The 72,089-nt window shown below is 40.4% G+C and overlaps 2 protein-coding genes across 4 annotated transcripts; one reads left to right on the forward strand and one right to left on the reverse strand.

Moving 5' to 3' along the window:
* The first annotated feature begins 1,650 nt into the window (after positions 1–1,650).
* Positions 1,651–10,716, forward strand: LOC145439959 (uncharacterized). Its single transcript, XM_080317628.1, has 10 exons — positions 1,651–2,104; positions 2,181–2,323; positions 2,565–2,724; positions 5,413–5,623; positions 5,700–5,839; positions 6,722–6,876; positions 7,332–7,518; positions 7,646–7,738; positions 9,172–9,377; positions 10,562–10,716. The coding sequence occupies exons 1-9, from the start codon at positions 2,031–2,033 to the stop codon at positions 9,332–9,334; spliced, it is 1,326 nt and encodes a 441-aa protein (XP_080173754.1). The 5' UTR covers positions 1,651–2,030; the 3' UTR covers positions 9,335–9,377; positions 10,562–10,716.
* A 1,953-nt stretch (positions 10,717–12,669) lies between these two features.
* Positions 12,670–45,039, reverse strand: LOC145439577 (kinesin-like protein KIF9). 3 transcript variants are annotated; one of them, XM_080317075.1, is made up of 21 exons: positions 44,870–45,039; positions 43,488–43,598; positions 41,473–41,634; positions 40,150–40,270; positions 40,004–40,081; positions 29,620–29,741; positions 28,885–28,977; positions 28,040–28,177; positions 27,903–27,977; positions 26,826–26,948; positions 26,438–26,527; positions 25,413–25,598; positions 23,655–23,860; positions 22,812–22,976; positions 21,567–21,678; positions 21,410–21,506; positions 18,290–18,380; positions 14,884–14,972; positions 14,688–14,824; positions 14,484–14,573; positions 12,670–12,948 (listed from the first exon to the last, which is right to left on the reverse strand). In XM_080317075.1, exons 1-21 carry the CDS (start codon positions 44,960–44,962, stop codon positions 12,811–12,813), a joined length of 2,517 nt encoding a protein of 838 aa, XP_080173201.1. In that variant the 5' UTR covers positions 44,963–45,039; the 3' UTR covers positions 12,670–12,810. The 3 variants fall into 3 exon arrangements, with proteins under 3 accessions (XP_080173201.1, XP_080173202.1, XP_080173203.1); XM_080317076.1 differs by lacking the exon at positions 26,438–26,527; XM_080317077.1 differs by lacking the exon at positions 44,870–45,039 and having other exon boundaries at positions 43,483–43,601.
* Positions 45,040–72,089: the final 27,050 nt, after the last annotated feature.

Here is a 72,089-nt window from a genome sequence, read left to right on the forward strand (position 1 = left end):
CGACCATCACCGCAAATTCAAAATCCGGATCCAGTCCGGCCAGGTAAAAATTCAATGAAATCCTGCTCCGGCTCCGGCTCCTGAACCGGACTGTGGCCATCTCTGACCGGAGGTAGTTCGTTAAATATGGTAATGGTAGGTCATATCTTTTTTCCGCTTTGGAAATTTCATACAAGTATTCGGCCCAGATGACAGCAGTGTTAATCATTGGTGTAATGTAATTTGATGCGTTCAAATCGTTATGCTGTTGAAAATAAATATCTGCTGACTGGTGCATGGGATATATAACAACACATTCTCAGCTCTCTCCCACCGTCTGCATATAGATCAATCTCCAGGTTTGGACGGACCATGAGAGGATGAGACCGTATTAATGACTGACTGCTACCGGTACATGCAGGCGCGTAGCCAGCCGTAAAATATGGGAGGGGTTTGAAATGAAGAGGGCGGGGTTTCGATTTTTATAGCATAATTCATTAGCATTAAGTAATACGTAAATGACGATTATACAATCGCCTCGCGTTGACAAACTTACGCGTATGATAAGCTTGTTAACGTGTCCGGAAGTGCTGTTAATTAGCGAGTCCCTGATCTCTCGCGAACAATTGAACAGTGTTGGGATGACTCGAGTCATGACTTGACTCGAGTCAGACTCGAGTCACATTTTCGAATGACTTGACTTGACTCGAGTCACTTTGCTAAAATGACTTGACTTGACTTGACTCAGCGTATCAAAAATGTGGATTGACTCGTGACTCGGAGCAAAATTCACGAGTCAATTTCAAGTCATCAAGTAATCGCTGTCGATAAAAATCACTTTTTCTTGCATATGTTCGGATTGTTCGCGAAACGCTGATGTAACCCGTGAGAGCGACCAATAATTCAATGATCGTACGTTTTACTGATCCTCCATTGCTCTCTCACAAATAAATTGACCGCCAACGAACTAATCGAAGCTTACAGCTAACGCTATCGCTAACTAGTAAAGTAAAGTAATTTATAGCAAAATGTATATTTCTGTTCTATGTTCTTACCTAACAAAACCTCTTATTTTATTGAAATTGCATTCGAATATAGTTTATATAGTCGATTCTCAACCATTGGCGCAGGCTCGAATTGTATCATTGTACTTGGCAGTTCTACGTATATGTGAACAATACAGCGTCTTCTTCCGTACAACTCTATATTCGTTCATCGCTTCAAAATCAATTACCACTCAATCTGTATTTCAGACAGCTAGCAAAATGCAATGACGTAGTCATGCCTCATCCTTCGAAAAGACTACTTGACTTGAATTGTGACTTGACTCGTGACTCGACTTGACTTGACTCGAGTCACCTCCAAAAATCGAGTGACTTGACTTGACTCGAGTCACCTTCGAAAATCGATTGACTTGACTTGACTCGAGTCAAAATGTGGAATGACTCGAAATGACTCGTGACTCGAAGGTAGTGACTTGATCCCAACACTGCAATTGAATACGCGAGCTTTCTCAACGCGTATTACGCGCATATTACGTAACCTCGGCGACGATTTGCACAAGTCAAAATGTCCGAGTTGTTATGGAATCTGTTTTATAATGGCACCGATTTCAGGTGGTTCAATTTCAAACCTTTCTCATCTTTTATAACTCAAGCGATGTCTTACGATGTCCTTTTGAATTCTCTACTAGTTGCTGACGATTACCCCTCCCTGACGAGTGTCAGCCGAAAATATTTGGGTTCATTTCAATATGAATTTACTGTTCAAAATCAAAACTACACTTACTTCTTTCCGTACTTTAGAGTATAGTTTTCAAATACAGCAAATGGTACTTACTGCATGTAGTTTTTGGCGGCTTCGAAATGCACTGCTACTACTCGCACTTGGTACCGTAGCCTCTTTGACTACTTCGACCGCGGCTCATAGTAGACCCATTTTAAGCCACTTTTGTTCTCTTGTAAGTTTGCTGTGAACGTTTTGTGATTTTTGTAATGTGCCACAAGCAGAAAAAGTTTGGAGACCACTGTGCTAATAGTTATCAGTCCTGAATGGAACTTCCTACCTGCCGACCATATTTCATCGAAGTCTTCAGTCAGATCCAAGTCGTCAATATCTATCTACGGTGAGCTACATTACGGCATTACTCTGGATTTCTACAGTGAAGCGTGACGAGACTCGAAATCGTAAATAATCTTTAGGCAAGACCATTCACCGGTTCACGTCTTCATTCAACCCAGGAGAATATTGACCCAATGCTCGAATGGAGATCTGAATGCCTGCAATCTACTGCTGAATGTGGTACCATCCTCTTGCACTTCATTATATTCCGATGCCAAACAAGGTATTTTTTGAGATGTTTCTGGAACATGACTAAGTATTGGAAAAGTATCCAATATTTTCATTATTGATGCAATTTTGCATTCTATGCGAATACCGCCTGCACTGGTAAATACCGGGTAGCTGTCCGTTCCATTCATAGTCGAATCACCGAGTTACATAATTTTTCCCAGCTCTATACTAATCACACCTGCAGAGATTGATGATAGATATGTAAAACATGAGTCTGATTGTTTTGTATTAAGGGGTCGGTATGCGTCTGCAGATTCAATCAAGAAATGATTCTAAACTCCACAGAAGGCAATCGCAAAAGTCATCGCTAATGCCAAGTTTCAAGGATTCAGAGGCAGGATATTGCAGTTGTAAATGCAAAACATGTGATATGGATCTCTTGAATCAGAATGTGTAAGTTTACATGCAGACCTATATCTATTTAGAATAATTGAAGGGAGATGCCTGTAATTTAATTCTAATCCAGTTCATCAAATGATTTTCCTGCAAATGCTGCAGGAGAACTACATCGTGCGAAACGCTCCAAGCTTGATGCACAGACATTTTCCATTCTCGTGCTTATCAGAACTATGATTTGATATGAAGTGAACTTGGTTTTTGTTGAATCTCTTGCCAACTTGAATTGAACTCAATTTCCAAATTTTTGCCAATTCAGTAATTCGAGTCTAATTTGGAAAAAAGCTGTACTTCTATGCTCTAATTCTAATGCTAATCCGGTATATCAGCCAACCGATTAGTTCAACATCTAGTTGCGTATTTTGTCAAGTGAGTAGTTGCAGTTCCAGTTGTGGATTCCATGAGTAGTACTAGTTGCACATTTTAAAAGTAGGGTAATTCAATTGTATAAATACAAGAATATTCACGTTGGCATGAATCGTGAAGCCGGCGTTCTGTTGTGTGACATTCTCACAGGCATTGCTAGCTCAGAGTCATCACTGTTAACAGTGGTATACCCAGGGAGTGGGTTTCTAGTCGAAACCCCTTCCATTTCAAACCATACAGATGTTGATGCGGGAAGCCAATGCCTTCCGATGAAATCAAAATGAGTGTGTTGCTTTGTAGCTGAATCTGGTCAGGTCTGTTTTGGTAAGTTAGTGGTTGATTTCTAAAGGCCGGTAAAAGTCGGAGTTTGGCTAATTTTTTGCTTAATGGAGTCGAAGTCTCAAAAACTTTTAACGCGCCTTGGAGTTTGAGTCGTGAAAACGGTAGTGCCTGGAGTCGGAGTTGTGGAAAAAATACCTGACTGGAGTCGGAGTTTGTGAAAATGACCTCCAACTTCTTTATGTTGAAAACAATTGCTTTCAAAGGTATCTTCAAATTGCTAATTAGAACTAAAAGAGGATTTTTATGTACCATCAATCCATCAGTCACTGTTATTAGTACCGTAAACCGGGGTAACATTGGACAATTCTCAACAATTCCGCTTTGTATCTTGGAAATGCTAGGGTGTCGGGGAGGCAAGTTTTGTGTTTTTTTTGAGTCAAGGAGCAAAGATTAGAATCAACTAATCCAAAATCTTCATGGTCATAAATAAGTACCTTATTTTTGTAAATTATCCGTGTCCAAAGTTACCCCTGCATGTGGGGTAACTTTGGACAATGTAGTTTTTTGTATGCCTCTACCCTCTATTGTTTATGAAACCTTGTAAATGAGGCTTATTTGGTAAGAGTTGATGAGAGCAGTGACTAAAACTGAAACAAAATAGTATATGTCTGGCCTATTGCATGATTTTTACCTAATCCCCCCCCCCCCAAAAAAAAATAGGTAGTTTATGAAGGCTAATGCCCCCTTATTCCTCCCTTTACTCAATTTTCCCTCATACCTTCTACAATTGGGACTTATAATAACGTATGGTGACAATGGGGTATCCCACTGACAGTGTCAGCAATCGACAGCAAACATTAAATATGTTAGCGTGATTTATTGCCGATTTCGAATATATTACTGTTCTAGAAAAGATATATTTTCCGTTTTTTATGTCCTCTGATGGATATATTTGTCGTAATTTACGATATCCCATATTGAGCAGGCACATCTTTAGGAGTATGTGATAAGTTTTTCAAGTAGCTTACACCCAATTATAATCTCTCAGCTCATTGCCTGCCCATTTTTTCATATTTTGGCAAACTCTTAATTTATTAACCTTCTCATTCCATTTTAAGAAGCCATCAGGCCGGTCATAAGGAATATAGTTGACGATACCCTTTGACACAAATGAAGCAGCCACTTTCCAGAGCTCTAAATATCACAATTTTCACTGTCCAAAGTTGCCCCGTTATGATAAAATTTGACGGGGTAACTTTGGACATCACATTTTCTTGTATTGATCTGAGGGTGAGCCCACTGAGATTTTGGCCATGGATTAAGACTACTTAGAGGTATCTGCTGCCAAGTTTTGAATCTATGAATCACATGCTATCTATGTTTGGCTGTAAGAAGTTTATTGGCCATCAATTTTGACGAAATTGACCCCCTCCATTAATTTATCGATGTTGGGTCAAGTTTATCTGGTAGTGAAATGAATCCACCTTTTATAGAGACTACTTGTAGTAGCCTACTGTTGCCTCATGAAAAAGAATTGGACATCCAGCGGCAACCCTTTTTCCTCAATAACCATTTAAATCTTTTACTGCTTAGTGTCCAAAGTTACCCTTAAGTCCAAAGTTACCCCGGTTTACGGTACCGATATTGATAAGATTGGACATTATTTGCAAATGGAATTCAGTTGCATGGAGGAAAAAAATCGCCATATGCATCTTCGTAATACAGCCACAAATTGATGCAATTTTTGAAATTATACCATGATCCTGTGACATCGTCTGGTTTTGTAAAATTGATATAAATATAACCACAGACTCCACAGGTATCATGGTTTACAGCCCTCCACGGTGTAAAATAGTATCGAGACTATAAATTTTGGTGTTCCCTTTATTTTAGTGCCAAGGAGGTTATCATTTCAGCAGCCTACTCAAAAAATAAACTCCCACAACTTGACACGAGTCATTAAAATTCATACTAGATTCAGATCCAAGTACTCAAATCATTGTGACCAACCCTAATGATGGATTCATTTTGTTCTAGTTTACTCACATCTGTAGCCGCGAAACTTCCCAGCAACCATGCAGATTTATCATCATCTTGGACATGCTGCAGTCATACCAAATGTGACGCTTCGCACAGAACAAATGTGAACAAATCGGGGCAAATGTTGGAGGATTGTTTGTCATTTACATTTCATTCTGCAGATGTCTCTGTGGATGATATTATTCTCAAACCATCAAAGGGATCAGAGGTAGGCCTGTTTTTATTAGCTCTGTGGAATTCATTGAATTTTTTTTATTGCTTGATGTCGGAATGCTCTAATTTAGGGAAAGAGTCGTGCCATACTGTGTGGAAGGTGCTACGCGCTAATCGGTCAATCCATCTTGTTGGGATGCGATATGAATGCACAATACTCATTTTACAAGCATGCCACTCATTTTAATCTGCATTCGAGTGATTGTCGAAGGTATAGTAACGCTACTTGAGTTTTAGTAGAAGCAATATATTGTTCTAAAACAGTTGATCTGAACCTTTTTGACCTATCTTCGCAGCTAGTGCAAAATGACTAATGACAGTGAAAACAGGCCGAATCATATCATATTTGTTCACTGTGATACAGGACTATTTCATACAGTTCTTGTGACAATTGTACTCATAAAATGAATGACAAGTTGTCCCGAAACTACTGGTCTACATTTCGAAATCCAACTTGTAAAAATGTAAGTAGTTTTGTCCAAAACTGTTGAAATGAAATACTAGTCGTGTAAACAAAACCACTTGAGTAAGAAGGCAAAACTACTCGAGTTCCGGTACTTGAAAAAGTAGAAGCACTTTTATCCCTCCCTGAGATTCTAGAATTGCAAAAGTGCGCATTGTGCAGTAATCAAGTTTCATGAGCATGAAATGAAGACTTCATTTTTTCAAACACTGTTGCCCTACCTCGCCCAGACATTGCTTCATTGATCATTTGCTACCATCGTTTAATTTTTCTTCTATTTTATTTTTTTAATTACTGTAACTTTTTTTACAGCCAGACTGTTTAGAGTCAAGTGTACCTGTTTGATGCTGGTGTGATCAGACTAGATGACCCTCACGGTCTTATCGATCATTCCTATCTAATACTGAATACTGTACATGCATATTTTCTGTACCACCACCACTGCCGTGTGTTATGTATTTTGGTTTGATGAAAAATAAAGACTCTCTCTCTCTCTCTCATGTTACATTAGAACACAATTGAGTTTTGACCACTGCCAAATTCTATATTTCCGTTTTCCCTTATTTACAAAATCTATTGAATTCCTATTCTGTTCTAACCATTTCTGATATTGTGCATTTTCATTTTCAGAAAATCACCCTCTGTTGAGCTGGAGAATGTTCTAGCCAAGGAAATCGCGTATGACGTCAGGACTAAAGGAATCTACAAATTCCTATTTTGTGATGAAGAAAACTCGAAATATGTTTTGATGGTAGATAACATACCCATTACCCATTTCGATTCTGGTTAATGTTGCATTTACAAGTTTACCAACATATCAAGTGTAAAAATTTGCTTCATGTAGAGCCCACTATAGACCGCTAATAAAGATATTCAGTCACTTAGGGCGAAACAAGCCAACCTCGGTGTGCAGACATTTGCCATTATCGTGCTCATGAGAATGAACTGTGGTTCGATATGAGCTGAACTTGGTTTTTGTTGATTTCCTTTTGCGAATTCAATGTAGAATTCTAATCTGATTTGGAAAAAACGTGTAGGAGTTATCATTCTAATCTAATTCTGACAAAACTGAGTAGCTGATCATTTTCTAGTTGTCCAACTATGATGTAACACGCATCATTGTTTTGTAGCTGCAAGAAAATACATATGTGAATCTTTCAACTGATCAACACTCCGCTCTAAACGTAGCCTAGCAAAATGGATTTTTCCCGGCCCTAGTCTTTTTCATCGCGTCAAAACTAACCAGTTTTTTGGGTTACGCCTCTAACAATATGCATCAACATGCAGGTGCAAGTTCTGAATGGCAATGCTGGCCTCGGCTATCAAGGTTTAGGGGAATCTGACAAGGATAAGTCTTCAAATTTATCGGGAAAGGAATCTCATTCTCACTTCGTTGAATCTTTCTCAATACCATGGAACGAATGCAGGTAAAATTTGCGCGCGATGAGTATGGACTAGCCAAACTACTAAGTACAAGTAGAAATAGTATAAAATCATGGCAACTCGAGTAATGAGTGTGAGCAGGATAAACCAAATCATTTCTTTCTATTTCAGTATGGGGCAAAAAAACGATTTTGAGTCTCCCGAACTTGAAATCAACTGCGTCAAAGTTCTGTATGCCAGTGCAATGAAGGAAGACGGACAAAGGTAACTATCACTTTGCATATTGCACTCTTGCTGTAGGGGATTATAATTATAGTGATCCCTTGAAACAACCCCGGTTTGTTTGCTCTTGACATTGCTACTGACTTTTACAAAATACTACATTGTCACTATGCCTAACTATCACTAGAAATACTCAGTTTTCGAAACTCATAAGAAAAACTAAAACTTGGAGATAGAATCGCTATTGCAAAGGGTAGGGTTTCGACCCAAAATCCACCCCTGGCTACGACATTGATAGTAGTGATTACTCCTAGTTTGCAATGGCTGCAAGAAAACAACAACATAACATCAGTATCACGATTCACGCCAAATAATGACATGTGTGCCTTAGTTGTTCGGAAACTAATTTTTTTAATGCGCAACTAGAACTAGCGTAATTTTCCATGTTTAATGCGCAAAATTTTCACGATTTTTTGCCCTAAAATCGGGGAGTGCGTATTATACATGGGAACAACACGCTTGAAGAAACTCTCCCTCGATAAAAAACTTGAAATCACACCTATCTTCATTCTTCATGTTTGTTTCCAATCGCGCATCACTTTCAGCCATCGCGTGTAGTAATTAGTGGGAAAAGTGTATCCAATTAACGAGAGTCGTGTGCAAAAGCACGCGATCTCCTGCTGAGTTGGTTTGCCGTTTGTACGCGAGCGAAATTAGGTCACTAATGGACACTTGTCCGTGGCAATTCTCGCCAATTCCACGACAGGCCCGAACAATCGCATACGCAATTTATGCATACACAAAAGGCCATGTGCGCAAGATATAATCGCTTGCGTAATCAGTCGCATCTCCAACAGACCTGTTGCGCATGACATAACCGTTAGCCTAGGCGCAATCGCATCTATAATAGGCATCGTGCGCAAGATGTCGGTTCGTTGGCCTAAACTAACTCGCCGCCGGCCTCGCAGGCTTTGGCTGCTATCTACTATCGTTTAGAGACAATACCGTTAATTGTATAAGGATTAGCAATCGCATCTGTAAAAGGTCTCCTCGTGCTCAAGATGTCGTGTCGCTAGCCTGAACTATCGTGCCGCCCGCCTCGCAGGCTTTGGCTGCTATCTACTATCGTTTAAATACAATCCCGCTAATTGTATAATGATTAGCGATCGTTGTGTAATGATTGTTCAAGAGTGACATCGCAAAACAGAATGACATCGTTTACGAAATCGGAACTATTCATGTACTGAAATGCAGGGTGCGTACTATACATGGGTACAGGCTTTGTCCCAGAATTTACATGCTATTTTAGGGGTGCGTATTATACATGGGGGCGTACTATACTTGGAAAATTACGGTACTCGCTTTTCAATGCGCGACAACAAGTAGAACTAGGACTGTACAAAAAAGCATATTGGTGATTCATACAAGTCTGCATTGCATCAATTTTGTAACATCGGTTACACCTTGTTTTGTAGATTAGCCACGAAATGGTCGAAGGATATGGATGTGAAGCAATTGTCTTTTCCAAATGTGATTTGCACGCAAGCGCTGCTGGTTCTGATAAAAAGCACACGCATCATGCCTGTGCACCAGACTGCATTGAACGATTTCATGGTCGGTTTCTTGCGATTCGGATGAGAGCTACTACAGTAGCGCTGCGACTCTGGTCATTACACCTCAAGTAAGTTGATTTCATTACGATCATCCCTATTCGTGCCGGCCACGAGGATGGGAGACTGGGATCTGAATCGAGTATTCATTTTAATGATTCGCGTCGAATAGTGGGAGATTCTTTTTTTCCAATACTCAAATTACATGCTATTTGCCACTAAGAGTCTTCTTACCAGCGAGAATGATATGACCGATATTATTTTACACTGTGGAAGCTTTGAAATCTCGATTGATCGCATCGCGGCATACGGAACATGTAGTACAAAGCGCTACAGGTTAGCGGAAATGACATACGCTATCTGTGAAGTCGTGACCAACTCATAGCGTTGTCAAAAAGTGCAATGAAATCGGCACGGTCGGAAAATGACCAAATCATCTTCAATGTGATGTAGAACTGCATGGCATCTGTGGCCGAATAACAGGTATAAAATCATCATTCATACTCGTATTATGAGGTCAAGATGAGTCATACTCCAACACTCAACTTGAAAGCTAATTCTCACTTAAGAATCGAATCACTCTAGCACATGATTTTGCGATTCGTCAATAGCAAAGTATTGATATATATTTTCGAGTGTGTTCCTGCTACTTGCACTAATCATTGAAGTGGGTATGTTTTCAGACCACTTCCATGTAACAGTTGTTTACGCAAAAGTACTAACTTTATTTTCCATTTTGCTTTTGTAAATTAGAAAGTAGTTTTAGGATTGGTTGGTGTCACTTTTGTGAATGGAATGTTGGCAGAATGGTAGCGGGAAATATTTTTGAAACTGTTCTAGTTGCGGATTCATGAGTCAGTTTTGGTTGTTGCGTTTTGCATTTTGAAAGTAACCTATTCCCGATTTAATACTAAATGTAAGCGACACCCTCGACAAAATCTGCTTTTCAAAACTACTTGTTTGAGTAATTATCAAATTTCGTTTTCTACTATTTCAAGCACTTTTGGAATATTTGGACCGCCTCTTTCTAAAGATCATTCCAACATATTATAAAAAGGCCTCTGATTTAAAATTTTCATGCGGGTCATGTCATATTTGATGATTGTTGATATGCCAAGTTCTCCTGAGTTCTCTACTAGTTGCTGACGATTACCCCTGACGAATGTCAGCCGGGTTCATTTCAATATCAATATATTATCCAACTGAATACTGCAGAATGATGATATATCATCTTGATTGTTTTCATTGTGTCTAGTGTGATCGGGGAAGTTGACGGAGGAACGATGCACTGCCGTGAAGTGGAGGGATCAAAAATGGAAATATGGAATTTTGGAATATGTGTTACTGAAAATGTGACAGCAACATTGGTCTTTGCGATACTGTATATATAAAGGATATAATTATGCCGTATCATCGTTTTTCGAGTGCATGGTGAGTTACCTAAAGTAAGGGTGCGATACAGGGTGAATATATGTTTCGATGTCATCAAAGGTGTGCTTAAAATTGAACATGAAATTCAAAACCAAATCGAGATCTCAATTGCTGGGACTGGAAGGTCACAATATTAAAAAATATCTGGATTTTCATATTTTTCTCTTGGCCCCAAATAGTAGCACAGTACTTATACTCTTACCTCATGGCCTTATCTTACCCAGATCAGAACTAAAAATTGCGTACTTTTGATTTTAGTCCACACCCATTTAGTATCTTTTAGTGCTGGTAAAATATTTGTAAATGTCATTATCCATTGTAGAATTTTGTTACATAGCTCTGTCAGAAATCGAAAATACGGCCAGAAAGGTGAGGAGCCAGTGAGCATGACGCCCTTGGAAACTGAGACCGCTTGCCTACTTACCGCAGTGTACATCATTTTGCACTTGCCCTTTGCAGTACGGTGAATCCCTCACCCATCGAAGGTACCAAGAGAAAAGCTCATTCCGATCCAAAAAGCTCCTAAGGAAAATATTTCAGTTTCTGATTCTACCGAGCCATCTCCCACATTCCAGAAACTGGCTCTGTATTTCAAGTTCTCGTTGATTCAATTCACATTCAGTTCTCTTGCTGCTGGTTTAAATTCCAGTAATATAAAGACCATGTTTCCATACTCCCAAGTTGTTTGCGTTGCAGGCAGGTATAATAAGAAGTACTCCAACAACAAATGAACTATTTGAAAAAAGTTTCTGATGCTATGCGAAGACAACACGCACTGCGTGAGGACAGCTGCAGTTGGGTCATCCGGTTACAATGACCGTGATTGGGCTGCTATGTCATATAAATATCAATCAAATTATATTTTTATCTGAACAATACACACACAATGTACAATGCGATGTAATGAAACAGATAGGATGCTGAACGACCAATTGCGGTCTCTTGAGGTCATATCCACTTTGACCTAGTTACCCGAATCATTCGAAAATTCTTGCATGTGTAGACCGCAAAATAAGAAACGCTATAAAATAAAGACAATGTGGCAAAGTATGAGTAGCAATTAAATTGACATTAGCCTCAGCTTATAGTTACCAGCCAAAATAGAGAATTAAGAAACGAAATGATAAGATGCAATACATTACCCATTTACAATTTGATATGATACAATTCCAGCCTACGCCAATGGTTCAGGACTATAAACCATATTCAATTTCAATAAAACAAGAGGTTTAGTTTAGTTAAGGTAAGAACAGAGAACAGAAATAGACATGTTTCTATTAAATTGCTTTACTATACTAGTTTACGACAACGTAAGCTCACTAAGCTGTAAGCTTCGATCACTTCGTTTGCAGTCAATTTATTTGTGAGAGAACAATGGAGGCTCAGTAAAACGCACGATCGTTGAATGATTGGTCGCTCTCACATGTTACACCAGCGTTTCGCGAACAATCCGAACATATGCAAGATACAGTGATTTTTATCGAAACCGATTACTTGATGATTCGAAATTGACTCGTGAATTTTGCTCCGAGTCACGAGTCAATCCATGTTTCTGATACGCCGAGTCAAGTCATATTAGCAAAGTGGCTCGAGTCAAGGCAAGTCATACGATAAAAGTGACTCGAGTCATCCCATCACTGGAATCTACATCTGCAAAACAAAGAATTGAAACTTTATCAACTTATGCCTGGCTTACCCCTACACTAGAACATGGTCTGACAATGTTCAAGGTTTTATTGTATTGAATGGAAGATTTGTGGTGTATGGAAAAGCCTTTTCAAGGTTAATATGTTATTAGCGTTGTCAAAATGTTTGCATGCCAAAGCATATGAATTTTACCAATCTAATGCCCTCTGGATTTGGCCCAGCTCTATTCATATTTGTGTCTCCCTCGAAATGCCACATTCAGAGTACAGACATATCACACACCGGTATGCCAACAATTTCTTGTTGAAACTTTATTATAGAAGTAGGCTATCATTTCATTGACTGGATTTCTTAAAATAGATTTTGATGAACAAATGTTTTGCTTGAACCGAATGAAAGGACTAAAGTTGAAACAAAGAGTCAAAATTAGTATGTTTGCACAGTTGTGTCCATCGACGATATGTCAGCGAGTGGGTGCTTTTTCTTTGTGGCTTTGGGGCGACCGAGCATATTGTGGACATTGTAGCTTGGCTGAGACTGGTCCATGGCCTTTGCCGTGACATGCTGAAAGTTACGATAGTAGGCTATAAGAATTCCTGCGTGCAATATAGTAAGGATTTAGTAGGGCTACATAATGAATTCCAACCCGTAGATGCAACGGTATTGGAGTAGGAAACTTTGAATCAAAAAATAAGACCGTGGGATATTCTTCATTATTAATTATCGAACCCCCCCCCACTACCATAGATACCATTTTCTCAGATACAAATATTTTCAACAAATCCAATGTTTAATATCTCAGTTGCAAGCGATGCTTGTCAGGTGCAAAGGCCAGTAAAATGTATATCTACAACTTAGAAACGATGCGTGGTCATTAGATTTTCTAACATTAATAATTGTATGTCATTGGTTTATATTTTATAGTTGATACAGTATATAGCTACAACTTATAAATAACGGCTGAGTAAAATCCAATACCTGAGTGATTCGATTCTGAATCGAGCATTCGGCTTCGCATCGAGTATTAGAGTATCGCTTGTTATGACTTGAAACATTATGAACGGTACGGAAAATTTAAACACAGAATACAACACCAGTTTTATATCATATGAAATATAATTAGCTATTTTTGCAAACATGCCTCATTCATTGACTTTGCGACAATGCTTTGGGTAGTGGGTTGATCACCACTTCACTGATATGTCATTTGCACTAATGTGCATAGCTTTGACACGTCGCAAAAAGTCAAAATTAGATCAAAATTGTAGCGTTAGGTCAAAAAATGTCAAAATTGTAAACAAAGTCAAAATTTTTTTACAACCTGCATTTCGTTTGTATCGTAGATGTTTGCACTGTCGGGAACTTGTCATTTTACAGCTTGTAGCCTACTTTATAGGCCTACCGTTGTAGACGGCCTATTGTCTGCTCATTATGAATCATAAAAATTCAAACAAAACAAATAGGTTGACATGGTGTTATGCGCAACGTACCGCAATATTCCAACTGAAGCAAGACTGCTTGGGCATTGCATGGTTCTTACATTAGAAGCGCATTAAGAAAAATAGTGGTGTAGATAGACACCATTGTCAGAATGACGCAACACGGTTTGTCGCCAGCAGTGTATGCACATTGCACAACTTCAGTGTTGTCAGCCAACAACTGCTACTGCTGAACGTTCTTTCTCCATTCCTGACAAACTACAGTCTTAGTAAGGACAGACACTTTCTACCCGAGAATGTAGGAAAGTATCTTTCGTTGTACTACAACAGATTTTAATTATTTTTACCATAATGCGTAATGTAACTACTAGAATTCTTCGTAGGGCCAGATTTCGTGAAAATCAAGTTTTGCCATGAAAAAATTTGTCAGTTTCTGGGTCAAAATTTAATTTTTCAGGGCAAAAAATGATGATAACTAGGACAATTGTAACATTATTAGAGAAGACACCTAATTTGCATACGTTAGGTCAAAATTAAGTTTGTAAAGGTAAAAAATGTCAAAATTTTGATTTTTTAGGTCCAAATCTTCTGTTTTTTAAGTAAAAAAAATAGCCCACCTATAAGATATCCTTTTCGGTGTTTATTTTTTAGGCCGCTTACCCGTCTGTGCGCTCTCAACTTAGCATTGTAAAACGGTGACGATTCTGAATTTTCAAGAAGTAAGTCCTGCTGCGATTGCTCAAATCTCTCCTGAAAATAAAAGCACACATTGCAAGTATTGCGGAGTATCAACGACGACAACTAGAATCTGCTTACAGGCTGCTATAACTCCCCATAGCAGATGACTTCAAACACAGTTCTCACCTGCTCATCTTCGATATGACCCGTGGACATCTGAAGTCTTGCCGGGGGATGAATCCCGGGACGGGAACCGAACCCGGCAGAAGCACTAGTTGTTGCCTGCCCTCCCAGAAAACTATCGTTGTACCAGGCATCAAATTCTGAATTACAGAGTGAAGCATGTCAGATATTATAAATATATAAATTTTACAAACAAAACCTTGAATGAGACGCAATCGACTTTGATCAACGAGCTTGTTACAATACTCGACCTCCGACTTGATATTCTGGAACTCTTCGTAGTCAGCTCTGAATGCATAGAATCACAAATATGAATAAGAAACCACAAAAAAGCAAGCGAATGCTAATGTTGTAAACCCGAGATTATTAACCTGAAGTCCCGGGACCACTCAGGGGTTTGTGCGATAGTTTTAAAGGGTATGAGCGGCCAATGCCAAAATTAAAACTACATATTACCGCAACTTGTAATGAGGCCGAGACCAGGGCTAGGCGAAAATGATCACCGGTCTTAGTCATCAGGTAGTTTTTCGGGCAAGAAATATACTATAGCCTACCAGATTGAGGCTGCTATTAGGATTGGGCTGAAGTGATGACCTTCTTACATCAGATTGAGAAAGTCCACACAACTACAATATAATTTATACATCTTTTTACAAGCTAACAACTCCAATAAATGATTAAGTTAGAAATAAACATAATATAAGATAACTTGACCTAAACTCGCACTACATGCAGGTCACCATAGACATCACTCCTGGATGACAACATGAGCCATTCCCATAAATACTGTAATCGACACTGTCCAACAATTCACGAATACTGCCACAAGCCACAAATTCATGTTTTTCAATTCTTCACATTACACTTTCATGACAATATCTATTGCAAAACATAATTATGATACGCTTCATTTTTGAATTTGTTGATTCCCATGATAACATACCCTCGAAAAGTATTCAAGTTATAGTTAATACATATTTGCATTGGATATCACTGTACTACTAAGAACTTAAGTCTACAAATCATCTACAAACTTTTTGTAGATCCACTGTCATAGGCGCCGACTTTTATTTTTTTACGAGGTGGCGAAGTCTTGTGACGTCATAATTGTTCCATATAGATGACGTCATCGTCGCACTAAAACGCACTTTACTACATGCTGCTGGTTTACGTGTAGCGTTAAACCATTCGTGTGACATTATAACACTGGCCCTGCACTTATTAATATCAAACCATGCAGTCGAGTTATTAAATGGAACCTTAAAACGGTACGAGTACGATCGTACGAAAATATAACTGCGCTACTAGTCTGTCCGACGGAATGCACCGAACAGAAATCAGAATTTCCTTCACTTAGAGTTGTATCAATGTTATTCACGCGTAATGCGCTGTGGTGTGAGTAACTAAATACGCTACGCACTGGCCTGGCAAATTCGCAATTAACACGAAACAACTCTCGAACACGAGGTTTCAAGCAGGCAATAATGATGATTACAAACGCGAAATCGCGCAGCCAATCAATATAGTTGACTCTTGCGATTTCTGGCTTCGCGTTGATTAGCTCGCATCGCGGCAATTGTTTACAGATTAAAATAGCGATTTTGGCGGCATCGGTACATTTCCGATTTACGTCCGCGAAGCATTTTGGGAGTACATCGGTCAATTCGTAAATTCAATTTGCATGTCGATGGCTGCCAACACATACTAATTGACGTGTTGTCGGCTGCACAAATTTCCTTCTACGGCCGCTGGTTATGGCTACCCTACCCCTGGGCTAGAACCAATTCCACTTCCGTGCGCATGCCGCGGTCTTATCAATCGAAATTCACCGGCTACCAAATGCCCAATAGTTTAATATTCGATATTGTTGTTCTCGATACGAGTACATCCAGCAATCAAGTTGATCGGAATATAGAAGATTCCCTGTTCAAATGAATCGAATAAAATCAGAATTTGTGCCACCCAGAATCTCGTTATGCGTCAATATTTGACAATGGCATGGCATCGCCTACTGCACGTGCAGTGTGCACGATAATAACGAAAGAACACTGAGAAATGACTTCGTGCGACAATTTCGGAGTACGAATGTATCAAGTAGAGAACAAAACATATGGATGGTTGCAAACGAGAAAGCGTGTATTCTAATTAGTATCGCTACTAATGGGTTTTGAGTTTGACATAGTATTGAGTAGCTTTCGTCGCGTCAATTGTTTTCTCATTATATCGGTGTTTAAGCTGTATTGCTGCATTTCCCGATTAATCTCACTGACAAAGCCTTCTTAAAAGAAACGAATATGGACAGAATTAAATTCCAATTTGGAGGCACACGCCAACACACCCTCAAATTTCGCGCTACGATTACGAAGACTATCGCACGAAGCTAGCTAGCTTAAGAATGGTTTTGTAAACGAATGTGGGCGCACATCATTTAGATTTTAGAAAAGCAGATCGTCTATTTGGGCGGATGGTCGGGAGAGGAGATCTAGGATGGTGTTCATGTTGGACGATTTTACGCGTATGATAAGCTTGCCAAAGAGTCCGGAAGTGCTGTCAATTAGAGAGTCCCTGACCTCTGGTGAACAATTAAATACGCGCGCGCATTACGCAGCCTCAATGACAGTTTTGGCAAATCAGACCTGTGTAGTCTTTTAGAATTCAAGCCATGATACACTTCTGATCTTTACGTTCGAGTATTAGCGGGAATCAATTACGTACGTTAAAGACTCTTTGCAGCGATTTGATGTTATTCAGTTTTGCGATATCGCTCTTCAATCCATGAAACATAAAGCAATCACCAATTAGCGTAAACTCGACCGCATTGTCTCCAAACCAGCGAGAGATAGAAGCCAAAGCATGCTAGGCCCGGGACGCGATATGTAAGCCAGCAATTGTATCTTTCGCACCACGCCTATCGCAGATGTTCATTGCTCATGTATATATGCCAGCGATGATATCGTGTACGCCAGGCCGAAGCCGCCAATACAGATGCGATTGCGCAGGCAAGCGATGGTATAGTGTGAACTGGGCCTATTGCAGATGCAGGCTTGTTCGAGACGCGATAAATCGGGCTATCGACGATTGCCACGCGCACGGGAATGAATGACCTAATTTCGCGACCATCTCAGCGGGAGATCATCACAGAATCTTCTCACTAATTGACAACATGCTTCTCGTAAATCGGCCCCGCGGAACAATGACAATACAATTATTGAATTGCAACTGAATATCAGAGTTAGAATGGTCGTTTCAGAAGGACGTGGTTTCGCGTTTCAAAAGATTTCGGTCCCCGAAAGACCCTGGCTTCGCGCCTGGCACACGCGCGTATCGAACTCGACGACGTCTCCAACGAGGTCGCGTCGATTCGCCTGATTAATAATTATTGGTCACAAATCACTTGGTCGTTTGGGCATTTTGTACGAGGTGGCCGCCACCTCGTAAATATGGTCACGAGGTGGCTGCGCCACCTCGTAACCGCGTAATTCGGCGCCTATGTCCACTGTCATTAATGTGGTTCAAATCAATTCATATTCCTGATCAAATATTACTTTATCTCTGCTGGTTAATTTTTTTGACCATTAAACCATAGATAAATGAAAGACTTAGACCTGTATTGCTGCTTGAGTTTCTTGAGTTGAGTCACGAGCACGAACTCTTCTTCATCAATCACAGTTTCACCATCATCGTTTACAAATTCACCTTTAATGAAAAAATACCAAATATTCCATTTAAAGACATCGTATTTATCATTTTAAAAGCAGACATGCTTATGTTGTGCGGCAATTTTACGGACATTTTCTGTTTCATACCAAAATTTTCCAACAAATCAAATTTAGATACACACGTATCTCACTATGTCATTTAGTTTGGTTTGTTATGCGCAGGGATATTGAATCTGGCCTTCAGTGCAGTTCATTATTATTAATCAATCTATCCATCCAGGACACCGCAAAGATTGCGAATATATGCAAATATAACTGAAATCCTCTAAACCAGTGGTTCCCAACCTTTTTCGGTGGCAGGGCCCAATTTAGAATTTCAGAGTACGGTCGGGGCCGCACGAATACCAGGGCAATGAAAGGAACCCAAAATAGTCACCAAAATATGAAAATTCGCATTGTTCCGATCATTCGCTTGACGCCATTGGCCATTGTGTTGCCGCGCTCCGGTTGTTCAGAACAATCAACCTTTGCTGGCTATTTCGGAGTAGTTTTATTGACCTGGCGAGATTTCAATTCGTATTTTTGGAATCAGTGCGACACCTCCTTTCGATAAACACCGTCATATCAAATTATTCGGACGCTTGGGTCGCGAGCTATAGGACTACCAATTATGCTGTTTTTTTGCCCGCTAAGCAGTACGCATCTCGACGTATTTAATCGTGAGTCACTTGTTGCACATCTATCCGTAAATTAGTTATCAATACCCAGATCCGTTACAGCACTTCGTCATCCCCCCCCCAACGTTGCACTTGGCACCCTCAGGCTAGATGGCTGTTTACCGCTATTTATCATCTAAATCGAGCGTCCATTTTATGCAGCTTCTCTCGAGTAATCGCGCGAAGCGCGAAAAATTTCTATAATCCATGATTGAATCGGTCAATATAATCGAGAATTGAAAATATGTTGGTATCAATTTTTATCCTCCCTCTCCTCACGTAATCAGATTGACCGGTTGAGTCAAGTGAGTTGTGATTGAAAAGGTAGGACCACTCAATAATAATTTACCATCTTCGGGCGTATACCCGTTGGCAGGAACGAAACATTACTTCGTCAGGCCCCTCAAAACACTTAGGTCTTGAGCTCCAATAGGGTGATAAACCAACCCCCCGTCACGTTGTTCGCTTCTGCCACGTAATCAGGATCACCGTTTAGTGAGCCAGCGTGGAGCGCGAAAATTTTCGATAATTCAAAATAAAATTGGTCAATAAGATCGGGAATTGGATATATATTGCTATCAATTACTTATCCTCTCTGCTCACGTAATTATATTTACCGGTAGAGCTGAGTGAGGTGTTTTGGAAACTGTAGGGCCCGTAAATAATAATTAAACATATTCGGACGGACGGACCCGTTGGTACGACTTCGTTACATAATGTTATTTCGTGACCTCCTGTCTGCTATATCAAAAAATATAGAATCGACCAAACGTACTAAACTAAAAGATGCACACAATTTCAAATTGGTAGTTCTTCACTGGCATATAATTCTTCCCTGTGGGATGGTAGCCTATTTGTCTCGTGAGGATCAGATTGCCAAGACAGGAATATTCGGGGCCAGTCATTTAGGCGCCTATGGTCAATTATACCTATATGTATTTTGTATATACATAACGAAGTTTCCGGTCGGCGTAAGGGCAGTCCTTTTCGGCCAAGGTTTTCTCGCTGTCGATCGTTCTGGCACACTTCTTGGAGTCGCATGGCCTAAAACTTTATATGTCTTCGTGCGTCGTGCCGCGGTAATGGCCAACGCCGATATGCCCACTTCTATAAATCTTGCGTATTTTATCTTGGTGGAAGAGTATCCAAAAACGAAGCTACTTGGAAACTTGAAATCGTGCACGGCGCGAAAAATTTTTGAAAAAGTTGCATAAAATTTCATAAAATACTCTATAATTCATGCTAATTCACTAAATAATTTCGGGCCCTCTTCGAGCTCGTTCCCTCCAATTTGGGGACTTAGGGTGCGGCAGTTACGGTCCTGTCAATACCTATATCTATACCTATATCTATAGGTACTGCTCGTTCAACTGGAAAGTTAGGGCACATTGCATTGAAACAGCAATGACGTAATCTTAGCAGTCTACTCACAACTTTCCTGCAATCCTAATTGAAAACTCCAGACTCCAAGCCAAGAAAGAGTATTTTATAAATAATAATTTTTTTTCGTAAATCGATTTCTCAATATTTTTGTGGGGGCCGCAGAAAGGCTAGCTATGGGGCCGCGGTTGGGAATCACTGCTCTAAACGGTTTAGGAAAACACAGTATAGGGACACGAAAAGTTCACATCCTGGGGGTGACGTTTGCTAAGGAGCTGATCTATTTTATGATCTATTTCAGCAATCAGTTACCCAAAGAGACCGTGAGTAGGTCTGCATGGACGGGCTGGAATTTTCTGTTAGTAATCAGCTATCAATTATGCATACATTGAATGCTATTAAGAATACAGGGTGCACCATTTTGTCTGAAAGACTTGAGGGTTTCACCACTCCAAAAGGGCTGAGAGCACTGGTGTGTGTAGCCCAAAGATGCGAGGATAGGTAGGCAATCTTGTGGTGTTTTGGATTTACGAAAATAATAATAATGAAAAGAACTACTAATCAGACTTGCACATTTTCAAAATCCATTACTTTGGAAAATTCTGATTTTAGTTTGTACAACTACAACTACAACTACTGACTTTTCGAGGCTCGCGATTACAACTAGAAGTGAAAAGACTCCCTTTTCAAATCTCGCAACTAGAACTAGAAGTAGACACTTGCTGCAAGAACATTACACAACGGTATCATAATTCACACCAAACGACGACACGTGTTTTCTGAATTTTTTTTGTAAATGTAAAATAATAACAAGAATTACTAACTTTGTCAAAATCAGCCAACAGAACTATTACTGGAACAAGTAAAAAACACGAGTTAGTCGATTTTCGACTAGTTTGTACGAATCCGCTACTAGTATAGTCTGCAAGTGAAAAAGCCTTGGATTTGAATTTTAGAAGTAACGAGCTACCTTGTTCTCTCCCTTCTCTCCTTTTGACTTCCAGCGACTGACGTGTACCGTCTATCATGTGTTTCGTAGCATTCACGGCATGTGTGATGTCATGAAGCTAAAAAATGGCAAGTACGTAAGAGTATTGAATCTAGAAATTTGACTCGTAGATAAGTACGGCTCGTTTCTTGCTTTGCAGGATGGTTTTGTTCTCCGACCAAATGGCGGCGATTTCGCGGCCTTTCTCCTTTTTGAATTCTTCAAACGCTTGTTGGCGATTGGGCGGCGTGCTGAAAATAAAATAGCAATCTATTTCAAGTTAGGGCTCGAGTATGTGCTGCTGGTCAAATCATAACTTTCCACAATAAATAGGAGACTTGGTGCAAGGTGACAGGGTTGCAATGACTCGAGTCGCAACTTTTCTTTGACTCGAGTCGTTCTCTTAAAAATGGAATATGAGTGGACTCGCTGGATTTTTACTCGAGTCATGGCACATCACTCTACCTAGTCATGTGACTTGAGACATTCAAGACTTGATTCAAGCCTTGTGCATCAGGACCGATATCGGCGCGGGCGATAGCAGGATACCAAAGTGGGCGATAGGGAGCGAAGATGTTAGAACGTCCAGTGAGATATATTGAATTAAAATGATCAAAAATTGCACGTGAAGACGACTATTCAGCATATGATGCGAAAAAAAAGGTCAACTCAACGAAAAAGAGAAGCAGAAACCGGTTTTCCCACCTCGAAAAAATGGCATCTTTTTAAGTGAATTCACCAGCTATAAGATTGGGTGCATAAATTTTAAAATTATACATCCTCTTTTTTGAATGCATAAATATGGGGGGCGAAAATTCATGTCAAGATTGATAAGGGGGCGATGAGTCGCAAAAGGTCGGGACCAATGATTTAAACAAACATGTTGAGTATAATGAGTATGTTATGAATGCGAGGTCTTGATATCCCCTGAGAGTTTCGCAGAAGAGAGTTAAACCGGATTTGAACTCGAGATTGAACAGTGAATTCAATGACTTCGACTCGGGTTTAAACACCATGAATTGGTGGTGAGTTGAAAATGACCGACTTGACTCAAGTAAGATTGACATGGTCACAACCCTGTTAGATGTTCATCGATAGGCACATTCAAATTTTTTCAAGTACTACCCAGCTATGTCTTGTTTCTTTACACTACTCAAATGAAGCGGAAAAGGTGTGTTCTACTTTTGCTTTTGCATTTTTTCGAGTAGGAAAAAGATTTTATGAAAGATATAGTTTTATCAATAAGAGTTATAACCGGTCGAGTTACCAGGATTGTTAATTCCAAAAGTGTTAGTGGTCATGGCCAACAGGTTGGAAACCTCTTATCAAGTTCTTGCGAAACGAGGAAACTGTGCCTAAGTAATAAACGAATCTTCACACAAACCTCGGTCTGCTGGCGACAACATTTTCTTCATTTGGACTTTCTGCAGATACGATGCTCCCTTCTTTTCTGTAAGATTCGCTACTCTCTGCTACACCACTGGCGGCGCCCTTACCCACTTTGGCTTCCGACTGCTGTGCGGGACTCGGTGCCCCACGACCCGTGGGGCTGCAAAATAACAAACGTGTTGATCACTGTCTCGTCGGAGGAGGTCAACCTAGTCAGCATTGTTACTCAAGTAGAGCAATCACTGCAAAGCTATTCTAATATAATAAACGCTCTGAAGATTTAGAAAAGTGAGATATGATTACAGCTTGACTGAACACGGATCAGCTTTGCAGAAATGGCTATTCTTGGGCATGACCTAGAGTAGCAAGGTCACATCATGGAAACAGAAGTGGTCAGTGACATAATACTTGTACTTTTTCAGAGTGCTCGGGTAGGTTTCACTTGCTGGTGGTTATGATTTTAGATTACTTATAGAGTTTCAGTTTTTGGGAGAAATTAAGCTAAAATACTTACCTCTACTTGTACTTGAGTATAAATTTACAACGTTAAATAACTTGAGTACTAACCCTGCGAACTATATGTTATATATACAAATATATTCCCATTCTAGCAGTGGCAGATTGTACTTTTTTAATTATCTATCACCATGTTGTGGTTGTTTTACCGATATTTCTTCTAAAGTGTGATATTGACTCGATATTATTGCCAAACCGATAATGGCCGGGCGCTAAATATGATAGATGCCATATTTTTGGAAGATCGGTTTTCATCGGTACTGGCACAGCAAACCAGCCGACTTCTAATACAGACATCACATTCTCAGTCTACAAATCCTACCTTCCTCCAGCTCTGGTCGATTTTCTTCCGCTCTTGCGCTTGATAGCCGATGTTGTGGGCAGCTGTTGGGCAGCGACGGCGGGTTTGCCGGTACTTTTGCTGGTTGCGGTCGGCATGCCAATGCTGGACGTTGTGGCAGTGACCGCCGTGTACGCGCCTTCTCCCAAGGTAGAGAGATTGCCGTCTTCGTCACAAGGAATTCCTGACTGAACACAACGTCATGATTTCTGACATCAATTAAGGTTGTGATGACTCAACATTTAGTCGAACTGCGCATGACCCAGCAAAGTCATAACTGGGAAGAATAGTGTGGTTAGGTATTTCGTTTATTGGTACTGTTACTTGTGAAATAAGGCTAGAACCTAGAGTGAGTAAGCTAGTATAATATTAATCGGAGACAATCGATATCACCTGAGCGTAGTTTTAAAAAAGTAGTCTGAGCATGCATTGTTCTCAAAACTGAACAGCGAACTCAATGACTTGAACTCGGACTTGTGTCATAAATAATAATGTGACTCCGACTCGAACCTCTGTTCGCTGACTTGGACTTGACTTGGTGGTGAATTGAAAATGACTCAACTTGACTTGAGTCAAAACGGTAAAAGTGAGATTGACTTGTGACTCGGAGCCTTGTGACTTGCTTACAACCCTGGAATCGAATCTCTCAGGTACCGTAATTTTCCGAATATAGTGCGCCCCCATGTTTAATACGCACCCTTAAAATGGCATGCAAATTCTGGGAAAAAGCCTGTACCCATGTATAGTACGCACCACCCTGCATTCGAAGTACATGAATATTGAATAGTTGCGTTTTAGTACACCATGTTGTTCTGTTTTGCGATGTCACTGTCGAACAATCATGACATACTGATCGCTAATCATATTACAATTAACGGCATTGTCTCTAATCGAGAGTAGATAGTAGCCAAAACCTGTGAGGTTGGCGACGCGATAGTTCAGGCTAGCGACACACGACATCTTCCGCAGGAGGCCTATTACAATTACAGATGCGATAGCTCAGGCCAACGGTTATCTCGGGCGCACCAGTCCTGTTGGAGATGCGACTGATTACGCAAGCGATTATATCTTGTGCACATGGCCTCTTGTGTATGCGATTGTTAAGGCCTTTCGTTGACGCGATGAATCAACAAGGATTGCCGCGCACCCTTGTAGCAATCAGCGACCTGATTTCGCTTGCGTACAAACTGCAAACCAACTCAGCAAGAGATCGCGTGCTTTGCAGACGACTCTCGTTAATTAGAAACACGCTTTTCGTTAATTGTCAACATGCTTCTCTATTTGGCAGCGCGTTACACTCTATAATACGAATTACGGGGAGGGGGGGTTGGGGCAAATGGCTAGGGCTAGAGGTGATGCGCGATTTAAACAAACACGAAGAAAGGTGTGATTTCAAGTTTTTGATCGAGGGATTTTTTTTCAAGGCTTGCTGTACCCATGTATAATACGCTCCCCCCTATTTTAGGGCAAAAGATCGGTAAAATTTTGCGCATGACACATGGAAAATTACGGTACTCGATTTTGCCCAGAACTAGTTAGCCGTCAGGGTCAGCTAATAACAGAGAATGGAAAGGAACATTATATATCAACAATCGTATCACAGAATATCAAGTCGTTGGCATGAAAATGAGAGTCATTCGAGTGGCTCAAGCATTCATTACTCGAATATTCAGGTTAAATTCAATACACATACATGATTCAATTCGAGAATTCAGAATGTACTATGTAAAAATGACTCACCCGGTGCAGAGCGCCCAGAACCTCTTGGTTGCTTCGATCGATAACAATATATTTCTTGCGTAGCTTAGCCAGGGTTGCCTCTTCCATCGCCATGACAACTGAGCGAAATTGTGAGAAAACCGCTTTGATTTGACGAAGGTTGTTGACGTCGATTTCGGTGGTGTTGCCTTCCAGAAATTTACGAACCTTCAGCGGATATTGGTTATTGAATTAAGCGAGTACATACTGCTAGCTCTGGACACAGTGTTTCGATTACTCGAATTCCGCCAATTCATTATAAGGATGCGAGTCGAGTAGTGGGAAATGGAATTTTGGAGTACAGAAATGATTTGCTTCTTGCGCCCAACAGTTAATTTATCAACAAAAATTATAATTTGGATAGTATTTTCCACTGTGGAGGGCGGCAAACGTTGATTGGCCGCATCACGGCATACGAAACATGTAGTACAAAGTTACACGGTTAGTGGAAATGTCAGATCCGTGAAGTCGTGATCAACTCCCGGCACTTTCACATTGCATTTCGTTCAGTATGGACGATGTTCAAAGTTGAAATGGGCAACCATAAAGCCAGTTCCACATCATATGAAATATAATCTGCTATCTTCTCAACCATGCCAATTTCATTAAACTTTGTGACAACGATGTGGGTTGATCACTTCTACACAGAAATGCCATTTTCATAACGTGCGAAGCTTTGCACCACATATTTCGTACGCTATAATACGACTAATCGAGGTTTCAATGCTTCCACAATGAAAATTAGTATTGCCTCTCATTTTAGTTTGAAAAAATAATCTCTCACTGCTCGTCTTGAAGCATGAGATTTAACACTCGATGCAGACGAAAGTACTCGAATCATTGCGCGCTGCCAAAATGTTTTAAAAAATATATTAAGTAAATACCTTCAAATACATGACTATAACTGATTTGGGTACAAAAAATGAGGAAAACAAAATTTTTCAATAATGATGCTATCAAGTACAGCAGCACAATTTACGATTCTTTGAAAGGCTGATTTGATTTACCTGTTTGCGTATTTCGTTCATTTGACCTTCCGTGATAGGATCATATTGAACTTGGGGATTGTTGGACAATGTGTTGTGCATGCTTAGTTCCTGGAAAGAGATTTAAGTTAGTAAGTGCTACAAGTATGCGAAAGCACTTGAGAATTTGAAAAGTACAAGAAATTTGTTACTGGCCCCCACTTACAAAAACTAATTTCAACTTTTCGAAAATTCAAGGTGTAAAAAGTAAGTAGTTCTGCCTAAAAACTGTATTTAAAGCCTACTCTGAAAAGGCAATGCTTTGTTACTGACGCCTTCTGCAGAAGTCCTGATAAACAGGTGCATACCATGTTTTTCCATTACAGGCTGCAAAATGATCTACACTACATGAACTTTCCCGTGTTCTCACGTCTTTCAAATGGTTGATCTCCTTCTTGAGCTCCTTGACGAGAATCCACGGATCGTAACTCACATTCCTGGCAGGTTGTACCGCAACACGCTTCATTCGCATCGAAAATCTCAGAGTGGACAGCTGCAAATAAAGCCCGAGACATATATCAATTTTAGGGGTTTTGTCAATAGCGAATGGTAGTGATCAGGGCTGGGCTTGATGATTCGAGTACTTGAATCAGAATCGGCTATTCATTTTACAGATTCAATTCACAGCATTGTCATAAATTGCAATGAGAGGTATGATTGAAAAAATATCATTCATGTTACTTAGAACTGTCATTCTATTCTTTGTGGTCGCATGAAGGGTACATCTTTTAACGTTGCAGAATTTTCATTCTCGATTTTGCCCAGCCATAGTACTGATACTATCTGATACTAACTTTTGCACTTGGTACAAAACTGAAGTAAAATACAAGCGATGCAGCATGCTTGTACTCAGACATGGTCAAAGTAGTCAGCGACCTGGCGTTACTACTCAATTACAAGTAGAAATAGCGATCTCCAATTGGAAAATGAATTGTTTGAAAATTACTCGGGTAAGTAGTTTCAAAAAGTTTATTTGAAACATGGTCAGATACTTTCAGTAGTTCATTCCAGGAGGCAACTTGCAAAATTGCAGGTGCATCTTTAGGACGAACGCAAAATAACCAACGGCACAACAAATGATGAAATATCTGAAAACGAATCAGTTCAAGGGCTATTTCGTGCATCAATACTTATATCAAATTCAAGGAAATAAAGTAAATGCAAGTGAGAATCATCATGATTACTATTGCATCTGATCGTGCTTATTAGAAGTAATCGATCACACTCATTTGCAATACATAATCATTATGTTTTGGTTTTAAAGTATGTGAAAATCTGATTTCATTGACTCTGCACATTTCATTTTGCGCACCAGTCATCTATAGTAATGTATTAGATGTGTAGATCGACGTGTTTTGACGTATTGTGGTAGATGAGCAATCATTCCACCATGTCTGACCAACATTGTACATTCCGAAAGCACATTGATAAAATGCTGCAAATGTACCGTCTCCTCCAACTGGGCTTCTTCCCCATAAACATTTGCTATCAGATTGGTGCAGCATCTTCCTCCGATCGAGTCCTGAAACAGGGATTCAACAAATCCCAAATCCATCATGATTTCAACAGAATCTTGAAACCAACCTTCAAGGCGTGTGTTAGTTTTGTTTGACGAAACGGAACATAGTCTCTTCCCTTTTCAGCAAGTGCAATTATGGTTTGTTCAAGGAAGCTCAACGATTTGTTGATGTACATCGCCTCTCGTTGGATTAGACCCTCTGACTGTGAATGATGATAACAAAATAGTACAATCATTTTGTAATTTGCGATTGACCGTAGGAGGCTACTGAAGTAAGTAGCATCAAAAAGTAGATTTCGTTGAGGAGTCGCACATATTTAGTGGTTACTCTGAGCTGAACTGTACTTTCGAAATTGCAAGATGCATTTTGCATCAACGCAGAATCACTCATGATAAACAGAGCAGTGTTTGAAAATCTATAGTGTTATCGTGATACTAGGAGATATCGCGCAGTCGTTATGATAACAGTACTTTGCTACTGACCGCTTCTGACAGACAGACAGACAGAAGTTTATTTCCAAATGCAAGAAAGTATTGCGGTGAAATGGTGGCCAGCGATACGACCATCAGGTCTTCAAGTCAGCTGGTCACCTTATACAATGTAGTCATATATGGGCCTACATGAAACATCAATTACATGTAACCCATATATCTATATATCTATAATTAATGATTGGAATATCACTGCTGTCAATCTAGCTATGTAAAAACAACAGACATTCGGTGACGTCCATTGAGATCACTTTTCATCAAGTCTAGTAGTGGATACATACCATGCCAATTTCGAAAGTAGGGTCACTACCTATTCAACTATATGATTCCCAGGCATTTTTTTCGATGCCATCTATTTTCACTACATCTGAAACCGAGATTTCTTATCATTTACAATTTTTCAACCCCTGGTACTCACCCCGGTCTTGCTGATTCTTTCGGACCCAGCCAGGTCGACGAAATTCAATTTTGAAGTCACATATCCTGCATTTGACTGAATTCTTGATCTGGACTGTAAAAATAGTTTTAACAATTGAAATCGATTTCCACTGAGATTTGGATCAGTGGCATAAATCTGCTATGGATGAGATTCAAATTTGAGAACAATTTTAGGGATTAGTATATCAATGTTAATGGTTTTAACGTTCACGTGCCAAGCAAGACAATATCTTTAAGCTTATTATGAAGCACGTAGGGCTTAAACCACTTTGCTTTTACAATTGCGTGTGATGTTATAAATGAGACTTTACGTTGCCGTGTAACATTACCTGCCAAAACTACATTTGCTGTAGTTAATTTCTGTTTCTTTCCAGCTGAGTTTTTCGTAGCTTACTGTATATTTATCCCACCAGAAACCCTATCATTACCTTTGTTAAGGCTATTTGTTGCGCTATTGCAAGCTTCATTGCTTTGCTTGTGTGCAATCATAAGCAGGCTATACTTTATGGGACTGCGATGGTAACTGTGAAGCAGATTTTCTGACATTGAGGCAGATCATGATCACTCTCACCAGGTCACAAAGACTATAGTATAAGTCAGAAATAAGCCAGGTTCTTTCAAAATTGAGAAAGTGCTTTAGTACAAGTATACTAATGAGAACGATTCATTTTCGATATTGCACTAACATACACAAAGCAAATTGAAAATACCTTACTTCAATATGAAGGGTGAAGATACAGTGAGATCGTGAAGAGTTTTTGTTGAGAGAATGAGCTGCGATCACGCGATTCGTTTCTCCTTCGAATAGGAGATTAAGTGCTTCTCCCTCATTGGCAGCTGTCAAATAATAGTGTTGTGTCTTTATTCACCAACAAAAATAAGCCACCAAACAGAAAACTCCGAGCACTTATAAGCAACGTAAAGGCACCAATTAGTAGACATGAGAAATGATCATTAGACGTGATTGCACTGACGTAATACACCACATCTCCTCCCCAACTAATATTATAGTTCCTCAATCAAACGTCTAGGTCGTCGTCGTATTCTTTGTGACGGTGGACGCAAAGGCGGCACTGCATTTTCAGTGTTTTGGCACACAGGCGGCACTGTAGATTCAGTGTTTTGGCGCTCAGGTGCCAATAGTTCAAGTCCATTGTCAACGTCCGCTACATTATCGTTGCTTGGACTGATTACCGGTGCAGGTATATTTTCTGTTTCCACTGGTGTTGGACTGGATGGAACACGAAGACGAGGACTTGTCAGACGACGATCTGGTGTTGGTGTCATGCTTGTTAATACGACTGGATCGACGATCTCTTCATCTTCCTGGTCGCAAAACCGTGACGCCGACAGATCTCGGATTTGGTCGATATGTCGCTTCCAGAGTAGGTCACCAACTTGAACGCGATACGTTGCAGGACCCAGCTTTTCGATAATAACTCCTCTTGCCCAGACTGGGGGACGCTGTCGATAGTCCTTGACCATAACCGGATCGCCCACTCCCTGCTGACGAGACTTACGAAGTTCGGTCGGTTTGCAAGCTGGATGATCCTTCTGCAACGTGGACTCCAACTGTGGGTGCACTAAATGCAACCGTGTCCGCAGTTCCCGTCCGAACATAGCTCTAGCAGGAGATATCTTTGTTGTTGAATGCGGAGTCGTTCGGTAGTGCAGCAACATCGACTGTAGTCTGTTCTTGATATCCGTTCCTCTGTTCGCTTCCTTCTTTAAAAATTCCTTTAAAACACGAACAAATCGTTCCGCAGAACCGTTGGTTTTGGGACTAAAGGGAGCAGTTCTAATGTGTTTAACACCATTCCGAGTCAAAAACATTTCGAATTGTTCAGACGTGAAAGGTGGCCCGTTATCACTTACTAGCTCATCCGGCAGGCCATGCGTTGAGAAAATCTTACCAAGTACGGATATCGTATTTTCAGCAGTAATTGAACTCATCTGATGCACTTCCGGCCATTTCGTCCGAGCATCTACTAGTACCAGGAAGTACTTCCCCATACGAGGTCCGGCAAAATCCACGTGTACTCGCTGCCATGCCCGAGTTGGCCAGACCCAAGGATTCAAAACTTCCGGCCTTCTGCTTTCACATTGTCTGCAGATAGCACAATCTCTAACCTTCTGTTCGATGTTGCCGTCGAGATTGGGCCACCACACATGCATTCTGGCTTTTATCTTCATCTTTACGATCCCAGGATGGTGTTCATGCAATAAATCAAGGATATGTCGTTGATATCGCGCCGGGATAACTACTCGGATACCCCAAAGTAAGCAGTCCTGCTCGACTGTCAGTTCGTTCCTGCGAAAATAAAACGGTTGATATTCTGGAGATAAGCCGCCAGCGGGCCATCCGTTAATCACATAATAATGTACACGAGATAAAAGCGGGTCTCGGCGCGTCGCAAGGCCAATCCTTTTCGCTGTTATGGGTAGATTGTCTACTTGTATCGCATTTATCTCGTTGGCTTCCTGTGTTGATGGATCCACCTCGGCTGATGCAATCGAGGGACTTCTCGAAAGCCAATCTGCAGTAACATTCTGCTTACCCGGTTTGTAACGAATTTCGTAATTATAACACGCGAGTTTGATTGCCCAACGTTGCAACCTAGATACGGCTAGCACGGGTATACCAGTCTTTGGACCTAGAATCATCGTCAAGGGTTTGTGGTCCGTAAATAGGGTGAACTTCCTCGCGAACAAGTAGTGATGGAATCTCTGTAACCCGAATATTATGGCCAGAGCTTCTTTCTCGATGTGAGAATAGTTTTTCTCGGCCGGTGACAATGTACGAGAGGCGTACGCAATTGGGCGCTCACGCTCTCCATCGGGTTGCATGATTACTGCTCCCAAACCATCAGGGGACGCGTCTACTGACAGGGTAATCGGCTTATCAGGGTCATAGTGAGCCAACACCAAATCGGAGGTAAGCCAATTTTTCAAAGCTCCGAAGGCCTTTTCACAAGCATCATCCCACTTCCACTTCACGTCCTTTCTTAGCAAGTTCGTTAACGGTTGCAACAGACTGGATAGGTTCGGTATAAATTTTCTATGGACATTTACCATCCCGAGAAAAGACCGCAGTACACTCACGTTGTCTGGACGGCAAGCAGAAGTCACTGATCGCAAATTTGAGTTGCTCGGTCGTATGCCATTCTTGTCAATCACATAGCCTAAATATTCCAGGGACTCTTCCAGGAAACAACACTTGGACTTTTTAGCTTTCAAACCATATTTATCCAAACGATTACATACTGTCGATAACAGCTCAAGATTTTCCTTCTCCGAAGACCCGGTGATTAAGATGTCGTCCAGCAAACACGGTACATTCAGTCCTTGTAGCACCTGATCCATCAATTGCTGAAAAATGGCAGGCGCTGATGCCACTCCGAACGGAAGTCGAGTGTATCTGAACAATCCCAGATGGGTGTTAATCACCACGTACTTACGCGAGTCGTCATCAAGCTCCACTTGCGTGTACGCTTGTGATAAATCGATCTTGCTAAAATACGAACTTCTCCTTCCGTTAAGAAGCGCCAGCAAGTCGTCGGGGGTCGGTAATGGATATTCCGGTATATCCAACTGCGGATTAATCGTAACTTTAAAGTCGCCACAAATACGAACTTCACCTGACGCCTTAAGAACAGGCACAATTGGACTCGCCCAGTCGGAGTGCTCAACTTTTTCCAACACTCCAGTATCCACTAACCTACGGATTTCTGTTTCCACTTTATCAAGTAAAGCGTACGGAACCTTACGCGCTTTGTAAAATTTCGGAACGGCGTTGGGCTTCATGTTGAGCCGTGCTTTAATGCCGACAACTTTCCCTAGTTGCGTTTCAAAAATACTAGTATCCCTCAATAGCCTGCTTAGGCAATCTCTCGAATTCTCACTCTGACCGCTATCCGAGACCATTCCGATTAATTTTGGCAAATTCATTTGTATTTTACGCATCCAGTTCCTACCGAACAACGGCGGAGCTTCCATATCCAAAACAATCAAAGGCAATTTACAATCATGTCCCTGATAGCTCACCATCACCACGGTTTTACCCAATACCGGCAGAATTTCGCCACTGTAGGCCTTCAATTTAATGTTGCATGGCTCCAGCGTCGCAAGAGGAAATTTCTCCCACAGTAAATACTTCGAAATTACGGATACTGCAGCACCTGTATCGAATATCATAGAAATGATAATACCGTTGATGCCAATATCTACGCGAATCTCATCTTTCCCTTCTACGAAATTGATATTCATCAAGATACTCACACTGTCGTCTGCCGAGGACTCGGAACCGCAGTCGTCATCGTTACCAGCATCATCAGTTGATTGCTTTTCCGTCGATCCGCTTAAACAGTTAATCTTGCATGCGGTCTTACTCTTTCGCCTTGTACCTTTTCCGGGGCACATCTTCCTTATGTGTCCGACCCGTCTGCACGCATGACACAGCGCTGTGCGAAAGATACAGTGGTCTTCTCCGTGGTTAGATTTCCCGCAGCGCTTGCATTCATGGTATTCTCGAGCCCCCCGCTGTTCCCTTCGTACCAACGCGGTGCTGTAACTACCAGTATCGAAAAGTTGTCTCCCCGCTGCTTCCATTGCGACAGCTTTTTTAACGGCGTCTTCTAAGCTCAAATCATTCTCCAACAGTAAGCGCTCTTGGATAGGTCTCGAGCGCAGACCGCAGATGAGCCGATCTCGAATTGCTTGGGTTAAGAATGCCCCGAATTCGCAATGTTCCGACAATTTCTTCAGTGCCGCGACGAAGGCATTGACAGGTTCACCCTCGTCTTGGACCCGTAGATTAAATTTATACCGCTCTGCCACTAACAACGGCTTCGGCGTAAGATGATCCCCGAGCAATTTTACTATTTGTCGATAACTCTTATCTTTCGGTTTTTCTGGTGTCGAGAGATTTCGGACGAGGCTATATGCTTTCGCCCCACATACCGTTAGCAAGACAGCTTTCATTTTTCCTTCGTCGGCAATACCATTCGCTTCAAAGTAAAGCTCCAAGCGCTCGACATACTCGTCCCACTCGTCCTCACCCAAGTTAAACTCGGGCACTTTCCCGTATCCTCGGCTTCCGGCCGCAGGAGTGTCGTTGTTCATCCTCGTCGCCAATGTTGTGTCTTTATTCACCAACAAAAATAAGCCACCAAACAGAAAACTCCGAGCACTTATAAGCAACGTAAAGGCACCAATTAGTAGACATGAGAAATGATCATTAGACGTGATTGCACTGACGTAATACACCACAAATAGTACAACAGTGAATTGATGCAACTTTCAGTGACATATCAGCTGGTTTCAAATGTAAGCAGCAACCAGATGATACAACTCATCAGCGAGTAATGAAGGATGGTATAACCGGATGATAATTTATCCAGTGTAGCTCAAAATTGGCAAACAGTGCACCCATTTGATAAAACATATGGACATATAGACGTTTTTTGAATATCCACTCGATATTTGCAAGTAAATAAATGGGTCACATCATAAGGTACTTTTTCTAAACACTTATCAAAGTAGCTTGAAAGTTTTTATTAATGGCAGCAGTTTCAGATTTCCCCGAATGATATAGGCTACTCTTCAATTGTATGTTGAAGTTCTGTACCTCCAAGAAGCTCTTTGAACGATATAACCGGTACATAAGAAATACAAATCTAAAACATGATATTCACTTCTGCTCGATATGTATAACAGAGCATTCGCTGATAACGTATGACAAAGGGGGAGAGGATGCCAAGATAAGACACTTTTCTGATAATTCAACGCCAATCAAAGAGTAATGCCTTCTGAGGATTAATTTTGGTACTAATGGAAAGCCTGTGATCTGTACTATTTATGACTATGGCTTGAGTTATATTGAACAACATACTGATGCATTTCTTGGCCTTCAAAAATCCTTGCTCAAATGTCTCAACTTACCCACAGGTGAGGGTAAGATGAGACACACTGTGTTCAAGATGAGACAACAAGCAATTCTTGCTCATTACACCACCAATTCATCCTGAATGATGAATCAACTAGCAACACCATGAATAACATATAATTATCATGAAATAATTCACTTTTAAAAAAAATTTGTGCATCATATACAAATTTAAATCATAACACATTTGAACAAAATATTCATATTTATTCCCGAAGTTTTTCGGCTGACCCTCGTCAGGGGATATCGTCAGCAATATTGCGAGAATTCGAATAACTATGTTAAACAACAATATATATTGCTAATTATGACATCACACAGAAAATATACAAAGTTAGGAAAACGAGAGAACTGAAGCGTTGGCATGGAGCGAAGCAAAACAAGTTAATGCGCGATTTTCAAATGATACACGAATTCTTTCTGTTGGCATAGACTAGGTTTACTCATAGTGATGATGGTGAACTCAAGAACAGACAAATGAAATAAATTGCGACCCTTAGCCAATATAGAGAACATGTCCTCGTGATAGTTAGCAGCACATGTATGATTTTCTAATAAATGCTTGCCGATAGAAGATTTTTGACCCATGGCCTGGTTATGCTCGAGAACAAGCGGATTGTTAGGATGCGATTTCGAGATATAAGACTTGACAGACGGTGGGATGTGTTCTTTAATACGGTCCTGCAACCGTTTGGAAGTTCTCCCTACGTACCGACAATGGCAAATTTAAATGACATCGAAAACCAATGGTCCATGGGATCCAGCAGCAATAAGAGTTTCGTTATTATTTTGTCTTGTAATGTCACATCTGGTCAACTACTAGATAAATAAATACATTTAGTGTGCCTTCAACAGTAAATTTTGTATCTTGCGATATTTTCAATAGAAAGCCCTCTGATACCCATGTCTCAACTTACCCCCATGGTTTTGTCTCATCTTACCCCCACACCTCAATTATTGTATAAACTTGAATAAAAGAAATTTGTCAATTACTTGTCAGAGGTAAGTGCATGATTAGTTGATTACACAGCTAATATTGAACTCAACCAGCTCCAGTAATGTTGTTTTATAATATGAAGTATTATGATAGGTATGCCCTTACAAACATGAACTCACATAACTGACATAGACTATGAAAATATAGTTTTGGGCATTTTCCTGCCCAACCTCAAATTTGTTTGCTTTGTTAATATGGCAGGACTATAGAATGACATTATGGGAACAACATAGTTGAAGGAATCTGTCCATCAGAAAATTTTTCCATGCAAAAATTGCATGTCTCATCTTGCCCCGTGACTCATCTTGGCCTCCTCTCCCATAATATATAACTCTATTTTGTGAGAGCAATTTGCAAAAGCAACCTTCCTGAGTCATATTAAAAAAAAACTAACTGACACAAAAACTTTACTCTCTGCATTATAATTGGAGCTGGGCACAATGAATTGAGTATCAATAGGCCTTTTGCAGGACTTCGATCACGTGACTAGATACGCATAGCAACCACAAATTGGTTAGCAAGCTACTTTCTCGCGCACCTGCTTCAGTGCTAAATATCGCGTAGTGTACTGTTGATTTCTGGTTGTAAACGTTTCGGAAATTTGTTGTAGAAGTCATCAGAGATTTACCTATGCTAGATGTCAATCCTGTACAAAGCACGTAGAATGATATCGTCAGAATTACGCAGAAATCCATCGGTAACCTAGTCGTCGTATTACGGTACTCAACTCTGATCATATGTACTTAAATTTATGCATTTGAAGTAAAGCGATTGGTTTATATTCTGGTAAGAGTATTTGTTAGTTCAAGCAGTACTATTTGTCTGTTGCGGAGCCTGATTTCGGATGGAAGATATGACTGAAGCAGCGGGGACCCGCAAGGATCAGGATATACTGTCTGCTGGTTTGGGTGCTGGCGTGCTGCTATAAAACAAATGTCGCTGAACACACCGGAAGTATCTTTTGGGAGAACCAGCCATCAAGACTAAGCAAAGCAGTGCACTTTATTGTTGCCTTATACAATGCCGATTTTATTAGCACTACTTCGCAACTGCGATTGAAGTGGATTTGGCAAATCACACGCGATTTTGATAAATAGTTGTTGTCACATATATGTGTGCGATTTAGCGAACTAAGGGAAGTAACTATCAAATAACTCTTAGAGCAGCTCAAACGCAGTGACAAGATCGGTCATCCGATACCCAGAGGTGGTCAACGTGGTCATTGTTGGGAAGCGAGTAGAAGTAATGCCTTAAGTTATACTCCAGTACAAGTAGCGCTAATTACTTCCAGGACATGTCCAAAATGCTTCAAGTGGAAGTAGAAATGAATTTCTGAAAAGTAGTCAAGAAATTCGTAACATGAAGTAGATTTGGTTGAGGGTCACTTAGTTTTAGAAATTGATGCCACGTGACAACTGTAAAAATTGCATGTTGCATCTTCTTGATCAACGCAAAAGGGTGATGACACCACAAATAGGTGCAATTTTCAAAAATTAATTTAGTTACAGTGGTACTGGGGCTATTTTGCCCAGTTCAACCTCACGCTTGAAGGGGATGCAATCATGCGCCGAAGCTATTTTCTAGTTGACAAAATCCTAAACCTGACAAAAAAGTACTACCTAAAAAGTGTCAAGTAGAAGTGGAAGTAGCCTAAACTCATAATGACGCTAGTACTCATGTAAAATAGTACTTCGTAGCTGACCCATTCTGTCTATTGGTTCAACCAACTCAGAAACATCCTCTAAAGACGACTAACATTGTTTCTTTTGCATTGACTCCGTAATATTCTTAACTTATGATATTCTTTGATTCATTGAATTTACAAATAAACTTGCAAAGAAGTGCAATTTATTAATTTTTGTGCATTCGATACCCAGAGCATAAGAAATAGTTGAAGAAAAATGCATGTTAACCTTATCAAGTTCAATAACTGCCGAGAATCTTATGCCTATGCATTTTCCTCTACCTCCATAGCCACTTATCTAGACATATAGCATCCACGGAAGAGCGCTTTTCTTGCTGTACACAAATGAAATATCATTTTCAAAGCAGACATCAACATCGGGAAAGAAGTTCAGGACAGTTAGTCAGTGGTCAGATCATCTGCTGACATTTTCTGTTGGCATGAAACCAAGCTGCCTTCTACCGCATGACTGAATTTTATGTGGTGATAATAATTGACTCCAGGCTGAATTCTTGACGAGGGCATCATCAATTTCTTAGTTGCCTATGTTCGGCTCTCTTGGGATAATCCATCAGATCATTAATGCGTATACATGTGGTATAGCCATGTCTGGACACAAGATATTTGCACTGTGTCATAGAGTGAAGTAATCTAATCGAGGCAATCAATCAAGTAATCCAGGCCTCGAGACAGTTTGTTGCACCCTCAATTGGAGCTGATGATCATTTTTCTTCGGGTAGCGGCACTTGGCAGCATGACAGAATGATCAATAACTTGTAATATAGGTGTAGAGGTCTAAATATTTTGAATTGTTTAACTGAGAAGCCATACAATAGCATAGGATGTTTAATATATATATGGTATGTAGCACATTGCATAATTCATAACACATCAACGTACTGGCACTGGCAGTCATTGTCTCACGGCTTAAAAATAGCAGTATCCTATATATATAGCAATCGATATCAATCATCAAAATGCTCCAATGATTACCAACTACCACTACAATACAACTATAGTATAGTATACTATCCACACCTAACTTAATGCTGCAATAAATATCATGCAGTCAATGTCCTGCAATGTCGAATTTTGTGTCATAAAATCATAGTTGACTACCAAATAACGGCTACAATGTCGATCATTTTGACGCAAGGAGTTTACATAGTTCATGAATCAAAGACATCAGACATATTTGAATCCTTGCGCATTTCCATGACACTTGCGTTTTATACAAAACGTTTACAGCCCGAAAACGATAACAAACTGTATCCGAAATACGGCTACGTTAACGACGGATTTCTGCGTAATTCTGACGATATCATTCTATGTGCTTTGTACAGGATTGACATCTAGCATAGGTAAATCTCTGATGAGTTCCACAACAAATTTCCCAAACGTTTACAACCAGAAATCAACAGTACACTATGCGATATTTTAGGCTTACCATATTTTGGAAATCTAAAAAGAGGACACTTTTTCAGAAATTTGCAACTTGCAAAACCGGAGTAGAATTCTCAAAAACCGGTGAATTTTTCCCACTTTGCGATCGGTTGACTAAAAAAAAAAAAAAAAAAAAAAAGGTCATCTTTTCTGCTCAGAAATACCGTTTTTCTCTCCACATTGCCAGGTGGATGACTAAAAAAAAAAAAAAAAACAGGTCATCTTTTCCGCTCAGAGCTAAAATCACCGTTTTTCACTCCGAAATACCCGCCGGAGCGTCACTTCTGTGCTAATTTGCAGCATATCACTCGCAATTTGCTCTAAATCTGACCTAAATTTTCAAAAAAGAGGACAAAATCTCAAAAAAGAGGACAAAAGGGCGTCCTCCGAGGACACTTTCAAAAAAGTCAAAAAAGAGGACAAATCCTCTTAAAAGAGGACGTATGGTAAGCCTACGATATTTAGCACTGAAGCAGGTGCGCGAGAAAGTAGCTTGCTAACCAATTTGTGGTTGCTATGCGTATCTAGTCACGTGATCGAAGTCCTGCAAAAGGCCTATTGTAACGATTCGAGACAAGTAGCGACAGGCGATTTTTTCGAGTACTGAAATGATACAATCCATTTCACTGCGCGTTCTATTATCTACGAGAATTATAGTTTTGGTACTATTTCCCAACGCGGAAGCTTTGAAATCTCAATTGCGTGTACACGTAGTGCAGTTCGAAACTACCACAGTATTATCATAAAGTGCAATGAAATACAAAATTTATTTCCATGTGATGTAGGACGATCAATATATTCTTCGTGGTCGCATAAAAGGTACATATCTCTGAACTTATCACATCATCCATACTGGTATGATTACGCAAAAAGTGATGCTCTAACACTCGATTCGGAATCGAATCACTGATGTATTCGATTTCGTCCAGCCCTAGTTATAATATGTATGATGAAATACGTATCCCTAACAAAAAATAAACACATGAGAAATAGCAAAGCAATTTGTACAATCCAATTTGGCATTTACAAACCTTGATGAAGAGATAGGCCTTTAATGCATACGCTGCCGTCTTCCGCATCAACTATCGTCATTGCCTTGTAGGATTCACCTTGACAAAACACAGCGTCAAAGACAGTATAACAAATGTCCGCTATCAAGCGTTAGATTACAACTCACTTGGACCTGATGAATCTGGCAACGTCGAGAGCAAGTCGAACATGGACTCGTTGTATATTTCGAGGTAGGATACACGTACAGCGACCGCACTGTCCACTTGCTCTTCAATTTCTTTGAAAACCTATGGCAGACACAACATATTCACAAGTCTAATTGCAAACAACAATGAATTCTATCAAGCCAAAGATGGATCAAGTGAACTAAGCTTTCACATATAACTGGTTTTAAACGAGTTGTAGGCTACACAGCTTGGTGCATCACTCAACACATTGTGACGTGAGCCAAGTCCAAAGTATACCACGAACTCTATATCATATTGTGATGCCGAAAAATTGTTTCAAATTTCCAAATCAATTTAAAATTGGATGCTTGATTTCTATCGTTCATGGTCGATTGTTCAATTCCTTGCATTTTGCGAATGAGATATAAAATTGAAATATATTTGGCTGGCCGGCTGTTGAAAACCACTGACCTAGCAATCAGATTACCTGAGGGTTTACATGCGAGAATCTAAATTTCGACTGGATTACCAGTAGAAGTGGTGATTTTAAAGACCTGCCAGAACTACTTCAAGTGGAAGTAGAAAATGAAAAGTACGCAAGTCGAGGGGTTAGGCCTACACGTTTTTAGCAGTTCATGTCTACTTTAGTAATAATACGGTAGATCTTTGTGATCGATCTTTTGACCGACAAGATAGCGTAATGGTGAAGCGTCCGGCTTCTTGATCGGTAGGTCGTGGGTTCGATCCCCGGCCGGGTCAGACCAAAGACCTGATTAGTAACACTGGTATAGTGGTATCCATGACTTCCCTGCTTGGCGGTCATGCATTACTGGGATAGCATGGAGGGGTGGTGCAAGACTTAGAAAGCCGTGAAGGCTATATCTGCACTTCCTTGTCCAGCGGCATATGCACATCATGCACTCATGGTATGCATATGCACAGATCGTGTGTATGTGTATCATGAGTCGGTGTATATGCCGCAAAAGACATCAAGGACAAAACTAAACTACGTCCTTTCCTAAAGTAAAATGACAAAGGATACTAAAAATTGGTGCAACTGTACAAAATATAATCGGTTACCTTGATATGGGGGTTATTTCGCGCTGCTGTTACAATTTCTCTCATGATAGTGATGTGAAATTGTCACAAATATACTTCCTACATAACAAATTCCAATGTGTATAAAGTAAATAAGTTATGCTTTAAAATCTTGTAGGTAGTATATAAACATAACCACTCAAGCAATCAGCGCGAGAAGGCAAAACCTACTCAAGTACTTTGGATAACTAGGTTACTGACCACTTCTCTTAACTGCACAATACCTGTGTAACAGCTCTGGGAATGATTCCTCTTTGCTTGAAATTATCAGTTGCTCCTGTGATGGAAAAAGTTTTGCCAGCGCCCGTTTGCCCGTATGCCATCAAAGTCCCATTGTACCCTTGCAGAGATCTCTTGACCAAGTTCGACGCCACTTCAGCGTAAACCTTTGAGTAACTTGTTTTTAGGAATGAGGATACAGATAGGCCTAATAAAAGTAATCGGTTCGATTACATTGGCTGCATGCATTGACCCGTATATTAATTACAGTTGAATCAGCCTAATTCGGACACCTGATAACCCAGACAGTCGCTTTATTCGGACAATCTGATCGGGAATGAACAATAGTAGAAATTGACAATTAATTCTCCAGTTAATTCTGACACAGGTTCACATCTCCTACCGTTAGACAAAGATGACACAATAACCAGTAGGCTATTCCATTCGTTTCAATACAATATGAGTGATTATAGCGAAACAAGGACGATCCATGCAGTAACTGTCAACAATGAGCTCATGCCCATGTAACTAACAAATGATTCTTCGCCTAATTCCGCCAAAAGTGAGCGTAAGCAAAGTGTCTGAATTCAGCGGAGTCAACTGTACATTAAAATTGCCACCCTACTACGAAAAGCAGGAAATAGCCAAAATAACGCAAAAAATATTGACCGAAGTACGAGGCATATAAAAAGATAATAAGATGATGAAAGCTATCACATAAACATGCCACTGTCAATGAATGGTGTGATATGGTCTGATTACTGCATTAATATACTCGATTACGATTACATCAAAACCACCTCATGGTGATCACAGCCTCAATTTGCAGTAATCAAGATTACAAGTGCAGGTGTACGTCTCAAGCAGTGCAATTGTTCGACTAATCGAGATTAATTTTCCACGTAATTGTAATCTTAATTGATCACTGCAAAATGAGGCTGTAATCAACATGAGGTGGTTTTGAAGTAATCGCAATCGAGTATATTAAATTACGTGGAAAAGTAATCTCGATTAGTCGCGATAACAATTGCTCTGCTTCAGACGTACACCTGTGCTTTGAACACATGTCAGAATAAGACAAGGCTGCCTCATATCGACTCAAGATATAACATGATGTAGTAGGGTGGTGTGAATTTTGTAAATAATGGCAAAATAAAGATTGGTGACGGGATCAGGAAAATATGACAACACGAACACAAAATTTTGTCATATCTGCCACTACGTATCGTAACGTAACACACAGACGTTATACACCTACATTTTTACAATCCATATAATACGGAAGCTGCCACATATGGTTATGAAGAACAGTTTGGAAGTGGACATCATTTTCTTTAGCACAATGAGCATGGCTAATATTTGGGGTGTAGCGATGAGCAGTGTAGTTGAAATATCTTAACGTTCTACTGTAAGCAACTGGATACATCGCACTATTTAGTGTTCCGTTTACACCATAGTCCTTGTATAAGGGAAAAGTTTGATAACGGGAGTTGATCTTTTACAAAACAATATATTATCTGCAAAATTACCGATTAATATGACTTTGAAATTCTTCAATGTAATCGATCACACGACTACTGTCACGGTGGATATTATTTTCTTTATGGCTCACTCACCAATTGTACTGCTTGGAGCGCACGTGTGTTCATTTCTGTAAGCGACGCGGTGAGAGTAACCAGCTTTGTTTTGTTGTTGTTGGTCTGTTTCATTTATTGTTTATTAACTGGGGTATTTGTTCTTACCAGGATATTACCAGCAATTTTTCAATGGTATTTTAATAAGATATTCGTCCATTTGGAGTTCTTGTTTCGTACCAGTTGAGAGAGGAGATCCAGAGTCAGCCTACTCCAATCACATTCTTCATAAGTCTCTACTTGGAGACGACAACTACCGTTGATTGAAAATGCTGTAATTGATTATTGCAAAATCACGATTACCCTGTGTGGTGATGATGCATTACCCAGTATATCCACCCAATGACGGTTTTGCCAAAATTATCACAGAACATTGCTCACCCCACCTGTTCTTGACTTGCATTGTGAAGGATCCCGTCCACCTTGAACGACCAATCCAACAATTGATTGTTTGCAATCTTTTGCCGCTCGCCTTTAGCAGCATGAATGTTGATGACCTGACAGAGAAATAGTAAATAAGGAATGCAATAAGAGTGCCGAGTGCCCAAGGACCCCAGGTTAAGAACCTCAAATGATGGGTCCAGGAAAGGTCCATGTTAAAGCTAAAACTATAAAACTACATTCTCCTATACAACATCTGTCGTTATTTTTGACTTACCTCCTTATTCTATCTTATTTTTTGTCATTAGGCAGCTTTTTTGTTGGCAACAACTAGACCAGATGGCAAGAAGAGACCAAGTCAGGTCGAGTTGTTGAGACCAAGGTTAAGGCATCCACGCAACCACCAAAAATTAGTTAGGGGTCCACGCATAAAAAACGGTCAAGAAATGCTGTACACCAGGGCTACTCAACTGGTGGACTGCAGCTCGAATGCGAACCTTTTAAGTATTGAATCCGGACCTTATCTAGTTGGTTTTTCGAGAAAGTGAAATCATCATCATCATCATTGATTTGCAAACACAAAGTGCAAAAAATGTCAATTCACCCACTAGCAGTGACTAAGAAAACAATGAGTACATTTCATTCAAAGGCGCTGAACCCAGGTCCGCGCATACCTAGGAGCTTTTTTGGGTATGCGGCATACCCATAATTCAGTTAGGCCTGAAACTAGTTAGTGAATACTGCGATTTAGAAATGAGCAATGTAAATAAGCAATGGATTTCGTAATACTGCTCTTCACGTGAGCAAACAAAATCCGCAGAAATCCATTGATCAAACGCGACTAATTAGAAGACGCGACAAGACCAAAACCTTGATATTGATGTCCAAGGATGTCAACCCTGGCCGCAGATAGATAGATGATTTTGATTCGCGCTAATAGTAGAACACAACGATCAGAAGATGTCTTGCAGGCTCTTGATATCGAAAGTTTTGACTCTCTCTGAAATGAGTGCCACTACCTACTGAACAAGAGTACAGAACAGATTTTGCATTTGTGAAAATTATTCATTTAACTTTAGTTTATCAGCCGTTACTAAAGATGCGTATTCGTTTTTTCTCGAGACGGAGAGACTGAAATCTCGTGATTTATGAAGCAAGTATATGTGGCGCATTTTCTTTAATTTGTCTAGAAATCTCTGATTTGCAATTCCATCACATACGGTACCTCCGTAGCTGAACGAAGAAAAGGGGATGCTGAAACGCCAAGTTGAACTCAATCTCGAGTTATACATTCCTACTGGCGTTATGATGCATTCACAGGTTCATAGTCAAATAATACGGTCAAAATGTGCAGCGAAAGAAAAATATTATGTAGCCTGTTTTATACCTTTTCATTAAGAAGAAGGTCGATCATTCCATAGGCGAAGTTTGCTGTTGGTTTTGTCCTCACATAAATCTTCACTCCCTTCGGATTAGACATGTTTGATCGAAAGCTACGAAATGGAGGCTTGCAGACTTGATAAATCAGTTACAGCAACAATACGAAAACCGAACCTGTCAGAAAAATATCAGTAGTCAGTACATGTACTGTCGTTGCTATAGTATCGACTACTAGGTGGCAGTATTTCTAGGATAGGAGTTTTATCATAGAATGTAAAAATGGAATGGCAGCGACCGATTTTGCAGCTTCGTTCCGCTTCACTGAAGCTTTACTCAGACTTATTTTACGGCAGCTACTGTAGGATTTATGGCAATCCAAAAGTTGTCTTCCAGAGCTCAGAACTTACTGAATCTGGTCTTGATCGAAAGCTACTGTTGCACTGATTCCGAAAATATCAATCAAAATACGATCAGGCTCCGTACTTAGATGATAAATCACCCTCAACATCTAAAATCTGCATTGTTCAGAACAATCGGATGAACGCAAAACAATGACCACAACAATGACCCATTGCGGCTCTTCGATTGTTCGGACAATGCCGATAATTCAGACTTGAAGGGCGAATTCTAAGCGGCCCAGTGCCTGATCATATTTTCATTTACATTTTCGGATTCAGTGTGACAGTAGCTTTCGATCAATACCAGATTCAGTAAGTTCTGAGCTCTGGAAGACAACTTTTGGATTGCCATAAATCCTACAGTAGCTGCCGTAAAATATGTCTGAGTAAAGCTTCAGTGAAGCGGAACGAAGCTTCAAAATCGGTCGCTGCCATTCCACGTTTACATTCTATAGTTTTATGAATGACATGTGTTTGCTGCAATCATAGCAATTTACACCGTTGTAAATTGCTATGCTGCAATATTGAAGTTCTGTACTTCCAAAAGCCTATTTAATGGCATTTTTAGAAATTGCCGTAACGTGCGCTTCACAACGAGTCTCTACTCACGCTCAAACGGGTACATTACAAGCAAAGGATTGCTTCGCGATACATTGTACTTGAAAAGTAGTTGCAGGGATGGGCCAACGCCGATATGCCTATTTCTATAAATCTTGCGTATTTTTTCTTGGGGGAAGAGTACCCCAAAATCAAAATACTTGGCAACTTGAAATCGCGTAATTTATGCTAATTCAAGAAATTATTTTGGGCCCCCTTTGAGCTCACCCCCCCCCCTAATTGGGAGGGGGAGGGGTTGCGACAGTTACAGCCCTGCTCACCACCATGAACTAAACCTCACCAAAACAGAGAGACTCGCATCATGGCTAGTTTAAGCAATAATTAGATCCGAAATATCAATAATACAGGTGCCAGAAAAGGTACTATGATATCGAAGTATTTGAAAGTATGGAATATGTATCCATAGTGTCCTATATGGTGTCGACACAAGCAAATCTCACGGTTCAATGAAATTGTATCACGTCACAGTTTCCATTTGGCTACAGGCAATTTGACGGTTATCTTTGACCGGCTTGCCGAGCAATAAATTTGATGAATCGGGTATCAATCGAAAGCTGACTCTGCACTGATTACGAAAATATAAATTTTATTCCACTCATGGTCCTGGAACCCCCACAATCAGCCCCAAATTATTCATTGTTGAGTAGATTGGCAGTGTGACGCAACAATGCTGTCAGGTGAAACGAGAGAGAAACTCAAGAGCAAGGATGCGGCCGAGCGGCGAGAGTGGGATCAGCTGACGTCGCGGCAATAGCTATGTGCAATCGCGTCGCAGAGAAACGCTGCGCTGTTGATACTTTTTCTATTTGCTTTGGTTGACTTGACCTTGACTTTTAAGGGTAGAACTGGGTCCACAGATAATGTATTAGGGCCGTACCAATTTTCGCGCATTATCCTTCAACTGATAGAGATATTTAGTCTACGTCTAAATTGTCTACATTAGATATGTCACATTATTATGATTATCGATTGCCTTAGCCTGCTAGTTGCGTAGGGCTCCAGAGACGCGTGGCGCTGTTGATACTTTCTATAGGCGCTTCGCTAAAAGCGAGCACACATTACCAGCCTTTCCTTGATTTGTAAAGGTAGAACTGGGTCCACAGAATGTATTTGGTCCCTACCAATTTTCGCGCAATATCCTTCAGCTGATAGAGATATGTAGGCTACGTCTAAGTAGTCTACATTGGATATGTCAGATTATTATGATATCGATTACCGTAGCCCGGTTGTTGCGTAGGGCTCCAGAGATGCGTGGCGCTGTTGATACTTTCTATAGGCGCTTCGCTAAAAGCGAGCACACATTACCAGCCTTTCCTTGATTTGTAAAGGTAGAACTGGGTCCACAGAATGTATTTGGTCCCTACCAATTTTCGCGCAATATCCTTCAGCTGATAGAGATATGTAGGCTACGTCTAAGTAGTCTACATTGGATATGTCAGATTATTATGATATCAATTACCGTAGCCCGGTTGTTGCGTAGGGCTCCAGAGATGCGTGGCGCTGTTGATACTTTCTATAGGCGCTTCGCTAAAAGCGAGCACACATTACCAGCCTTTCCTTGATTTGTAAAGGTAGAACTGGGTCCACAGAATGTATTTGGTCCCTACCAATTTTCGCGCAATATCCTTCAGCTGATAGAGATATGTAGGCTACGTCTAAGTAGTCTACATTGGATATGTCAGATTATTATGATATCAATTACCGTAGCCCGGTTGTTGCGTAGGGCTCCAGAGATGCGTGGCGCTGTTGATACTTTCTATAGGCGCTTCGCTAAAAGCGAGCACACATTACCAGCCTTTCCTTGATTTGTAAAGGTAGAACTGGGTCCACAGAATGTATTTGGGACCTACGAATTTTCCTGCAATATCCTTCAACTTATGGAGATCCTTCCGTCTAAGTATAGCTAGGTTAGTTATCTATAATTGCATATAGCTATTGCCGCGACGTCAGCTGATCCCACTCTCCGCCGCTCGGCCGCATCCTTGCTCTTTAGTTTCTCTCTCGTTTCGCCAGACAGCATTGTTGCGTCACACTGCCAATCTACTCAACAATGAATAATTTGGGGCTGATTGTGGGCGTTCCAGGGCCATGAGTGGAATAAAATTTATATTTTCGTAATCAGTGCAGAGTTGGCTTTCGATTGATACCCGATTCATCAAATTTATTGCTCGGCAAGCCGGTCAAAAATAACCGTCAAATTGCCTGTAGCCAAATGGAAATTGTGACGTGATACAATTTCATTGAACCGTGAGATTTGCTTGTGTCGACACCATATAGGACACTATGATGTATCAAATATGGTATGGAACAATGTTGCTATGGTATGGAATATTGCAAGTATAGTATGGAGAGAGTAAGGCAAGTATGGAGTATGGAAGAACCTCGTTCCATACCATACCATGCCCTGGTCACAGCGGCTGTTTGTGTTCTCGAAGTTTTTATTCTAGTCATAGTTATGGCCGACGTTTCCATTGTAACGGATTTGCCAAATGATATTGAAACTGTGTCGACACCATATAGGACACTATGATCCGTAGGATAGTTATCTATAGTAGGCCTATCACAGCATTGTCGGGATTCAATTCGGTGTGTCTGGCGTAGACGTATTGGAGATGTCCTACTATGGATATCAACAGGAATATGGCCACAGAATAATAACATCGAGTTCGATGCATGATTGACACGAGTCACTGATTCGGTTACCAAATACTTTTCTCGGACTAGCAACGCCACAATGTGAATGAACAGTTTTATTCCAAATAATAAACGCATATAATCAATCGACCAAACTGTGTCAGGAAGAGAAGCATATCGGGTTTTGTGTCGGGCAATAGCTTCCTCTCTGCTAATTTTGATTATGCTGCTAGTATCAGTCAAAGCCTGACAAGTAACGGGAAAAACTAATAGCTAACAACTCTATACGACGAAGCAGAGATTTGGGATTTCTAATCCTAATCCGACGCACTGGCGTAGCAGCATGTGCTGCCGCCCTGGCTCTCGCTAAAAATGACGCCCCCCCCCAAGTAGACCGCAGCAAATTTCGACATAGATTCATGTTCAAGCAATCTTGTCAATAAAAATAATTACAAATAATATGCCGCGCCTCCGCCTCACCGTCTCAACGTTCATAAGGTCAAAAATAATAAAGGCAAGAAATAGCGAACGAATGTATTGTGCAAATAGAAAATCAATAGCCGCCTCAAAGCAAAATCAGCGATAATATCCTTAAATTCAAGTTTTTGAACGTATTCTCTTTCTATAGACAGAATGGATAGAGCTGATAGCCGATCATCATTCATGGTAGAACTAAATACGACTTAATCCGTTTGAGCTTTGAGAAGATATCCTCACATAGCTCGCAATTGAAACAACAATGATCAGATAAAGTTTCAGACACGAACATAAATATGGCAGTGTTGGGATGACTCGAGTCATGACTTGACTCGAGTCAACTTTTTCGTATGACTTGACTTGACTCGAGTCAATTTGGAAAAATGACTTGACTTGACTTGACTCGGAGCAAACTTTACGAGTCCATTTCAAGTCATTAAGTAAGCGGTGTCGAATAAATCACTGCATGTTGTGTATGTTCGGATTGTTCGAGATACGCCGGTGTCACTTATCTTCTATGTGTCACTTCTATTTGGCATGAACATTGCGTAAGATTTACTGTACAATTACATGCCGTGAATTTTCGAAGTCATCACCTCCATCAGGCGAATCTGATCACGTATGGTGAGATAGGATAATGGCAATATGCAAGCGATTCGTTTAACATGAAATGGTTGTCGGAGCATGTGAAAACGGAAAAAATAATTGTAAAATTAGTTGAGAATTTTTCTTTTTCGAGAGAGAAAGGTCTGCAAAATATGCCTAGAAGCAAAATATGGAAAAGAATAGCATACATTTTCCTAGGAAAGCCACCGCACTCGAACTGAAGCCAAATCACCCTCAAAATATGCACCAAAGCACTCGTGCGATATCCATGATGTCGAGGTTTATCGCCATTGCGTGTGAATGCTTCTTAACCCTTTGCGACACCACAGAGTCGCACGTGTGTTATGGTGCATATCCCAAAAATGTTTAAACGCGGTGACTTTCTGAAAATAAATGCCCTCAATGGCTTAACTTCAAGTCGAGACCACATAATGTTTAGAGCGTAGTTCCCATTCGTCACTCATAATGTGATGATCTGGTGGCATGCAATAAAACTAAATGTAAATGCTCTACTTTGATTCTATCAATGAATCATGTAACTCGAATGGATACACACACGTCTGGGTTACCCCAAACCCCCCAATTGGGGGACCCGATCTCAAAGGGGAGCCAAAATTATTTCGTGAATAAACATGAATCATGGAGTATTTTTTGGAAATTTATGCAACTTTTTCAGAGAAGAAATGACAATTTGAAATCGTGTACGTCTTACGTTTGGGCGATTTCAAAATCTTCTGACACAGCAGATAGGAGGACACGAAATAGCATCATATACCGAAGTCATTATACCAACGGGTACGCCCGAAGATGTTTGATTATTATTTAGGGGTCCTACCTTTTCGAACACACTTCACTCGATCAGCTCTACCGGTAAATCTAATTACGTGAGCAGAGGGAGGATAAATATTAATAGCAATATATATGCAATTCCCGATCATATTGACCGATTCAATCATGAATTATATAAAATTTTAGCGCTTCGCGCGTCAATGCTATACACCCACTAAAGGGACACCTAATTTAGATGGTAAGTGGCGGCAAAAAAACGTAGGGGCCGAGGGGGGTCTGGGGGGCGAAGCCCCCCATAAGTTCGGTTTATCACCTTATGGGGGGCCTGGTTGCGCACTGTTGTTCATGGGCCTGCGCAGTGAGTTGACGTATTTGCGCAGACTCGTGAAAAATTAGAGGGAACATTGGTTACAAGGTTCCTCTACTGTTAGATCACAAAGAAATTGACCGCAAATTAGAAAATTAATGTAAATAGTAATGTATCTCTGTTTCTTAGACGGCTCAATTCTTACGTTGCCCAGTGTTCACATTTACCAATCCTCTTGTATGATTTAAAATTTAAATCGAACGAATATATTGCGTGCGTTTATATTCTCACGGATGTGTAGATGGGTAGTGTAGGCTATTGTACCATATCAATTTGTTGTAACTTCTCGAAGCTTCTTATTAGGTCCTATATTTTGGTTGATAAGAACTGACTGTAGTAGGTAGCTGTACATACTCACGTATCAGTTCTGCGTGTGCGTGAGGGATACACCGTCGTTTTGCATTTATATTTAACTAAATATTCGTAATTTGATTAAGATAAATGATTTAATAATCTGTCTTTCACACAGCTAGCAAAATGTAATGACTTTGAATCATCTCTCGTACTTCGAAAATTCAATTTGACTTGAATTGTGACTTGACTCGTGACTTGACTTGACTTGACTCGACTTGACTCGAGTCATCTCCAAAAAACGGGTGACTTGACTTGACTCGAGTCACCTTTGAAAATCGATTGACTTGACTTGACTCGAGTCAAAATCTGCAATGACTCGTGACTCGAAGGTAGTGACTTGATCCCAACACTGAAATATGGTGTCGAATCAAGTAGCTTTGCATTAACTTAACCACTGTAAAACATCAAACGCTGTTGCACTACGATCAAACGCTCCGCACCAGCCTCTATTGTCCCTTTTCAAATCTCAAGTTGAGCAACTTCATATGATCATATCTTAATTTGTGTACGACTGTACGTCCTAGAGGCCTCATATTGGTTTGTACGAAAAGCTAGCAATCTTCTGATTTATACGATCCCTAATTCGAAAGTATAAGGCATGACAATTTTCGCAGCTAACTCCAAAGAGTCCACCTCGTCGTCATAAGTGCTTCTAAAAGCGCTGGTGAATAAATTGTGACTTTCGCTTTGCAGCAGCGCGTGGGAGTTCAAAAACCCAAACATATCATTTAAGTGTTTGTTTGTTTGTTTTGGGGCATTCATGGTGTTTGTCGACAACTATGGTCATTTACAGAAGGCCGATATTCTTAATATTTTCCGTAACTGCCGACTTATCGCACGGCCCACCTCTAGGCTTTTGTAAGACACCGCTGACGCGGATGAGGTGGCGAGGAGGAGCCTAGGTAACCTCCAACACTTAGGTATCGGAATTCGGAAGTCGACCTCGGTCGGACTCGAACCCGCACCCATTGGTGTTGCAGCCGCGGATTATACCACTGCGCTATCTCGCCATTTAAGTGGTGTATGCCGGTAAACCTAGTTTCAGCTTCAAGTTTAAATCTGTCCAAACAAAGCTTGAAACATGCATCGTCTAACCTTTTCAACAACACTGAGGCCAGCTTCGTCTGATTGTTCGCCAGACATATTCTCCTTTTTCTGCGAACTCTCCGAACAATCGGCCTTGACGGCTATTTCGGAATGGTTCCATCGCCATGTTAACATATTAATTCATGTTTTCGGAATCAGTGCGACATTAGTTTTCGATTGAGACCTGTTTGATTAAATTTTAGCTCACGGGACGCCAGCTATAGGACTACCAATTACGCTTCTATTAGCCGGCTGTGTACACTGTGCCGATCGAGGTGGTGTAATGGTGATGCGTCCGGCTTCTTGATCGGTAGGTCGTGGGTTCGATCTCCGGCTGGGTCAGACCAAAGCCTCGAAAATTGGTATCCGCGGGTATCCCGCTCGACGCTCAGCAATCACGGAGGGGCCATTCCATACACAGACAAACGATGTTCACATCAATACCTCTTCAAATCTCCTGAAATTTGGTACACGCAGAGATGAGCTTATTCCAAACAGGATGAACTTCATTTTATGAAAATTGGACTTTGGGGTCAAAAGTTGACAATTTTCTGCTCATTTCGGGTCTGCACATTTCAGGTTTTATTAATGAAATATTCAAGAAGGTGTAGCTAGATGCTGGACTACAGTTGAGATACGGCACTTGGATTTATCTGAAGCTTTTGTCTGATCGTCTATATTTCCGAGTGAAATTTAATACCCTGGAGGTTAGGGTCAAAGGTTAAATTGAGGGGGAAATCTAAAATCAGTCAGGCGTTACACGATTTAGACAGCCGATTGCTCAAAAACATATTAAAATATTTTGGAAAAAGGATCTTAAATGAAAGTTTGCTTCAAGGAGAATTCGTTCATAGCTGTTTGATTTTGGTTTTGAGACTGTAAAGTGATGAAATTGCAGTTTTAAGAGCACACTTCATTTGTACATGAAAATGCAGTACTAGTAGGGCGTGTTCGGAGAGAGAGAGAGAGAGAGAGTCTTTATTTTTCATCAAACCAAAATACATAACACACGGCAGTGGTGGTGGTACAGAAAATATGCATGCACAGTATTCGGTATTAGATAGGAATGATCGATAAGACCGTGAGGGTCATCTAGTCTGATCACACCAGCATCAAACAGGTACACTTGACTCTAAACAGTCTGGCTGTAAAAAAAGTTACAGTAGTTAAAAAAATAAAATAGAAGAAAAATTAAACGATGGTAGCAAATGATCAATGAAGCAATGTCTGGGCGATAGGTAGGGCAACAGTGTTAGTGTAACGATAAGAGGTGATCAAGTAGGGCTTTTTTGAATCTATCATAAGGCAATTCACGGATATGTGGTGGTAATGCATTCCAAATGATAGGTAGTAATATAATAATATAATATAATAGATAGTAATCGGACATCGAGTCTGGGGTGTGTTTGGACTGTGTTGCCATTCGGACCTCGTATCTGGGGTGAGTTCGGACTGTTTTCCCCTCGGACATCGTGTCTGGGGTGTGTTCGGGATATCATGTTTTGGGTGGGTTGGGACAGTTTGCAACTCGGAGATCGTGCCTAGGCTTTGTTCGTAATGTGTTGCCATTCGGACATCGTGTCTAGGGCGTGTTCGGACATCATGTCTGGGGTGTTACGACTGTGCTGTCACTCGGACATCGTGTCTGGGGGTGTTCGGATATCATGCCTGGGCAGGGCCGTAACAGCACTTCGCCAGCCCTCCCAAAAAAACGTTGGTCTTGCCCCCCCCCCCCATAGGTTGATGAACCGAACTTCTGGGGGGCTTCACCCCAAGACCCCGTCAGGCTGTTCGCTTATTACCGCTACTTACTTATCCTCTACATTGGGGGGGGGGGGGCGTTTAGTGGGTCAGCTTTCCTCGCCTAAACACTCGAAGCACGAAAATATGCTATAATTCATGATTCAATCGGTTAATATGGTCGGGAATTGCATATATGTTGCTATCAATTTTATCCTCTCTCTGCTCACGTAATCAGATTTACAGGTAGAGCTGAGTGAGGTGTGTTTGAAAAGGTAGGACCCCTCAATATTCTAATTAAACATCTTCGGGCGTATACCCGTTGGCAGGAATGAAACAGCACTTCGTCAGGCCCCGCAAAAATCTAGGGTCTGGGACTCCCATAGGGTGATAAACCTACCCCCATCACCTTGTTCGCTTTTGCCACGAAATGAATTGTATACTGCTTAGTGAACCATTGCGAAGCGCGAAAATTTTCGAAAATTCATGACAAAATCGGTCAATAAGATCGGGAATTGCATATATATTGCTATCAACTTCTTATCCTCTCTGCTCACGTAATCAGATTTACCGGTAGAGCTGAGTGAGGTGTTTTGGAAACTGTAGAGCCCGTTGGTATGATGGTATTTCGTCACCTCCTGCTGTCTGCTATATAAAAAATATAGAATCGCCATCACGTAGGCTACGAAAACTAAAAGACGCACACGATTTCAAAAATAAGGACAATCGACAAATTAGATTGGCATTTAAAAGCGTTTTCCTACATACTGTGTATCTATACGAGGCGTGGCATATCACTTTCCATACTTTCGCCAAAAAACCTGCTCCAGCAACTCCTTGTTGTCAGAAAGTGCTTCATTGATCTCACGACCGCTCAGATCTAGGTTTACCTTTACTCGGGGCCGAAACAGCACTTCGTCACTCCCCCATAAAAGCAATACGATGGTCTTGAGCCCCCATAGGGTGATAAACCAAACTTCTTCACCTCGCTGCGATTGGTGGCGTCAACCAATATGGGAAAAGGCTGTACACCACGTTCAGACAAAATCCTTTTTGAGTCTATGGAGCAAGACCTCCAGTAAAAAAGCTTGTAGTATTGGTCCTGGCCGAAGCAAACTCCTAGCGATGTTATAATCGGGGAATATTGCGAAGTGCAATCGTTGGTGAGAAATGATTGCTGGTTTTTGTCAGCATGGAATGCCCCAGGTATCCTCAGCAGCAGCGGGCACACTTCTTGTGTTTTGGGGTATCAATATAAGTTGAAATAGCCGTCTTTTTCATATGGCCTCCAGGTCAATGTCCAAATTGCAGATATTGCAACACAGATACCAGAGGAAAATGATCGAAGTTCTGTAGTTGTTGAAAATAAGACAGAATAAGGACGCAAGTCGAAAACAAGGACATTTCTTAGAAATAAGAACAGTTGAGTTTTCTAAGATGTGACAGTAGTAGGCGGCCAATGAGCGAGCGCCACGTGTCCAGCCACGCCTTATTTCAAATTTAAATATTCCCGAGTATTTTTTTTCCATATTTTTCAATTTGCCGTCTTACTCGAATTTCATTGGATTATGAAAACGCATCCTCGCCGAGAATTGAACCGAGGACCTTACGACTCCGATATGAAAACACACCTTCTCCTGGAATCGAACCGAGAACCTCTTGTATTACAGTCCAGAACTGTAACCAGTACACTATCTTGCTCGCTGTCCGTATTGAAGCTTTTAACTTCGAATAAAAACGGCTCCTTTCCCTGATTCGAACCGAGTACCCTATGACTTATAGAACAGGACCGTAACCATTATTCTATCGCGCTCGCTGAAAATCTCTCTCTGTATTGAAGGTTTTAAAAGTAGAGCCTACACTACCCGGAAACTCGGCTACCGGAAGGTTTTTCGAAATGCACGCTTCCAATATAAAGGCCTATGTAACGCTATAGCAGTATCCCTCATTGGCTATATACGACTAAGCTATTGCTAGCTACCTCTAATTACGTTCATTATTAATGTTCATTGACAAATATTTCAATTAACGCAACATCAATTTCGCGGCGATTAGTATTCAAACATTGAAACACATTTCTCCAGTTATTCTTTTATTATTGTGATATTACATATTGTGATATGTTTGCGATAATGTTTCTCGTCGACCTCAGAAAAGGATTCAGGTCCATTTTCCGGCCTCAAGAAAGCTGCCATTAAATTAGAGATGGCTACCGTACGCTTCCGAGCCCGCGCTCTCAATTGTAAGGCGAGGCGACGAGTGTACCATTACCATTACAGACGTACAACGAGCGATCAATGTAAGTGGCTCTGTAAATCATGAGCAATAATAAGCGACGAGTGTGCCATCAACATTATAGACGTACAAACGAGCATATTCAACTAGCATTGATGCTTTATCGATATAGCGCAGTATGGGTAGCTGGATGCTAACCAATAGGGTTCATCAAACCACTAGGTGTCGCCAGACTTTAGGTGGTAACCGTCTTTGTTGCCGTATTCAGAAACCTGTAGGTTACTTTCTCGATTGTGTAAGGGGGTGTTTTATATGAAAAAATGGCTACAACATATTCTACAGGGACCGTGAGCTCGCTATAAAATGAACTAAACTTCGGAAAGCTTTTACGGATGGAAATAAGGCCGATTTGATAACTAGGTGAAAATTTGAAATAGTCAACTAAATGTCGGCTACCAGCTCAGCACCAGAAGTTTTCGAAGTTTTAGTTCATTTTATAGCGAGCTCATGGACCACGTAGAATATGTTGTAGCCATTTTTTCCATATAAAATACCCTTACACAATCGAGAAAGTAACCTACAGGTTTCTGATAACGGCAACTGCGTACGTAACAACGGCGGTTACCACCTAAAGTCTGGCGACACCTAGTGGTTTGATGGACCCTATTCACTATAGAATGTAAACGTTTACATTCTATACCAGTGTCTCCCAAACTTTTTTTAGCTACCGCCCCCCTGGACAACGAATAAAGTGCCAGCGCCCCGCGACACCCCCCCTCACACCACGTCTAAATGATAAAACGAAAGTTGTTCTGCATTAATTATCGCTTATAATGAGATTGATCAAGCTGTTGTATTATTATCATCATCTTCGACATATTGGGTTTGAGTCGTGATAAGAATAATGTAACCGCCTGACCTATGACCTCCGCGCGGCAAGACCACTCAGGCATGCAGCAAGGGAAAAAAGGTCTTCGGAGTTGTGTTGTCGAGAGCGTGGCACGTGCAGGGCCTTGTGCCCTGTGCGTTTTGGTGAATACATGGTATATCCGCTCCAATCGGTGCAGTCTGTGTATCCAGGGAAGAACCTGAAAGGAATAGTCATCCTCTTCTGCTCCAGTGTTAGATGAGCGAGGGAACGGCTACAATGGCGAGCACGTAGTCCAATCCTGGATATGGCAGGCATGCGATGATGGAGAACGGAGACTGTCACGAAGGACCCGATGTATTTGATCGAATAGCAAGAGATGTGGTGAACGTGGCTGACACACGAAGGCAAGCTGGGACCAGAACATTCGAATTGCACAAGGTAGTGATTCTTCTGCATCACTAAGTTGCTGCTCTAAGCCGCGGCGTTGGCATTGGAGCATTGAAGACATTCTGGGGTTCGTCTTGAGACGTTGGCATTGAAGTTAATGGTATTGTTGTATTCGTCTTGAGACGTTGGCATTGAAGTTGATTGTATTGTGGGGTTCGTCTTGAGACGTTGGCATTGAACTTGATTGTATTGTGGGGTTCGTCTTAAGACGTTGGCATTGAAGTGGATTGTATTGTGGGGTTCGTCTTAAGACGTTGGCATTGAAGTGGATTGTATTGTGTGGTTCGTCTTAAGACGTTGGCATTGAACTTGATTGTATTGTGGGGTTCGTCTTAAGACGTTGGCATTGAAGTGGATTGTATTGTGGGGTTCGTCTTTAGACGTTGGCATTGAAGTTTTGTTGATATGTGGGGTTCGTCTTTAGACGTTGGCATTGCAGTTAATGTTATTGTTGGATTCGTCAGAAGACGTTGGCATTGATGTTTTGATGGTATTGTTGGTTTTGTCTTGAGACTTAACATTGAAGTTTTTATGATATTATGGGGTTTGTCTTTTGACGTTGACATTGTGTTTTTGAAAACATTGTTGTGGTGGTCTCATGAACATTATGGGTGTGTGTAACATATCTCTTGCACATGTTCTTTCGTATTCTTTTTACTTGTGTTTTCCTTGCTGCGTCTTGATATCTTGTCGCTTGTGAGTGATCCTGTGTCACCTCTGGATCACTCAAACTATGGAGGGGGATGTGTAACCGCCTGACCTATGACCTCCGCGCGGCAAGACCACTCAGGCATGCAGCAAGGGAAAAAAGGTCTTTGGAGTTGTGTTGTCGAGAGCGTGGCACGTGCAGGGCCTTGTGCCCTGTGCGTTTTGGTGAATACATGGTATATCCGCTCCAATCGGTGCAGTCTGTGTATCCAGGGAAGAACCTGAAAGGAATAGTCATCCTCTTCTGCTCCAGTGTTAGATGAGCGAGGGAACGGCTACAATAATCTTATTCTAAAATCTCCAGGGTTCACGTCCCGTACTGTCAAGTCGATTTCTGCTGTGAGCCTTATCACCTTATCACAGCACTTAAAACACGTTCTATCAAATATGAGCGGGGGAGGACAATGACGAAAAACTCAAACCGACTCCAGTGAGAGTATTGCAATTTGATTCAATTGTGTATCCAGAACGATTGATTGGAGATACTGAACTTTGGGTTGAACCCAAACTTGTTCTACACTGCAGTGTAATCAGCTCCCCAATTATTTCATGATCGTAAACTTCACAGAATGGATTGAATATCCGGCGAGGAATTTCTTATTGGAATATATCCTGGAATCAAATCACCATCTTCTCGTGCAATTTTCTGAGTTGATTGCTTTATGTTTTTCCATCAAATTACGGTGAAATATCGCGGGCTTATCATTGAAGCCGGCAGTGCCATTTAACCTTTATCAGGTTCATCATTACTAAGAACAGATATATTTTACTCATAAATTTTGGAAAATATGCCCGTCAAGTGGAAGCGATATCATTTCTCGAAACCAGAAACACTGTGTCGAAGGCCACGGTCGCGGCACTGTGGTAAATCCACGATCGTTTGAGACAAAGTAAAATCATGCAAGGCAGTTTCTGTTAAAATGCCATCACACCTTGCAGTGAACAATACCTGATCAAATAGGCTACTTCAAAGTTCTCACAACACACAGTGAACCACGCTTTTCAGGGATACTGCCGCCTGCTAAATTAGTCCATTGATGGGCAGGTTCAACATTGTCAAGTAACAATGGACTTTTCCGGTACAACTGAATAGACAGACGAACGACCCTAAATTGCCTGGCTGAATCGATTCCGCATTTTTACTTAGAATTTAGCTGCTTTATTTATGAATAGCTTCAACACTACGCAGCAGTTGTCTTTTAAACCTACACCACCCCATTTTCTCTCAGCGCCCCCCTACCGCCCCACTTTTATAACCAGCGCCCCGCAATCGCCCATTTTGTGGCCAGCGCCCCCTTCATGCTCGCGAACGCCCCTAGGGGGGCGCTGGCGCCCACTTTGGGAACCACTGTTCTATACTATTCACATTTAACAATGCGACCCGCCCACATCAAATAAGATCAGAGTGGATTTTCTCGCTTTCAGGATTTGGACTGATGCGTCCGGCCTATGTCGCAACACTACAATATGCGGTAACACAAACCTGTGTACACGTACAGTTGTTATTTGTAGCGTCATCGTCGCCCGCCAATGCGATAAACTCCCAACAGCTGACACATTGATCTTCAATCTAATACCAGCATAATTTTTGTAGGTCGAGAATAAGGGTAATTTAATTGCAACTGAAATGCCTGCGGCTTGTTTTGGCTCGAGGGTTGAATGCAACTTATGAATCCATTCGCGTGACGCACTATAGCCTATTTAGGATGATGAGCCAAAACGCGTAGGCGAGGACATGGAGATAATAACTAGCCTATATATTTAGAACAAATCAAGTATTGATTTCATGATAACGTATTCGTTATAACGTCATAAACATTTAGCGAGTTTTATAAGCTGCTTATCCTCAATAACCAATTTGTGGAAATTAGTGAAGAAGTGGATTGTACAGATTCTTAGAACAGCACGAGAATCTGGTTATAGATTTGCTGATGGTACCTGCTGACAGCATCATAACCATGCGACCTTTACTTACCCGTCAGCTAATAGCTTACTATGTAAAACATGCTTTCTGCACGTTCTTCCGTGAAGACGAACGTAATTTACTGATGTCCTAAATATTTAATTAATTCGGTTACTTTAGGTGGCAGCTCATAATTTGAAATCAGCAACGACTTCATTACATTACAAGTCTTACATTTTATGTTACTTCTTGCTCGTTTCTTTACTGCAAAAAGCGTTTATATTCAACTCGTCGCCTTTTAGATTGCTTCGAGTCGTGGCGGTAGTTATGAATAAGTTAATATTGTGCCTACTGTCCTATAGATACCTATAGCTCCGGAATCTACTTAACACGCGCATGGATCGCTTATTCCAAATAAATCGCCGAAAGTAATAAACGTGCTGGAGTTATCAATCTAAAGTCACATTCATGATACGAAATAAGTCATTGCCATTTTGAATTTATTATATGTTTATAAACTACCTTTGAAAATGCGTGGGCCCCGAACTCAGGTTATTGCACCAGCAATAAAAAAAGTAACATAGTAAGTTTAATCATGTCGATAAAATATTATATATTTTTTGAATACATTCCATCCATATCTACAAATATATCTTGATGCTATCGTGAGCCACTAAAATGTTCTTCGCATGCGATCCGCTAACCGTAGTTTGCTCATCCCGGGTTTTAATCATAATCTTTCGAGTAAGTTCTGTTGGTAGGCAAGCCCTACCTGAGTATATTTTGATAAAGGCAGGAGTAAATCGTTATCGAGCACCTTTCGTTAGCAACTTCTTCAGTAACACAAAATGGGTGACCAATCGCGACCTCTCGAAATAAATGAACAGCATGCAATATGGACAGGAGATGAAGCTACGATGTCCGATAATTCCTTTCAATTAAAGTAGAAGTATAGCTATTTCCGATCGAGTAAAACGTTACTCGGCATTGCACTGTTGGTAGTAGCAATGATGTATATACAATGATTCGAAACTCCAGTGAGCTCTGCGTTTGAGCGCGTCGCGAGTCATGCTTCACTACAGGTATGAAATCGATGTAAACAAACGGTTCGCCAGCAATCTTTCTTTAGGAACAGGCGTTAACGTAGTGAAAAGTTTTTAATCGAGACCTCTTTTGCACGTGAAATGTGTGCATACTGTACTGGTTTTGGCCAATACCAGTAGCATGGCTTAATATTCAGACGAAACTGATGTACCAGTGTGCCTACGTGATGAACATTGTGATCGGAGGTGGTCTCGCAGTATCAAATAAAGGTGGATACTTCATAGTACGAGCTAGAGTTGGGATCAGGTCACTATCTTCAAGTCATTGCAAATATTTAATCAAGTCACGAAGTCATTTCTAAATTTTTCAAGTCAATTCAGGCAGGTTCTAAAACTGACTCTGAAGTCAGGCCTTCTGAAGTTGTGGAAGTAGGCAAAACCTACTTGAGGATATCGCAAAAAGCATCACGTTTTCGAAGTAATAATAGTCATTATTCCTTTGTTACGGAGATTCATCTTGTGATCCGAATGCTCATATATACAATTGAATAAAAATAAAAATATTTTTGTTTGATACATATCAGGAGTAATCGTCAGCAGCTTGTAGATACATTATACAATTGACTAACAGATGTATACAAATTTAAGTCTAACTCATTTCTTCATACTACTGGAGTACTTTTCAGACCGTTCATTTTCTGCTTCAACAAGTAGATTTCAATATCCAATTGACTAAGAAACGTCTGCAAAACCTGGTCTTAACCTACTTTTTCAAACTACGGTACTTCATGAGTACAATTTACCATGATATGATGGTATATCTTATAAGTGTATGTGTGCGCAAGAGCGACCCACAATAGGTAGAAAGTTCCTGCCACTGTCCATGTCAGGTTTGATAGACTTGTGCACAGCCAATGATCTATAAATGATTGTTCACAGCATATACTTTGTATGGTCATTAAATTGTAATGTTGTCCATGTCTAGTCCAGTTTGTCAACTCTTACACTCATAGTTGACTTGCGAGATGGTGACTTCGAAGAATGGGACGGAATAGAGACTATGCAACAATCCCCTTCACTCAACAAATCTCCGAACTTACACATCACCATCTATTCCCTCAACGGTCGAGGTGATCATGGAAGAAGTTAATCGAATCCGAGCATCATAACAATGTGTCATCGCATGGGTATTACAGAAGCAGGATTTTGAACAGCTTAAATACCTCACCTCTTCATGGACTCCTAAATGCTCTGATACTAGTCGTGTCTAAATTTCAATGAGGATACCAACACCATAATATCATTGAGAATTTTATACAGGGTATGGATATTTCATTTACTATAACACTTGAAAACTGCATAAACAACTTTTGTTATCATGTCAGACTTGTTTAGGCTTACCATACGTCCTAGCCTAGACTTGTTGTCATCTAAATTCAGAATAACAAGAACCAAAATCCTAGTCAACGGAAAGCATTTAAGTCAAGTGAATATGTAGCAAAAGGGGATTTTTATGTTTATGCAAATTACGATATCAGATATTACGTGGACCGCGGAAAACAATCTTTGGAAACGATCTGTCTTCTTCTTGCTTACAAAATCAAATATCCCGAAAATTTCTTCTTACTTAGAGGCAACCATGAATGCGCGAGCATTAACCGCATCTACGGCTTTTACGACGAATGCAAAAGAAGATATAACATAAAATTATGTACTGTCTGCATCTATTTTTGTTGTAATTTATGAAGCTGTGCTATTATGAACAATCGAATAACTGTGCCTAGTAGTTGATAACGTCAATGTTTCTTGTCACGTAACAAAAATATACATTCTCAAATGTTATTTTTTCGAGCTTTCTTATCCTCTCTTAATGACAATAACAGGACAGCAGTTGGATGGTAGAGCAGCGATCTCACATGACGTTGAACATCGGAGGGCATTCAAGCATCAAGTACCATGGCATTTGAACACTAGTATGTTTCAAGCCTCTTTAGAAATCAATTATTCTTTGAAAATTACCATATCGCAGGTGCGGCCAGATTTCCTGATCAGGATAAAAATGATTCCAATAACGGATCAAGACTCAATCTCTTGGTGATAATGAGGTAGTCTGCTCGATGGATTGGCAAAAATGTCTGTATCAAATTTATCATTGTGGTTGTTTTCTTGTCTCTTTGATAAGCTTCCCTGCTCACAAATTTCGTTGCTGTTTCTGCGGCATAAGAATATCTCCAGTTTTGCAGTAGCGGCATATCTTTTTCCAGCTAGTACAAGTGAAGCAATATTATCTGGAATGCAATATGGCTTTAAATGGCAGTTGTAGCTGAACTTGGTTGTCATATTCACAAGGCACACGAAATTATCCACAGGTTGCATTGTAGTGCCCATCTCTTCAACTCTCGTACTCGAATAATATGCATAGTCTTTCAGCAAGACTATTTTTCTCTGCATCAATCGATCCAATGAGTATCAATCCAATCCGGCACCAGTATAGTAGATCGCTCGCGATTCGCCATTGTGGCTTATGGGTGCGGCGGTGATGTGCATGAAACCCCGGGGTGGTGATGGTACCCTTTTTGACCCCCCTTGTGGTGGTGATGTGCCATGTGTTCTTATGGATGTGGTGATGATGGTACCCTTTCTGGTATAGGCTGCGTCGGTGATGTGCCGTGAAAACTCGTGGTGATGATGGTACCCTTTCAGACCCCCATGTGGTGATGATGTGCCTATGTGGTGATGATGGTACCCTTTCAGATATATGCTGTGGCGATGATGTGCGCACGGATTCTTGTGTCGTAGTGAACTAATGGTGTTGGTATAGGCTGCGGCGGTGAATCGTATTGAAATACTCGTGTTGGTAAGTCGTAATTTCAGGTATAGGCTGTGGCAGTGAATCGTATTGAAATACTCGTGTTGGTAAGTCGTAATTTCAGGTATAGGTTGTGGCGGTGATTCGTCTGTCGTGTATTATTACAGGGTCTCTACTGATTCACCATGTGTTCTTATGAGCGTGGCGGTGATTCGTACTTTCGAGTACAGGCATCTCTCGCGCGGTGTTGAATATGTACGAGTCACCAACAATAACCGCACAAACGGAAACGTGGCTTGTTGTGCAAGAGGATTACGCAGTGCGTGCGACCTATATTTCGAATGACCTGCGCGCTGAATTGTTTCCCGGCCAACCGCGTGCTACTATCGTATCGATTATTACACTAGTCCATTCAGTGCGAAATAGTTTGCTAAATCTAGGAATCAGTCGCACGGTGTTACTTTAGTAATTAGTTTACCACAGAGCCGTCGCAGACGGTGATTCGAAAACTAACAATTTGGCACTTGCACGCGATCGCTATATGTTTTGACACTTCGGAACAGTGGCTGACTTTAGTTGTATGATAAGAATCATGAAAATATTCAAGCAATGTGTCAATTTGTTAACTTGAAATGAAACTTACTACACAACTCAAGTTGATTCTTATCTGAATGTGTTAATTCGACACAACTCTAATTCTTTTGAGAAATCCTAATAACGCGATCTGTTGAATCGAACGTAACCTGAATATTACTGACGCCGACTTTCAGCCACATCGAATTATTCGCACATTCCGCGTCGCTGTTTCACGTCTATAGAATCAATACCAACTAGCTCAATGAGAATCAGGAATCACAAGTATACACATACAATAATTGTATTTAATACTGAGAAATCAAACGCTTAACAAAAACACGCAACTAATCATTTACCAACTCTAGCATTACCAAAAAAATTCAGGCATTGTTGATTGAAAATCCTTGAATCCTTATTATCAAAAAATGTTATAGTGCGGTGTCGGAGTCCATTCGCGGGATGTACTAAAGGTAAATCCAAATAATCCAGAATGAAATATTTGGACTTTGACATTGTGTGAATTGAAATATGTTTGACAAACATGACTACCAACTTTCACCCAGTCACATTTCGAGATTATACACACATTGATTTGAAACAAGTAATGAAACATTACAACTCTATTCCCCAGTAAACACATTACAGACCAAAGATGTAGAAAGCGGAGTCCGATAAAGTAGATATTAGAGCTCGGCAGGTAGTAGAAGGGGGGATTTTGTGTCGACTCAATTCAATGTCTTTTCCATGTCCTTCAATAATGTATTATGTAGATGCTACAGCCTTTAAACAGGGTGGGTAGAATTTAGATCCTACATTAGAAGAATATCCTAATATAATAACCTGTTTTCTACCACTGGGCATAACCTGATCACGGCTGCGTACACACACACACACCACATTATCTACTACATATTAATCACATTTGCGGTAATTTATTCCAAAGCGGAATTGGCAAGTAAATATTGCCGGTGTAAAAAATGAAACGAACGAAATTACTTGTAGTGCCAAGTAGCAATGAATAAAACTATGAGAACAGTCAGTAATCAGAAGGTTTCATCGTCTGATGATGATAATCCCTCTGGCGTTTTCTTTTCAACACCCTGCAGAAATAAAATGAAAATGACGATTATTAGCTAAGACATTCGTACTGCGAAAATGGCAGAGGTAGCGAGTAACGAATGACTCCTGCATTTTTTTCGCCCATACTTACTAAAATGGATTTGATTCTGGACTATTTCCACTCAAGTATTTTTTATTATATTTTTTATTATTATATGACTAGAGAACTGACTTCAATCGCCACTTCTACTTGATTGTCAAGATCACCGATGACTACTTCAGCAATCTTTGAAAACAGCCACTAACACAAAAAGAATTCTTGACAAAAATTTCTTCACATTCTGTCAAAAATGATCAATTCAACAATCCAAATGAATCAGTTATTTGGCAGCTAGTTGGAGAGATATATACTCAAGTCTAGAAAGTGGAATGATACTCTGCCTGGAAAGTTGAAGACCTAACAATATTGTGTACAGAGAACAAAACATTTGAGTGGCTGCACTGGTATAGACATTAACAAATTATTAGAATTGACAGCAAGATAACCAGCAAGACATTAAAATGAGAATTAGTGCAGTTTCTTAGGCTGTAGCGATACTCAGCCAGGAAAGTAATTGACCTAGCAGAGAGCAAAACGTTGTAAATAAAGCGAGCGAAACCTCCGACAAATGATAAAACATTAGAATCGACAGTCTTACTAGAAGCAGAATAACAATCATGAGGGGTTAGAGAACAGAAGCCGGGAAGTGACCATCAGAAATTACTGAATACTGGCCGAACAGATCCATGACCACTAACAAATGGTCTTTTAATAGTCAATATTGATACCAAATGACACCACCAGTAGTTAATATGATCGCTCGTGAGCGGCTAATTTTTGCATGGGGCTCTTATGGGTGCGGTGGTGAGGTGCCTGAAAACTCGTGGTGGTGATGGCTAGAGCCCGACCGATATTGGATTTCTGAGCCGATACCGATAAGACCGATATCCAGTACCTCCACCGATAACCCCGATATATTCAGCCGATATTCAAAAGATATGAAATCTAGCTCAAGGCCCATATTTAACACCTCAAGAGCATTTCTTTCAACAACTTTACAGCCATTGATATGCTTGAACATGAAATAAATGATCAAGGAACTATAAAAATGTATCAAAAGCACCAATCCAGCAGTTGCAGATTACAGTTCACGAAGCACAATTTATCGGCCCTTTCTCCAAGGAGTGAACTTCTGTGGTCTTCCATCCATAGATGATGTATATAGTACTAAACACAGTGAGCAGTCTTTCACTTGGTAGCATAGTTAGTGGCACAGCAGGAAATCTTTCTTCATTTCGGTTCCACCGCTCCCTTGCAGGGGATCTTTCCTTCAATGGTTTAACCAAATATTGATATTGATAATCTTCTGACAATGCACCTGGAGCCTTCAACACATCATTAACAAATAGCTGAAGAGAATGTGCAAAAGAACTCAAATTGTCCACGTCTGCAACTGCTCCACCCATCCCCCATGGGCCTTGACCAGCATTTCAATAATCAATTGATCAATATTTTACACTCTTTTGTCAGAATTGGCCAATGTCATCATGGAATCAAAAATTTTCGTATCAATTATTGGCTTTACTCCACGTTTGCTTGATTTTCTTGCCTCTATGCTCGCATATTTCCTATCATGGTGGCCCCGCAGCCGCAGGCCTCAGTCAGACGACTTCATACATTACCGGTATAATAAGCTCTGTTGGTACCGAACCGGGAAATGTTTCGACGCGACGCTTTTCTCTATCATTACGAGGGTCAGTCCAGCATGTTTGAAGTTCTCATTTCTCTTACTGATTGAAATCTTCTGCAGACAACTATCCGTATCCATCCAGCTGCTCTCTGTCTTTGGTGATCGATTACTACAGGGGGATTCCCACGAAGTCAGTGGGGCATAACGGTGGTTAGTTATCTATAATATTTTTCAGATAGACACACCTACTACCCTGTATGCAGCAGAGTTGGATCAATTACATTATTTCAGTTCAATTACAATTACAATTACAATTACTTTCATGAATGTTTCAATTACATTACAATTACAATTACTCCATGCTAAAAATATCAAATTACAATTACAATTACAATTACTCCTTGCATGCTTCAATTACATTACAATTACAATTACAATTGCTGCTGTTGAACATGTAATTGAATAATCATAAATTCAACCGTGCTCCTTGACAACGGTAGCGTCGTATTTAACAACAATTCAAGTCTAGTTCAGATTGTGTAGTAATAAATGCGTTTATATGCGTACATAGTATGCTATGTAAGATGTCATTGTGACGTAATATAAGCGTGTTTTGTATGCTCGGTAATTATGGCTCACGTAATTGGAAATGTAAAATGTTATTTACCTAATTTCCTATGGGTTAGGATTAAGGATAGGGTACAGTGTGTCGTTGAAAAAGTATTATAATATATGCACGTGTTGGATTTGCGTATATAGAATTTAATTAAAGAAATAATATTATTTTTATCGAGGGACGTAGGAATTAGGATGAGGAGTAAAAACAAAACCGTGCTTTGTCAGATAAGACGTTATATAATATCCAGTGGTCTGGTTAGTTAGCCAGACGAAATAACGATGCAGCATCGTGATCTGAAATCGTATTGTAGATTGCCAACCCACGGATAGATGCGCAAGATGTGAGTCACGGATGAATGCACCGACAAACGTACTGCAAAGCCGGCTAAAAGCAGCAAACTTTGTAGTCCTAGAGCTGGCGATCCATGCGTCCAAATTTGATGCATCTGGTCTTTATCGTAAGCTATTGATGTACTAATTCCGAAAATACAAAATTAAATCTCGTCAGGGCAATGTAACTGCTCCAAAATAGCCGTTTAAGGCCGACTGTTCTGAAAAGTGAGAGCGCTGCAGCAGCATGACCACAACAATTACCAATTACGCCCAGCGATTGTTCAGAACAATGCCGATTCCCAGACTTTCACGACTGTTTTGGGATGGTACCATTGCCTGGAAATATACTTTTATTGTGGAATCAGTGCGACACTAGCTTTGGATTAGGACCATACATATCAAATTTAGACGCTTGGATTGCCAGCTATGGGAATATCAATTCTGCTGATTTTAGCCGGCTCAGCAGTTCGCTTCTCGGCGTATTCAATCGTGAGTCACGTGTTGCGAATCCATCCGTTGGTTAGTAATCTAAAAATTGTATACAATGGCAGCCGAGGCCAGCATAGCGGTAAAAATTTAAAAAAAAACTTCGCCCGCAGGGGCGCAGTCAAGGGCTTCCGTTAATGGATCCACCAAATTCCCTGTCGACATTTAAAGAGAATGCATTATAAGTCAATTATTTTATGTTGTGCTTGTCAGGTCTCAATAGCAATTTAATGTAATTGAAATTGTAATTGAGCAAAATTTTTGTCAAATTACAATTACAATTACAATTACACAAAATAAAAATGCTTCAATTACAATTACATTACAATTACATTGAAAAATGTAATTAATTACATTCAATTACAATTACAAATTACAATTGATCCAACTCTGGTATGCAGTATGCTCTATATGCAGCTTGGCCATTTATTTTTATATTTGGCCGACCTCATGTCTTTTATCGACTTCTCTTGACTCTCTGCCACCATGTTGTGACGTCACGAAAATGGCCGATATTTTTTTACCTTCAATGGCCGATACCGATATTTCTCTCCAAGCGTGATATCGACTCGATATTATCGGCGAGCCGATAATCGGTCGGGCTCTAGTGATGGCACCCTTTTAGACCCCCTCTCGGCGGTGAGGTGCCATGTGTTCTTATGGATGCGGTGATGATGTTACCCTTTCGGGTATAGGCTGCGGCGGTGAGGTGCCTGAAAACTCGTGGTGGTGATGGTACCCTTTTTGAGCCCCCTTGTGGTGGTGAGGTGCCATGTGTTCTTATGGATGCGGTGATGATGGTACCCTTTCAGATATAGGCTGTGGTGATGATGTGCCGATGCGGTGATGATGGTACCCTTTCAGATATATGCTGTGGCGATGATGTGCCCACGGATACTTGTGTCGTAGTGAACTAATGTTGTTGGTATAGGCTGCGGTCGTGAGGTGATGTTGATTACGAAGTATATTGATTACGTGATTGATCCTTAGTTATTGTGTATACCCCAAATTATTATATATGACCGATTCCAGGTAATCCTAACGTTTACGGCCAGCGCGACAATGATATATCGTTATTCTTATGGGTGCGGCGGTGATTCGTACTTTCGGGTATAGGCTGCGGGCGGAATGTCGTACTTTCAACAAAAAAGGCGTGAAAATAGCTTGCAAAATCTAGGAATTACTCGCATGGTAATGTTTGGGTAATTAGATTACCACAGAGCCGGCGTAGACGGCGATTCGAATATCAACAATAACCACGCTCACAAACTAACACTTCAAAAAGGTGTGAAATAGTTTGCAAAACCCCGCGATCGCTGACGAGATAATGTCTCGGACATAACCATCTTTCGCGACTTGGTGTTACAGGCATATCGATCGCTCACGCGGTGAAATTTTCGTAAGCAGTTTGTCACAGAACTTGATTTCACTCGTAAGTAACGAATAACAGACCGTCAGTGACGGTAACTTGAATAACGACAAATTGCCACTTATTTCCGCTCTAACCCTAATCCTTTGTGAAGTGAACGCTTATTCAAAAAGGTGTGAAATAATTTTAAAATCCTACGACCACTCACAGGTTAATGCTTCAGACATAGCGATCGCTCATGATTTGGTGTTACAGACATACCGATCTCTCACAAGGTAATATTTCCGCAATAAGTTTGTCACAGAGCCGTCGCAGACGGTGATTCGAAAACCAACAATTTAACACTTTCTGGTGGTCGCTATATGTTTTGACACTTCGGAACAGTGGCTGACTTTAGTTGTATGATAAGAATCATGAAAATATTCAAGCAATGTGTCAATTTGTCAACTTGAAATGAAACTTACTACACAACTCAAGTTGATTCTTATCTGAATGTGTTAATTCGGCACAACTCTAATTCTTTTGAGAAATCCTAATAACGTGATCTGTTGAATTGAACGTAACCTGAATATTACTGACGCCGACTTTCAGCCACATCGAATTATTCGCACATTCCGCGTCGCTGTTTCACGCCTATAGAATCAATACCTACTAGCTCAATGAGAATCAGGAATCACAAGTATACACATACAATAATTGTATTTAATACTGAGAAATCAAACGCTTAACAAAAACACGCAACTAATCATTTGCCAACTCTAGCATTACCAAAAAAAATTCAAGCATTGTTGATTGAAAATCCTTGAATCCTTATTATCAAAAAATGTTATAGTGCGGTGTCGGAATCCATTCGCGGGATGTACTAAAGGTAAATCCAAATAATCCAGAATGAAATATTTGGACTTTGACATTGAGTGAATTGAAATATGTTTGACAAACATGACTACCAACTTTCACCCAGTCACATTTCGAGATTATACGCACATTGATTTGAAACAAGTAATGAAACATTACAACTCTATTCGCGACCTGTCTTTACGTTTGTCAAAGAGAGTTTCAGTAAATACTATCGCGATAATTTAATGTGTTACTACACACAATAGAATCAATCAATGAAATACCACCTGTTGTAAATATTTCGAACTTGACAACCACTTGTGCATACAGCGATCGAGTTGCGACGCGATGAGTTAAATCGGAACATTTCAATCTATTTGTCGAAACCTTGAACAAGCTGTCTGGTTATTTTTTGTTACAATTGAGTTAACGGAAATAGTATTACGTCTCGACATTTTAACATCTTACCATACTCCAAAGAGTCAACAAGGAAAACCTTGGCAAGTAAATCCGTTTGTAACTTAGCCAACCAACTAGACAGTACCCGTACAGAAAGAAGACAAGATTATGCGAGTACATACAATCGCTACAATCTAAAATCCATAGCAAGTTCGGTTGTAGTCATATACCGCCAAATCGTCTTTTTTTTGTTCAACTGTAAAAGTCGTTACTATTCTGTAAGATAAAGTAATTACTACTCGGTATATTTTATAAACCAAAGTAAATACTACTCGGTGTGCGGTTTGAGATTAACACATTACATTTGAGTATACGAGATTTGAATGTCTGACCAACGTAGTTTAGAATTCATTTCTTACAATCGAACGTGGGTGTTATATTGAAAATTTTCACGATGTAAACATATGAATTGACACATTGATTTTGACATATGAGATTTTGTAATAGTCGATCAAGACTTGATTATTAAATTATGACATTATTAGACCAGGGTTGTGTTGAAGGTTATTACGATACCAACAAACTTTTCAGAAACATTGTTATTAACATATCGATTTGTGAAACTAGATTAACATGTCTGAAATGTTTTGATTGGGAAGATTAAGCCGTGTTCGTAAAAACCACGCAGCGTATTGTAGAAATCAGGAAATAATTTACAAATGTAATTGTCTCCAG

The sequence above is a fragment of the Botryllus schlosseri genome, chromosome 5, assembly GCF_051294905.1.
Source record: "Botryllus schlosseri isolate E-star chromosome 5, Bs_hap1, whole genome shotgun sequence".
Lineage (NCBI taxonomy): Eukaryota > Metazoa > Chordata > Ascidiacea > Stolidobranchia > Styelidae > Botryllus > Botryllus schlosseri.

What these genes read in the sequence shown, in the direction of transcription:
- LOC145439959 (XM_080317628.1), top strand. Translation starts at nt 2,031, where the DNA reads ATGGAACTTCCTACCTGCCGACCATATTTCATCGAAGTCTTCAGTCAG. An exon ending in GTCGTCAATATCTATCTACG is followed by an intron (nt 2,105 to 2,180) that starts GTGAGCTACATT and finishes AATAATCTTTAG; the next exon opens with GCAAGACCATTCACCGGTTC. An exon ending in AACCATCAAAGGGATCAGAG is followed by an intron (nt 5,624 to 5,699) that starts GTAGGCCTGTTT and finishes GCTCTAATTTAG; the next exon opens with GGAAAGAGTCGTGCCATACT.
- LOC145439577 (XM_080317075.1), bottom strand. Translation starts at nt 44,962, where the DNA reads ATGTCTAATCCGAAGGGAGTGAAGATTTATGTGAGGACAAAACCAACA. An exon ending in ACCTTCTTCTTAATGAAAAG is followed by an intron (nt 43,599 to 44,869) that starts GTATAAAACAGG and finishes TTTCTCTGTCAG; the next exon opens with GTCATCAACATTCATGCTGC. An exon ending in AAGCCCAGTTGGAGGAGACG is followed by an intron (nt 26,949 to 27,902) that starts GTACATTTGCAG and finishes CTTTATTTGCAG; the next exon opens with CTGTCCACTCTGAGATTTTC.